At 39.8% G+C, this 60948-nt stretch overlaps 3 protein-coding genes across 4 annotated transcripts in view; all 3 read left to right on the top strand.

Annotated features, from left to right (window-relative positions):
- Window positions 1-11430: 11430 nt before the first annotated feature.
- p2ry1 (purinergic receptor P2Y1) lies at window positions 11431-16041 on the top strand. The gene is made up of 2 exons (XM_033977561.2): window positions 11431-11780; window positions 12022-16041. The coding sequence occupies exon 2, from the start codon at window positions 12051-12053 to the stop codon at window positions 13113-13115; it is 1065 nt and encodes a 354-aa protein (XP_033833452.1). The 5' UTR covers window positions 11431-11780; window positions 12022-12050; the 3' UTR covers window positions 13116-16041.
- A 10099-nt stretch (window positions 16042-26140) lies between these two features.
- LOC117380176 (ras-related protein Rap-2b) lies at window positions 26141-28676 on the top strand. The gene is made up of 2 exons (XM_033976933.2): window positions 26141-27039; window positions 27597-28676. The coding sequence occupies exon 1, from the start codon at window positions 26448-26450 to the stop codon at window positions 26997-26999; it is 552 nt and encodes a 183-aa protein (XP_033832824.1). The 5' UTR covers window positions 26141-26447; the 3' UTR covers window positions 27000-27039; window positions 27597-28676.
- A 17073-nt stretch (window positions 28677-45749) lies between these two features.
- Window positions 45750-60948, top strand: part of LOC117379737 (rho guanine nucleotide exchange factor 26-like) — a 20666-nt gene continuing 5467 nt past the window's right edge. The window contains exons 1-12 of one of the 2 annotated variants that reach the window (XM_033976430.2): window positions 45750-45889; window positions 46219-47591; window positions 47671-47725; window positions 48237-48379; window positions 50163-50219; window positions 50961-51121; window positions 52272-52424; window positions 52936-53065; window positions 53567-53641; window positions 53923-54012; window positions 54473-54627; window positions 57987-58196. In XM_033976430.2, coding sequence (XP_033832321.1) covers window positions 46275-47591; window positions 47671-47725; window positions 48237-48379; window positions 50163-50219; window positions 50961-51121; window positions 52272-52424; window positions 52936-53065; window positions 53567-53641; window positions 53923-54012; window positions 54473-54627; window positions 57987-58196 — 2546 coding nt within the window. In that variant the 5' untranslated portion in view covers window positions 45750-45889; window positions 46219-46274. Of the gene's footprint in view, window positions 45890-46197; window positions 47592-47670; window positions 47726-48236; window positions 48380-50162; window positions 50220-50960; window positions 51122-52271; window positions 52425-52935; window positions 53066-53566; window positions 53642-53922; window positions 54013-54472; window positions 54628-57986; window positions 58197-60948 lie in introns of both variants that reach the window. The other variant, XM_055225964.1, reaches the window with a different exon arrangement.

Here is a 60948-nt window from a genome sequence, read left to right as displayed (position 1 = left end):
CACACTGAAGTGAAAGTGCACGCTAGGACATGTGTATCAGTATGCTCAACATGTGTTTAAGGAGCAGACATGGCACAGGCTGGATGATGTGAAGGAGAGAGACGAGACATGAATCCCATGAGACGGTACAAGCCGTAATGTTTGGTCCATTTAAAGAAATAATATGATTTAGACATAATTTTTTTATTAGTATTGATTATTAGATGAATGACAGGATTATTGGTTAAAATAGGTTCATCTTAGGGTTTACACTGAGGTTAGAGAAGTAGTACCTATGTTTAAGGTTAGGATCTGTCTCTAGGATATTAATGTTTGTCAATGTAATGTCCTCAAGAAGTATGGAAAGCCAACATTAGTGTATGTTTGTGCGTGTGTTTTCTTTTCTTTCCTGGGCAGATGATGGTCAATTGAATGGCCTTGAGCATTAAATCACTATCATTAAATCACTACTGCCATATCTGCCACAATTCATCTTCAGGATCCTACCACACCTCTGAAATAAGAAATGGTGTAAACTAATACTCAGTGCTAGTACACCTTACCAAAGCTAGTTATTTCAGGAGCGAGTTCTTTGCCACACTGCTAATAAACCATTGGCCAGTCCACACCTCTGTGCTGTAATGTCAGTTTGGATTGGCATCTCCAAGTGGCTGCTGGGAAATCAGAGGTGCTAACTCGGCTTCACGCTGCATGGCGATGACATCAGGGCGCGACAGAACAGACAGTACCCTGTCATTGTTACACTCCAAAGTGTTGCTTGTGATTTGTCACATGTCTGGACCTGCTCAGAATGACTCTCTAATCTCAATGCTAGTCATTCTGATCATAGTTTATAATTCACATTTGTCAATATTTTATTGTTTATAGTTGGCTGGATGGGTTATGTCCTTGTCAGTTTTTGGTATAAACAACATTATAGCCTCATTTAAACGTTCTGGGAGCGTCCGATATACAAAGGCTTGCTGTAGAGAAGTTTTGTTATGAATAGACACAGTATAGCTACTTCACCACATTTCCGGTGTATACAGATGTACACTGATCTTGGCAAAACGTTTGAAATACCATGCTAATAGCAGAGGAAGTTATTTCTTTGTTATTTAGTACTTGGTGAATATTTGGGATAGTCCTTAGGGGGTATAAAGTCCCAGAATGTCCCATGGCCAGTAACTCAACAGCACCACCTAGAAGTGGACCCCTATGGCAGGAAGACAAGCACATTTTGGCATAAACGTACAAAATTCGTAACAGTGAGCTCTGTGAGACATGCATAAAAATGAATTGAAGCACTGCCCAAAGGTGAACGGGAAGTCGGCCATATTGGATAAAAAATTTGTCACCGTTCTGACTGCCTATCCAGTCCTTGATTTTTGGTCCAAATTAGCTCAGATTTGAAATGCCACCTCTAGACCTAGACCAGGTTTGATGACTTCTCTCGACCACAGGCATTGGCCAGAATAGCTCAAATTTGAATCACCATTGTCTGGCCTGAATGTAATGGACTAATAATCATTATAGTGCCACACGAAACGTCAACATTGTCTGATTTATATGAAGCTTGAGGATTCTATGGAGGAGATGAAGAAAAATAAAATATAAAAAATACAATCATAGGGTGTCTTTCAGTGTTGGCCAGCGAGGGCACAAAGAGTCCTAAAAAAACATAACTCTTACATGCACATGCTTGGTCCAACTGGGTTGAAATTTGTGTCACTTACACACTGGCTGATACTGACTAAATTCATAAATCACACTTAATGGTCAGCTCTGCACCAATAGGACTGAGGAGAAAAAAAATTATAACTGACAGAAATGGTTGAAATTTTGCAGAAAATTCCTTTATGTGCCCCTGATCATAACATAAATTTAGACCCATGCACTATTTTTTACAGTTTTGGCTCTAGGGTCATCCAAACCGCCCATTCAATTGAATGGTGCTGTGACTCAAATCAGACAATGGAAAGAGAAAGACGCACTAAACCTTGACCAAAACACACAATAATTGGACCTTCTGCTGAAAAAAATAAATCTCATGACAATATTTTACATGGTCCACACAAAATAGTTCCACAACACCAGCTTTTAAGTGACCTCTATGGGATGTGAAACACATGTACTTTGTCGTAGGCCAAAGAAATTTGGAAAAGTCATAGGACATACTCTGTATCAAACAGGACGTCTGCCATATTGAATGGGATTTCTGCCACCATCTAGTCCTAGGGTTTTGATCCAAATGAGCTCACACTCCACATGCCTCATCTAGAGATGATGATAAACAATCACTATCCATTTTTCTTAGATATTCATTAGGATTTTTGTGTAGCGCACCATCAAAAAATGTCTTTATTTCCTGTTTCTCTGATAACTGCTCATGGCACATGCATCAGCCTACAGAGCTAAAATTTTAACCAACAATGCAAAATCAAAGTCTGTATAGAGCAGAGTACATAAGCAATGGTCACTAAAGCGCCCCCTATAATACACGTAAAAGTCCAAAATTATTCACAAAAACTGGGGGATGAATTGTATTCACCATGGCGTACAAAAACATCTTTATTCTTTATCGTTTGGACTGTGGGAACATAAACATCCACAATTCCAATATTGAACTGTCCAAATCTATATACAGAGACAGAAAATACTATATGCACAGACATTATTTAGGTCACTCCAGTCAAAAAAAGTAAATTACACCATAGGCCACACACTAGTTTAAGTCAACTGGCACACGTTACTATGGAGATATGTTGAAGAGCAGATAGTGGCCTGGGCAGTTGTCAGGAAGGGATGATTCAGGGGTGGTTGCGATTCCAGTCGATTAATGTAAGGAGACTTTCATTTAAAATGACAGTGATCAATGTTGTTATTACCTTAATGATAATTACTCAATAAGAAAACTATGCACACTAGAAACCTACCAAAAGCACATGGGCATCGTCTGGGTTCTTTCAGAGCCCCTTAACCATGCATGTTGTCATTATGTTCACCATTGTCAACTCATACTATATTATTGTTTATGTTAGGAAGTGAGTAGCCAAATGACTTGGGCCAAGTGTTTTTGAAGCCTTGTATGGTAAAAAAAAAATCAATTAGACATCAGATTACTCAATGACATTCTGATCATGCTAAAAAGAGTTCATTTGTGCCTAATGTCTGGAGTCAGACAAATGAGCCAATCTGTTTTGGACAAATTTCGCTGTAATTTTGTTGCTATTTCCTGTTACACAGTCCAGCCCCAGCTCCTCTCTTCAAAGTGACCTTCAGTGTATGCGTGTTAAAGCTAGCTGCCAAATCCCATTCCATTTATTTTATACACCAACAGCTGTATTACTTCTATGTAAAATGCCCATTTAAATGCAGAAACTTTTATCTGTATATGTGTGCTAAACTCATTCAATCAAGCAATAATGAGGAAACTATTTGGTCACGGAAATTGCACCGGCTTTCACATAGCCTTATTAGGTTTGGAAAATTGTGCCCAGCAGACCATAACGCTATCTAATGTGAAGCTTTGCAAGTAAAAAGGTGCCATATCTGTTGTGGCTTAATGGGACCTGAGAAGGGAAGGCAAATCTGTGCCGGGAGAAGAGGGCACACTTGAGTTGGAGCATAAATTATAGAAGAATTTGTTGACGTTTTTTTTCAACAAGTCTAGGACATGTCCAGTGAACACAGTAACATTCCTCATCTTCAGACTTTAGAACTGCGTGAGATCTTGGATTTACAACTCCCAGAAGCAAAGGGCTGACAGATGTCAACTTTTCTTAAATGTGTATGTCTTACAGGATGCTACAGCAATTGTCTAAGGAATATATTTTTACATATGAATTTGCCATTGCTTTTACATGGGTTGCTCTGGTTGATTCAACTTTTTCATTGCACTGAATTGTCATAATAATTAACCCTGAAATGCCTTATATATAGTGGCCTTCAAGAACAGAACAGAAGTATTAGTCAGTTATTTGACACAACAACAGCGTGCACTAGTCATAGCTGGGATTAAACAGCTCTTGTGTAATGTCTGTCTAACTATGAAGAAATGAAGAAATACACACTTCCTGTATTGTATCATCTGTAAATGTGGAACAGTTGTTGAGTGTGGTCTGTGTATAATTGTTTTGATTAGTTTTTCCCCTCTTTTTCATGTTTAGCCCACATTAACCAATGGCGTGGAACCTTCTCAAGTCTGGCAGCATAACTGGCTCTCTCTTCTGTGTCCAATTCATCACCACTTTTACACCTGCCATGTGGCTTTGGTTGGCGCAGTTTCATTTATCTTTGCACATAGTTCTCAGCCAATCACAGAGACCCCATTTAGTTATTAAGTTAGTCATAGTCTGCTGTTCTGTTACGTTCAACTCTCACTGTATCTTTCTGTGTTTAAAAAAGACTTCTAGGCTCACATCCAAGCCCTTTTCATGTTCAATTAAATGCTTTAGAACTCCCATGGTGCACTGCTGCCTTCCTGTCCATTTCGAAGCCTCCAATAATAAGAAAGGCTGGATTGTTCGTTCTTGGCGCTCCCCTTTAGCCCAGATGTAACACACTGTTGCTTCCTTTCACTTCTCATATCAGTCAGTGCTTCTCTGTCTTTTGTGCCATTTTCTCCTCTCTGAACTGCTAATCTGAAAAAGGCTTTCTTTTGGTTTTAGCAGCAGGTTTTAATTTAAGCCACACGCTATCTTTGTCCTGAGTGAAAAAATTTTAATGCAAAAATTAAGTCATGTGAATAGTCCTTTGCCGTTTATAGCCTGTATATAGTTTTGCTAAGACTAGATTAAAAACCCACATCTTCTTCCTGGCGTAAGCTAGACAGGATATCTTGGTGTTTTATTGTTCTTTTTCTATGCATTATTTTGTTTTGTTTTTTATATGAAGTGCTTTGTTCAAATGAAGTTTGAATTGTTCCTCTTTCTTGCACCATATTTAATAAAGTGCATTATATTTAGTTACACTAAAGTTCACATTTAAGCAAAGGTTTGTCTCCCAATGAACATTCTTATGAAGAAATGTATTTTTCACAGAGTATTCTAAACCTATGGTGAAACATGCCACATCACTGTGCTCTTCTGATTTGATGATAACTACCTAACTCTCCTGCACTAAATAGTGCTCTGCACATAGCTGATGTGGGTTATTAGCCAGCAGTTTGCTCTCAAGAGCCTGTGCATCTGAGCAGCTGTGTTTAGAGCCATGGGCCAAAGAGTGATGAAGACAGGCTCTGCAGGCTGTCATTACACAGGCAGCTCCTCCTTATGAATGTATTTGCTCTACATGCCTCACTAATGTCACATCCCCACACAAACTGTGTTATTGTGTCAACATATGGTCAATGAGACATTTCTATTCAGATTTCATTGTTTGTATTGCCAGTGTTGGGAAGTAAATAAATGCATGTATGGTGCTATTCAAAATGCAGTCACTTTCCTAAAAAGGAGAAACTAAGGGATACATTGCAGAACTTGATCACAATGTTGGTTTCAAATTGCACTGTAATAGTGAGAAAAATAGAAAACACTTCTCTTGTGCAGAGTGTATGTGTGATTTCTCCTTCTCCATTTAGTGATAGGAGCTGTTTTAATTCTATGTTGTGTTTTTACGCTATAATTTAATTGCAACTCTGCAATACTACTGTAAAAGTATTAGTATTAGTACTCTGATTAGAGTATCGGAATACGTTACAAAATACATTTGAGTATCTGTAACTAAATACATTTTCGAAGTATTCTTCCCATTGCTGTGTATTGCAAATGATATTCACCTGCAAAACGCCCTGGGTTCAATTCTCAGACATTGTAATAAGTAGCCTACACATTCTCAGTCTTGGGTATTACCCTAACAAGCTGTAATATAAACTTGCTCTGGCTACTTGTGTCACTACTCAAAGAGTAGAAGTGATCAGTCTTAACTCCATCTGGAAGTGCAAACAGAGGCCTGAGTTACTGCATCAGGAGCAGAGTCCATCTCTAATCGTTTGTCAAAGTCATGGCCTTCAGTAGTTCTCTGGTTAGCATCACTTTTGAGAACATTTGGCATAAGATGCCAGCTTTAAAGCCAAAACTGGTAAAAGCTTTGGCTGATCAAAGCAACCACGTTTCGACCGCGCACTGCATTTTATCTAAGTCACAGCATTTCCTTGGTAATTTACAAGCCACAACACTGCAAAAACGTACTCGATGTAAAAGTTGCATACTTTCAATTTTATTATTCTGTTATTTGGCCTTTTATTTGAGAAAACATGCGCAACACATGCAGTTTCAACATGGCTTTGGTTTTATTGCTGTTCATATGGAACCCATTAAGACATGGGATATGGGATACATGGTGGAGTGGTTACTGTTAGTAAGTAGGTTGTGGGTTTATTCCTGTATCAGTTCAGCCAGTACACAATCTCTTTGGATGAATTTTGCATATTCTCTTCTCCCACTGTCCAAAGTTAAATGAGTGACTATACGGCTCCAAGCCAATTGCTTACCAATTTCAGACAAAAGTTAACAAATCATTCATAAACTTTCAAATCCCTCCAAATACACCTTAGTGTTTCCATCAGCAGCCCAATTGCATGTGAGGAGGGACTGGTCAGAGGTGAGGAAACTGCATTAGTGTGGCATTTACCTGGACACACACTGACCTTCTCGCTGCTGGACAGAAAGGCTTGGTGACATTCAGTTCCATTGATCCGATGGTTTTAAAAAGTGCCCTGCTCAATAGGGATGAGACACGTAAATGATCTGGTGTCATATACAGAGTTTGCCCTGATAGTGGGAAAAATTACAGGGAAAAAACGCCAAGAAATGTTGATGTTAAATTAGCTGGAAGATGTCTAAAGTTGGGTTTGTAACTTGCTGTGGGTCCAGACCTCTAAGTATGATTTTTGAGGAGAACACCATGACCAAATCTCCAGTTCTCTTTCCTTGCCTCCTCCCGTCCTCGTTTCTTCAGAAATTTGTTCCAACTTGAAAATCGTTGTGTGACAAAAAAGAGAGAGAGGGTAAGAAAAGAGCGAATGTTTGATCTCATCTGATCTCAGTACTGGATGGGGAACCACTGGGAGTTCCAGGTGCCACAGTGGGACAGTAATGGTTGTACTGCATACTGTTGTTGTGTCCTTAGGCAAGACAGTTCTCGCATCTTGCTTTCAGTGTCCATGTACACTTCTGTGTGAATGAGAATGTGTTTAGGAGAGCCAATGCGGAACAACAGATTATTCCATAGCTACAATCCAGCGTGTTTATATGTATATTATGTATGTTCACCATGTATGTTTCTGCGATCTCCCAATCAAATGAACCATTAATAACGATGTTGATGGGCTGTCATTTGGAGACAATACATGTATAAGCCAATGGAGAAACCAATTTCACACTATGGCTGCAATTGGCTTGACTATAGCAAGAGAATAGGTCATAATGTGCACCTGAAACACAGCGATAAATGGTCGAGTACAGAAGAGGAACAGCAAATGTTGCAGTAACACAGTGCTATGGAAAAAGAGAGAGAATAATTATTTCCCCTGCCTGTTGGACTGCTGATAAGAGAGATCAGAACTAGCAAGATGCTCATCTCTGCATTGTGTGTGTGTGGACAGTCGAGCCATGTGACTAAAAAGACAGAAACGAATAGATGAACCAGACAAAAACAAAGGAGTATAGTACAAAAACCTGGAAAGACTTAAAAGCACAAAAGCACAAAAGGCACACGTTTTAAAAAGAACAGGAATGAAGACTATATTATTCCAGTTCATTCTTCAAATCAGTGCTTACTAATGAGCCAAATAGACACTCCGCTGTTAGCCTGCACATACGCTACAGTTAATGAGAATGAAACAGGAAATGTATTTGGCTCTCAGGGCTCCAGCGGTGATTGGGTTGTCGGAGGAGCCAGCCAAGTGACATGTAAAGAAATGGTGCAGGCTCAGACAAATGGAATATCCTGCTGCATGCTTTCACCTTGTCATTGTGATTAAACGCAAGACGTGAGGAGAAATGTAAAGGCGTTTTTGGCAGAATAAACTAATAATGGAAAAGTTTTAAATGACATTGAAAACCACTGAAAAGTGTTATTAGTAAATTGTATTTAAGATAAGATAAGATAAGATAAGATATACCTTTATTAGTCCCACAGTGGGGAAATTCCAGTATTGCACCGCACAGTTAAAGAACAGAAGGAAAATGGTACATGCAATAGAACAAGATAATAGATAAATAGTTTAAAATAATTTAAAAAACATACTTAAAAATAAACTAAAAATAGACTCTAATATAACATCTTCGTAAAGTGACTTGAATATTGCACAAAAGTATTTCTAGTGTCAGTTTGGGTAATGACTTATATTTTCACAAAACTAGAGCAATTTTCCAGCCTCATTCTCCCAGCACAACTACCACACCTGGTTAGCACTCTCACCTCACATGAAGAAAGTGTGTGTGGGACTGTGTGCCGTTTGCATTTTCTCCTGGTATCTCCGGTGGATAAACAATATGCAAAATAGGCCCATTTTCCTGTGACCAAATCTTGGTTTAAGATCTGGAGATGCTCTGCTCTCTGCAGTGTGGCCGACCACTGCTTCTAACCTCGGAAGAATTGAAGGATGAGCGTGGAGAACAAGGACTGGCAACTATTACTACCATTACAGCAGTAACTTAAACTCAACTATAATGCAAGGAAGTTAAGTATATTTTGAAAATGTATCCCAAATGTACTGTTTCTTTCAAATGTTATATAGTGCACAAACAAGGCTTAGCAAGTCTCTTTATTTCAAGCTTTGAAGCCAGTATCACTCTGATGCCACCTGGAGCTTAAAGCGGAGGCTAATCAGTAGAAATTAGCACATGTAATCTGCAAAAACACAGCTCCTCATCACAGTCTGGAGCTCTGCAGAGAAGTTGTGAGTCACAAGTTATGTACTTGGAGCTGTTGGACTGTCGAGACTCGGAGTTTGCACTGGGGGCAGGCCATTTCAACTCTGTCCTTATCTGAAGTCACACCTGCCGCTGCAAGACTTGTACACAGCAACTCATCTCTTAGAGGCAGCAGCTCTGACTAATACTTCAGTCATAAGTCCAGGGGTCAGCAAGTAAAAAAATAAATAAATACAAAATCTGGCGAAGTTGGTCATATGTAGCTTTTTCTTAGCATACCTTGCTATGCTATAGATATGTGTAAAGCAACAATACGAATTTGAGTCAGTGTAAGGTTTATGATCTCCTATGGGATTTAAAGAGAAGTAGATATCTTTCGAAAACGTACAGCTGTTACGTTACATATGCTTTTCCATTTCCAGCACAATGTCCCTTACCTTTGCAATTTATAATTTACCATGGTTAAACTTCTCCATGCATGGCCAATAAGTCACTGTATGTCCCTGTATGGCTCTGAAGCAGAAAATGGAGGTCAGTGCCATACGATCAAGGCCTTGGCAAAAGGAAAATAGCAAGGTTTGCTTTGGCCATGAAGGCTTACAGTTCACTACATCTTTACTGGGTCCACTGATTTAGAGAAGCAAAAGCTGTGGATTTAAACTGCACAATCAGGAAAGGCATTATTAGCACAGCTCAAATGTCAGAAAGTTTACAAAGCTGAAGTGCTGAAATTGGGCATCTATAACATTATTAAACCTATAGTAATAACTTGCTTCACTCAGACTTGTAGTGTTATTAATATTTACAATGCTCAAAGCCAGTGATTCACATTTGTTCTTTTATTAGTTACATTTTATCTTATCTTATCAAAGGAATACAAGAGCACAGACTAAAACATATAACGTTTATGGCTGCTAACAAACTGGCTAAAAGCTTCATTTAACACTTTGTTTTTCTATTCCACATTTCCCACTAAAAATCCTTTATGTCTATCAGATTTATGGAGATGCATTTCCAAATACAATCCTTTTTTACCCAGGCTTTGAGACCTTGGCATGTAACCCAGTGGTTGTATTCATTTTCACTGCCAGCTATAAATGGTTCAACACAAGCAAAATAGTTTGAAGGGACTTGCTTAACCAAATTCAAAGATAAAACAGACTATACCACCAATATCCTCCTCCATTACATCATATACACACAACAGTTTTATGGTAGTCATCCGTCCCCTGTCATGTTAATACTGACCATTAGATTATTGCTTCAGCCTTGGTCCAAACTGTGGTGGCTCTCTCAAAGAGGCTTGGCTTCACAGTGTAATTAACTTAACCTTTTGCTCACTCTATGTGAGCCCAGTCTTCGCAATATTCTCCCTTCTTCTGTCTCTACGTCTGTCTGTGTCCTTGTTTGTGTGCCACACTGTTCCTCTTTTAAAATTGGCCACTTTAGAGAAGATGGTCATTTATTGACCAGCACAAAGTGTTCTATTTTTTATGTAATATTGGATTTTTCCTTGTGATTGGCAGTCATAATGAATAAGTGTGAATGAAGATGACACGGCCATTACTGTGACATATCACTGGTGAGAGACGTTGCTGCCCACTTCCAATTTAAATGAGAATAAATGAATTTCTTGTCAGCATTCTGTTGATACCTCCAGCCATAAAATATTGAATCTCGCTCTCCTCATTGCCCAGCTAGCATTTCAACAATTGGCAACTCACGCTTTGTCCATACAAGATGAGATGAGAATGTCAACATGATAATTTACATGGAAAGTTTCTGCGGGTAAAACACCTGACTCAAGTCGGTCTGAAGCTATAGGGCCAGTGGAACAAAGATGCACTTTGGACCTTTTCACCATCAAATCACACTGAATCAGACTCTTTGATCTGTGCTTTGGCACAAATCTAAGAGACCACTTAAAGGCAGAATACTTAAATGTGATATTATTGAGACACATTCATCTGTTTTATCAGTAAAATTGATTCAAATTTTCTAAATTGGTATTCAATATGTATTGTATAGCTCATAAATATTAATATTTACTTAGGAAATGATTTATTTAACTATAGGCTACCTTATATTCATTGAGGTTTTGCACTGTTGTGTTTTTAAAGTTTTTCATGAGTTTTGGAGACATGTATTTATTTTCTCATTTCATTGTTGGATTGTTTATCTGACCAATGATCATCACCTTGTGAGATCCCTGTGTACACTGTTGTGATATTGCACTGATAGGGCTATCCATATAAAATATAATTCAAAGTAACATTTTGGGCGTTACCTTTTATTTATTTTCATTTCCTCGTTCTTTTACTTAGACCAATTATGCTTTTTGACATGTCACAACTTCAGAGTTTTACATTCCGGTTACATAAGAAATTCCTGTTCCTGCATCATTCAATTTCATTGATTAAGAAACATAATATTACTCAAATAAACGGTCAAATGACATAACCCACGTTTGCGTAATAATACTGTACAGTAATTACGCACGGATGCCACGGAAAAGCTACAAGCCTAAACTCCGTCTGACTGAACCTGTCAGTCTGCTTGTGTGGGACTTCAGTGCATCGACAGGTGCCTGTATGCTCCGTGTCCCGTGTCCGATGAGCAGAGATAAGGGACCAGAGGAGGAGATAGTGACTGGAAAGACAGCAGCAGTGTGGCGCGCCTCCCTCTCCACTGCTCTGTGCGCGCTCTCCCTATTCGCGCCAGAGTCTGCAGCTGTCCACACCGCGTCTCCCACTGCTGAGAGAGAGCCAAGCAGCGACCAAACATTTACACACGGAGTGCAACAGGGAAACGACGGAACTTTGAGACTATTACCCACACTTTCACTTCAAACTGTGAGAAAAACAAAAGCTCGTGTCGCCCCTGCATGGAGTGCATTTTAGGAATGTGGAATACACTTCAACGGTGAGTAACCATTGCTGTCACCACGTAACTACTTCTCACCCCTTGTGTATACATGGACTACTGTAGCTATGTTTTTTAGGATCTACTAAATAAAGTTTAAAAGTCGTGTCTGTGCATGTGTAGACTTGACTGTGCATGTCATAACTATGAAACTCATTGCCAATCCAGGGCTAATGTTGGTTAAAGCGAAACCAGTGTGGAGAGCTAAGTAATCATTAGTTTATTGTTATGTGCCACACAGTAAGAGGACGTGCCCGTGCCCCTGACGCCATGAGCGCGGACCTGAACTTGACCTCGCTCTTAAACGTGACGGAGCTGCACAACCACAGCAGGGGAGGATGTTCGCTCACCAAGACGGGCTTCCAGTTCTACTACCTGCCCACTGTTTACATCATGGTCTTCATCACAGGGCTGGTGGGCAACAGCTTAGCCATATGGATGTTTGTGTGCCACATGAGACCTTGGAGCAGCATCTCAGTCTACATGTTCAACCTAGCACTGGCAGACTTCTGTTACGTCCTCTCTTTACCTTTCCTCATATTCTACTACTTCAATAAAACTGACTGGATATTTGGGGATGTGCTATGTAGACTCCAGCGCTTTATATTCCATGTAAATCTATACGGAAGCATTCTTTTCCTCACCTGCATCAGCATGCATAGGTACACTGGTGTGGTGCATCCTCTCAAGTCTTTAGGTCGACTAAAGAAGAAAAATGCCGTCATAACCAGCGCATTAGTTTGGGTAGTAGTGATTTTAGCTATATCTCCGATTCTGTATTACTCCAGAACAGGCTTAAAACGCAATGCCACCACTTGTTACGACACCACGACTGAAGATGAGCTCCCTGGTTACTTTATCTACAGCATGACTTTGACTGTGTTTGGCTTTGTCATCCCCTTTATAATAATCTTCTGCTGCTATGGCATGATCGTAAAGGCCTTAATCTGCAATGATATGAACAACGCGCCGCTCCGACAGAAATCCATTCACCTCGTCATCATCGTCCTGGCTGTGTTCGCCGTATCCTATCTGCCGTTTCACGTGATGAAGAATCTCAACATGAGGGCCAGGCTCTACTTCCAAAGCCCTGATATGTGCGAGTTTAATAACCGCGTCTACGCCACTTACCAGGTGACGCGCGGTCTGGCTAGTCTCAACAGCTGCGTGGATCCTATCTTGTACTTCCTGGCTGGAGATACATTCAGGAGGAAGCTGTCGCGTGCCACTAAAAAGCCCTCCAGGAAGGGGGACCATGTACTTCAGTCCAGGAGTGATGATACAGCGCTGCACAGCTTGGCAGAGTACGTGGAGAATGGAGAACGCAAACTTTAGACTCATCGATGGACAGATTTTCTTACAGCTAGCGTTCCTGTGACATCTTTCAAGTTGTTATTCCAGGACCATCTCCAAATATAACCAGATGTTATTATTGTGTTAATATTTATGTATTTATTCATATAATTCAGTGTAAATTTGATAAGGTAGTGTAAATGTATGAGTTACAAGAATTCGAAGGGGTCCCAAACCTGGTTAAATTGAAAAGTTATTGCTTATTGATCGATATGGCTTGGACGCAGGACTATTGCGTACTCACAAATGCAGTAAATCAATACGCAACCTTTTACAATGCACCAATCCACTCTAATGAATTGAATCTGTATCAATGAAACACTAAAAATGCACAGATATTTTGAATTACCGGTGTACATCTGACTGACACTCTACATAAGAAGTGGTGTTTTGATTGGATGATCCTGGAAGACCACCTTAAGATGTTTCCAGAACGTCAAGAACACAAGGAGGTCCGATAAATAGTGATCGTCTTTGGATTAACTGCTGTCGTACACCCACATGTGAAGGCTTCTGGACTTTGTTGTGTTGCTGTTATTGTAAGCTACTGTATAAAATGTATAAATGTACAAAAGAATCACCCTCTTCCATCTGTTCCAACAAGTGTTAATAGACCTACATGACGAGCCACAATGGAGGAATTCAGTTTTTGCCAGAGACAGATTTTTGAACTTAGAGCACCTTTTCTTGGACACAGCACTGACACTTGATCAATAGTTATTACACAGTTCAGATGAGGCGTTGTGGCGGCGGCGGTGACACCGGGATGGCCTGTGGGACAAAGTGAATGCACTGAAGCTGCGTATGGAGTGCAGCGCCTGTAATGCACTAACACTAAAAAACTGAGTGGACACCACCTGTCTTGTATTTACTGACTTCTTTGGGATTAGAAAATGTACTGTTACCATCAGGGCTTGACATAAACAACTTTGCTCATTTGTTGCTGCAGGATTTTGTTTGCTTGGTTACTGTTGATGTTTTAAGCTTTATAGCAAATATTTAGAGTACACTTTCAATGTAAAATGGGAATATTTTTGGTGGTAGATTAGTGCATAGTATAATCACAAAATGCCACCATAAATTTGATTATAAACACTATCATTTCTATACACGTTGATTTATATGAGAAAACTCTACGTAAGGGCCTTTCTCTATAGCTATAGTTATCAATTTTATGTTTTTGTGTCAAATTTTCTGTACGAAAACTACCTTGATTCCTGTTTATCATCAGCATAGCAGTCTAATTACATAACTATTACATAATGTCCTGAAAATGAGACTTGAGGTGGCTCGTCCTAGTGCTGTTGATGTCAAGCCCTGTTTCTATATTCTATTTATCTTAACCTTTTCCTTACAGATTTAAGAAGACATTACTTGCAGTATTTGTGTGTTTGATCATGTGATGGATGTTTTGAAGATGTTGTACAGAAAACCTTGTTCTGAAGTCGCTAACCAGTACCTTTAATTGCATGATCAGATGTTGTCACGTAAGTCACTAACCACAGTGTGAAATGTGTCAATCACCTGCATCCACATACTGATGAAGACACACTGTATTTTTAAAGAAATACCTCAAATAACTACTGCACTGTTGGTGTTCACGTGGACAGAAGTCTAAATAATGTCGTTTTGATATATAGAATTGTGCAGCTCTTTGTATATTGTTGTTAAAACCGTGTAGGCTTTTGATGTGTTTTTGCGCTGATCAGGCAAAACATTATAACCCAAGATAAGTGATGAGAAGCAGAGGAGAGATATTTCAATTTTACGAACAGCGAAATGATCTTTTTTAGCTTAAAAAGAGCCCTATTGTGATGACTATAGATAACTGCGTCATCTTCAAAACTGCAGCCCATTCGCCGTGTTCAGTCATCCGTATCTATCAAGAGTAGTTCTCAGGAGGACCAGAAGGTATTGCTGTTACTGATAGAAAAATGGCAAATAATCCACAAAGCATCACAGTTTGTAGGTGGCAATTTTTGTACATTCAATCATCAGTTATAACACAACCAGTGTTAAAGGCAGGTGCATTTCATGTTATGCCTGATCAGTGTTTAACTATGTATAGAAATGTTAATATGGAAGAAAATGAACATGTGTACATAGTAGTATCTTAGACCACTAGTATTCTTTGTCAATAAATTTTGATATGTAAACAACAAAACGCTTAACCTTAGCTGCCCTGCCTTCTTTTCACATTGATTCCATTTCATAGTAGCCGGGAGGAAGTTGTAGCGTACAAAGCAGGCGAAAAAGAGTGGCACCTTTCCTTTGGCTTCTCCTATGACACCCTTTGTGCCCGTTACAATGACAGGGCCTTATTGAAGCAGACCGCGGTGCCAGTAACCCGGGGCTGTGCATTAGAGTGGGCACAGGAAATACAACCAAACCTCTTCATCCTCACTGGACCTGCTGAATACTAACGCCTTTGATTTCTTGGCTCCAAGCTGCAAACTGCAAAAGTGATCGGGGGCCAACAGCTCAGAGCCAAGGCCTTCTCTGAGTGGGTGGAAGTTGTAGCTGCGTGCACTATTTGTTTTGTGCCACTATCTCTTCTGCTTTCATTTAGGATGGTGGATTCAATGTAGTGCAAAAGAATTAGCCACCTAGCATAAGTGGATTTGACTCAGTGTCAGATCTTGACTTGCTCAAAATCTGGATGTGTGCCAGGATCTCCTCCCTCCCTCAGTCCCTCCCTCTCTCTCCTCAGTTCAGTCTTTTGTTTCCCAGAAGCCTTTCACCTATTTCTTTCTTCCTTAGAGCTTCTGTCTGAAAGCTGAATGTTTTTTGAAAAATATTTGTACATAGAAAATTAACCAGACACTTTGAGCACATTTAGAGATGTTATTTATCAACTTATTTGGAACCTAAATGCATTCTTCTTCAAAATAAAAAGAACAGTGTTTTATATTTCTTTGATGCATGAATAATCATTTTAGTATTTGAAATAGTAGTATTGAAAGTAGTTGTTATTTATTTTTTATGGTATTCTGGAGATGGTTGTAATTGTAATTTCAGCACTAATAACAGCAAACATTTTTATTTACAAATGTGGGTAGTAATTAAGGCATCTGGATTAAATATATTTTATTAAGTAGCATTATGGTCCCAATGGTGGTACATACAGAGAACTTCTTCCATCTCTCTGTGATCACCAGCCCAGGAGCTCTTGTGTTGATCCTGGTGAGAACTGCTTCAAAGGCGTGGGCAGTTCAAGTGAACAAACGTTTGTGTGTTAGAGTCGGTTGGTTTTTGGTCTCTCTGAATGCTTCCCATCAATGTAAAAAACTGTGGTGCTTTGTGCTTTTAAATTTACAGTGGGAGCCGACCACCACATCTATCACAATGGGGCTCCCCCACTCACCGCACTAAAACACCAAGTATCCAAGAGAGAGTTCTGGCATGAGCTCGTGACACGTAGAAAAAAATCACAAGATGAAGCAATGTGGTTGTATCTGCTCCATATATGCACACAGATTGCACTGTGTGTTGTTTTTAATGTACTTTACTCTTGTGCGGCTTGCCGGCTAAACAGCTGTCAAGTGTATTTGTGCATGCAAGTATTTGTACAGCATCAGGTCACAGTATCCAGCTGTTAGGCGCAAACATCTCATGAAAACATTTTGTTCAGTAATAGCATTGGTTTGGCCTTCTCAAGGGTGGGCCTGAATCAAATATTAGAAGCAATACAGTAAAGACAGACTATGATCAGATAGAAAAGATACTAGTGATACAGAATTGTATCTTATGGTACAATCTCCCTCTTCATATAGAAATCTGCTTCTTTCAGTGAGTTTTGTTTTGAACAAGGATGCATGCATTGCACTATTGCAGTCATTGTAAATCTTTGCGAATAATAAAATGTGAATTTTTTTATGACAGGGGTGGATGGCAGGTGGATGCATGTTTACATATGATTTTGTATATATAATGAATATATTATTTTTCATTTCTAGAGAAGCTTTACCCTTATGGAGAGACTTAACTTGAGTGACATTATTTAACACCTGAGTATTCCATTCTGATAATGTACAGTAAAGTAATAGAAGATTCCAATCTGGAAGATACAGATGAGCCCTTAACAAGATCCAGGCTGTTGATGCATGCCCATTTCAAACAAGTTCATCCATGTCCTACACTTCAGAGTGGAGCAACGGACAACACAAACAAGGCAGAAGTAATCAGCACGTCGACTTTACCTTTATATAATCATATCTCACGAGTTAGATATGTGAGATTGTGCTTGGTATGTAAATTTGCATTACATCTTTTAGAAACTGTGAATCCATTATGAAACATGTCAATCAACTCTGGCTTGAATTTGCATGTACGTCAGCTGAATTTTATTTGTGTTTGACAGCTATCTTTTCTCTGCAATGTGAAGAAGGTTTCCAAAGAACTGGCTGCTTTCACTCCAATTAGCATTCCTAAACAAAGTGCGCAGAAGTATGTTGCTGTTTTGACACATAATAATTGCATACAGATCCATGGTGGGTTCTGACAGTTGTGGCTATTTGAATCATAGCTCTAAAGGTCTGGAGGGAAATATGTTTACTTTCGCCTGGCTGCCTGTGGTGCTCGCTGGCCTCTGAGAATGAGCCGGCTTTCATGGGGCTGCCAGGCGCTCTGCTACTCTGTTATTACCAAACACTGGGCTCGCTTGATAACAAATGAGCAGGAAATGGGAGATGATATCGCTACTGTATAGATGAATTGAACATCTGTGCCAATCCCCTATTGACTTCTCCCTTCAGGGTTAGCTACAGAAATCACCTGTCTCTTGGTTTCATAGCACTTGTGAATATTTTTATCATTAATCTGCTGTGCTTTTGTAAAGGAGGAAGAAGGCAGGAATCGCACAACTCTCCTCTATCGAGCTTTTTGAGAACCTGTGCACTAATCTACGCCTATGTCAAATGTCGAAAAACGGTTATGTCATCACCATATTGCGTAACACAATAAAACGTTTAAAAACAAATGCAGTATTCCACACAATTGCAACAAATTCTTAATGTTAGTTAGCTTGGTAAGTTCGCTACAACAGCTACTGTCAGTGTGAAAGGATGCGTTCACACGCCACTGTCAAATTTTAACAAAACTTGGACTAAGCGTGTAAGTCTGGGGTGTCCAAACTTTTCTCATTAAGGGCCACATATATAAACACAGACAAAGCTGAGGGCCGAATGAGGGCTATAGACTGGTCGCCAATACAGTAAATATTTAAAATCTGTGTTATTATTACAAGTTAGACTAAACTACTAGACCTTTATTCATGCTTAAATCCTCAATGGGACACATTAAATATTTGATATGGACTTGTTAAAGTAGATTTTCAGATATGTACAGTAAAAACGTACTGTTTAAAGTAATACGGACCAATTCATCTGGAAGCTTGAGGGCCAAGAAAAATTGTGCCGCATTTGGTCCCTGGGCCACAGTTTGGGCGTGCCGTCTGTAAGTAAACCTGGACTGGATTAGGACTGAAACAGGACTAGAACAGGGCAACCAATAGACTACTACCATTAATGTACTTTTATGCTTTATTATTACAGTTACACGCTTTTAAAACTAGGCTAAATAATGTAGAGCACAACCCCAACTGCTAATACAACTTATCCTATTCACTACAACTACTACTATTAAAATCTATTCAAATTCACATGAAGGTTAACACAGTAGCTTCCACCTCTCTCATACTGGGCTTTAACTTTTGATTTATTAGTTAGTTATTACTATACCACTTTATCACATCTGCCCAACTCAATTTATACAATGTCTAGCCCAAACATACATAAAGACATTTAATATATTTTCTTTTCCTCTAGATAAGGCGACAGACAAACCAGGGTGTGATAAGTGTTATGAGCAGTAGCCCGGCGTAAACTGGGTGCGAGATAAGGCGGGGTAAAAAGGCTGTTGGTTGTGCTGTGCTGCTGGAAAATTTAGCGATATAAAAAAGCTGTATAAAAAGAAAAGGATTGATAGATGAAAATAGGCACATTAGGCAGTGAATGGAAGGATATGCAGGCATGAATGGGACCGCACCTGCAGTGAACAAACATGCAGTAAAAACATAACAGAATGCATAAGTAGTACAAGGACTACAGTATTACAGCACAACTGACTTGATCATTCTTAATGCATTTAACCTATAGCTTGTCCACACGTCGATATGGGAAGTTAAGAGGCAGCACATGAGCAATGCAGTTTCACAGTGTCTGAGGGTTTTATTATCTGGCAACCGGTCACTCTGCTGTCCTGTTGTACACTGGGAATGATGAATCAGAAGTTTTAAGAATGTTCTAATCTGTGTAATCGAGTCCTCACTGTTTTGCCGTGCAGGTTTGTTATATAATTTAAGGTTATGTAATAATGAGCTGGAAAGGAGGTTAATGTGTAAACGTGAATGAAATCAAAAGCAAAAGTAGTTGAGTTTAAAGAGTTTTGATTGCAATTATAATCACATACTGCTTTAAATACCACATAAAGTGCTGACCGTCCGTGTGTTATCTGTACAGTAAAATGAATTCGATGTTTTTTTCCACCTACTTTATGAATAAACTAAAAAGTGCATGGTTTATGTCCAGATAGTACTCCTTAAACGATAAGCTGGGTAATGTAAATGAGTGGCACAGGTAAATGTTTAGATTGAGAGCAGTTTGTGCATGAGAACGCCGTACCTGCCGACACACAGGTCTATGCACATTCCTGTTTTTATGGCCTGTGGTGGGAACCTGACCCATAGCTTTAGCTTTAGCCTTTTATGTCAGTATGATCTATAGGAGCACAGTGAGCCCAGGGGGGTCCAAAGTTCACTACTGCTATAGCCTATACATGAATGCTATAAAACTGTGCAAAAGTGAAATCATTTAAACGCTCCGTCTCCTCAGACTTTAAAAATGTAATTAACCAGGGCTGCTGCTGTTAGAATGTGCCTGTGCCAGCTGCAGCAGATCTTGTCTGTTAATTGCCATACTATTTTGCCTTTGAAAATGTGATTTAGCTTCTTCAAATGTAATTACTATAATAAAGGTATACATATTATAAACTTTGGAACTATGACTCGACAAAAGTGCTATAGAACAAAGAAGCCTCACACTGTTGTAAATGGTAAATGAGTACCAGTTTCTTATCTTGGAGAGTTTATTACACGTGTTTTTCTCGTTAGTTCCTTAGACACACTTTGCACAGATGACTCTCCTGCTTTACTGCTATTGGTTTAGTTAAGTAATTTGTCAGTGTGTCAAACGTAGAGAACTGGCTTTTGGGAAAAGCAAATTAAATCGAAACTGAAAAAGAAACTAAATTGTAATGGATGCCTTCAATTTTAGACATTTAATTTGAAGATTGAATTTAAATGTATTATTTTATTAAAGGCATATTTACTTAAACTGTAAAGCTATATTTGGGCTTGCTTCCTGTATTGACACTATTGCATAAACAGCTGTATTGGAGTTATAATAAACACCAGATGACAATAAAAAAACTACACGTCAAGCAGCTCTGATTTTAGGCTGCTCTAGTCGTCCCTTATGCTCTGTACCATGATGTCCAAGTGGCACAATTACATTACAGTGAAAATGTAAGGCAGTAGAGGGCCTGCTCTTAAATTTGTGGTCTACATAAGACATAATCTTAAATGCACATTATGCTACAGTACCTCTGAACACCTGACCTTTTCTTCCTGACCATACATTATGGGCTTTCACTTCTTTTATGATTACACCCCCCCTTCTCTCTCCTCTGTTCTTGCAGCCTTGTTTAGATTCTATTATCGTGTTCTGCTTGGCTGGAGACCCTATTTATCCTGAATAGGTGTGTGTGTTTGTGTGCATGTGTTTGTGAGTGTGTGTACGTACATGTGTATGTGTGTGTGTGAGGGCTACACCTGTGCCAGCACCAGTGTGGGGCAGTCACCAAATGTCTGCACATGATGAATGGTGTGGGTTAGAGGGGGTGAAAAATGGCCACGCACACAGACAAATCCACCAAGGACTAGACACAGCAGTGCATTCTGGGTGTGCAGGTGCGTGTCCCGCCATGTGGCCTTTTGCCTATATGTGAACAACACACATACTTTTACAACATACAAGTGCTGTGATACTTCAAGATTATGTTCTCAAGTCTACAAAACTTAAATAAAGGCATTGGGTGTGCTTATGACTTATCCTTACAGTAATGCGCGTTAGTGTCTAAAACCTACTGCAACTAATACTTCAATTAACATTATTTACTCTGTTGTCATGGTTACTGTTGCAGAATAATGCTACTTTTTGTCTCTTATACGGAGACACTCAAACGGCTCTTGAAGTACCTCTGGAGGTAACTCAAAAAGGTCAAATATTGTACCAATACAAACATCACGAAACCATCTGGATTATTTGGATTTGGTCAATTACTGCGGTCAATGACACAAGTGCAGCGTCTTTCTGCCAATGTGCGTCCGAAAGCTGATCCTGCGCCCTGGATTCTCTTCTATAATTAGATATGTGACTGGGGTCAGGACAGGCAGGTCTTCAGTGCAGTGAACAGTCTCAAGTCTGTCTGATCCGTACCTGTCCTTAAACTGCAGCTCCAAATCTTCAAAGTATTTCTCAAATTAACCTCTGCTGGGAAGAGTCAGACTGACAATTGTTGTGGCGCTCCAAAACAGTGGCATACTTGTTTTCCATTTAGTGCATTTGTTATTTGTGAATTCATCCACAGGTGGTTACAAACTATCCAAAACAAGGAGGACTGCCTTTTGAAGAGACATGACAATATCCAAATCTTTAGCTGTTTTAATGGATGAGAACTTGACTCAGAAGGGAAAAATACAGTGGACGTTTTAACTGCAACAAGATTGACATTGATTATGAAAAATATACAATTAATAAATGCATAGTGGCTTAGTAAATAATAAAAAAATAGAAGAATCAACATGTAGGTGGGTTAAATTGAGTGAGAAACCAGTCCTTTCACCTTTATGTACAGTATTCATCAATCATTCAACCAATAACTATTTACATAAAGTCACTATTTACACACCAGGTACTCACGCTCTTATTTACCGTAATCTGACTTTATATTTTAAGCTGCACATCTGCTGGTGAAGGATGCTGTTCTCCTCAGCTGCACACAGAGGAAGTGAGAATGTCAGGCGTCTCTGTGTGACACCCGCCTCGACCTTTCACCCCTGCAGTCGGTTGTACAGTGCTGTATGTATTATTAATATGGGCCAGATTCCACACATGAAAGGCTGCTTTGTGGGCTCCATGAAAGACCGAGTGTCCTCCCTGTGGCTCCCGTTCTCTCCGGATTTAGATTTTAGCATTTGGAGTGATCTAACAAGTGTAGTGAGCATTTCTCATTCATTTGGGACTATTGTCGAGTTATGTCACTATGTCAGCGGTGGAGAGTCTGTCGTTTCTATTCAAACATTGTTCATTATTTAACATGAAACAACAGCTTATTGTTATTGTCTAATTAACAATAGACTGCTGTTAGATAGAACTGGCCAAATAAATAATTCCTATTGTCCTATTGCCTTATGCCGTGTTAATTTGCACAAATAAACCAAAAAAAGTGTGGTATAATTTTAACTATCTGCTCTCATTTCTACTACTGCTGTGTAAAATACCACAGAAACTAGATTCTCTCACCTCCATGAAAGTCTCATCCTTGCAGTGTCCTCATCGACCAAAGACCATAGACCACTGTCTGACAACTAGGATGCAAGTTGACTGCCCTCTGGTGGACAAAAACATCAATTGCAACAGAACTATAAAAAGTATATATATCAGAATCAGAAGACTTTTATTGTCATTGTCATTGAAAACAGCTCACAAACTATTAATTTTCTTTGGTGATAAAGTGCAAGATAAGTAGTACAAATAAGGGCATGCATAAAGTTAAAAAGAGATATGTTTAAAAATAAAATACTTAGAGGTAGATATATACAACAACAACAACAACAACAACAGCATAACAAGTGCAAACATGGCTTATTAACTGGTATTATAAAGTGTCCAGTTTAGTGCAGATAATACATAATACACCTATTGTTGAAACTTAGTAGAATTTTTTTTTTCTTTGCTAAATATTCATAAATAATCATAAAAGAAAAGAAGATGTGAGTAGTTTTTTTTTTTGTTTGTTTGTTTGTTTTTTTTGTTTTTTCCTGGTGCATTTCCAGCACAAAGGACCTTCTCGAGTGGTGATTTTGCAAGAAATGTGAAAGGTTGGGGAGGTTTTTAAAAGTGCAAAATTGTGTGTTAAGTGCTAAAAAGTTTCAACTAAATTGTGATACTCAAGTAAAATAAATAAATAAGTATGTATGTATACACTTACACCACTTTTAGCTTAGTACATAATGTTGATAGAGCTGTTTTTTGTACCCTAGCCTCAAAGTTCAGTATTGAGAACTATCATAAGATATGCTAATAAGGCCACACATCAGCTAAATCTTTCGGAGAAGTGAACTCCAGCCCTGCTAAATGTTGTTTGAGAGAGGCGTGTCTGCTGTATAATCACAGGGCTACAGATATCAGCGGCATTAATTAGTCAGTGTTTGCAGACTTATTCAGAAGTCTGATGTTGCTCTTATGGCTGCCCCAGAGTAAATTACACACTCAGCTGTTCTTATTGTTCTAAAGTGATTGCTCTGGGACAGGCCTTAAGCTATTTAAGGTGACTTAATTGGAGCATGCTGTGTTTGATATGAGGCACAAGTGGCATTAAGAGCTATACTAGGCTGCACTAAACCCTCTGGAGATGTATAAGAAAAAGGAATGTTAAGCTTTTAATTTAAAGTATTTCATAGATCAAGTAAAAGTGTTTTGTCATTTTACTGGAATAAATACCGCAACTGCATATTCCAGTGTTGCAATATTGTCCCATCATTGTGGTAATTATTAATATGGGCCTAGATTTACATTTTATCATTAATTCCAAACATGCCACCCTAGGAATGAGACCAATACACACTGTTGTTGTATCTTTGGGCAATAAACTTTCCCTCGCCTGTATGAACGTGATATGTGCCGTTATAGACAGGTGCATAAGCAAACAGTATTCTGAAAGGAGCTATACGTCCAAGGAAAAGTTATTATTTTATTATCATTAGTTCTATTTTGCCAGAAAAAGAATAAAGTCATACGTAAACATAAAATCACATTCAGATCATACATAAATTAATTGCATGTCTGCATAATATCAGTGTAATGTAAAGTTTCCAATTAGTTTCCAGTTTGTTAATCAACAGACAACTTTATTTCGTCAACATAGCAACAGTATCCTGTGAGTAAATCCAGCGCTTTTTTTATGTGAGCCCTGACATAAATTGACCTGTGAGGACAAGTAACTAATTATCACTAATGTGGGAGCCGTGGCCTCTGTGTTTCCTGACAGGGCTGACTGGTTGCTGCTTTAGAGTGATCCTTCTCACACATTTGACAATCCACATCATTACAACACCCTGCATCACATTACCATGAGCCCCTATGGAGACAGCAGTGGTGAAGCAGCCTGTTGTTGCTCTAATGGGATTTGGGGAGGGGCTGGCTCTGGGGCACTTGTAAAAAGGCCCACATGACAATCCACATACCTCAGCTACTCTCACCTCAAACCAACTTTACACACAAGTTCAAAGCATTTAACATCAAGCTGAATGTGCAGATGCCTTTTCTTGGGAGGTGTTAAGGGTCTCATTTCAAAGTGGACATGTCATACGTTGGAAAACATTGTAATAGCCCTCTGACCACGTAGGTCTGACTTGCTAGCCGGTGATGTGTGGATGAATTAAAAATGTATTGATCAAGCAGAAATACTAAGTCATCCCTGGAGGTGGTGAGGTCACAACTGCATGGTTTCAATCATCACGGACCACTGCTGAAAGTTATTGATTCCAAGCAGTGGCAATTTCACAATATACACACAAGGAAGAGGGACTGAAACCATAATGTATGCTATCTTGAATGCCAGTGTGTACACTTCATCAATGACAGAAAAGACAGAAAGGAAATTTTATAAACAATGGGCTATGTGTATGAATCTTTTGCCAAAAAACAAACAAACAAACAAACAACCCCCCCCCCCCAAAAAAAACAAACAAAAAACCCCCCCAAAAAACAAAACATTTTGGTTCAGCTACATAAACGGGAATAATTAACTAAAGGATTGGACGGCATTGTATTATTTGTAGCAAAAGGGGAATTACACGGACATTGTATTGTTTGGTAACCAAAAACAAGCCAAATCAACAATGAACATTATTAAATGGCTGATTGATGTGATATGCACAACAACAGCAACTTTCATAATAGGGCTATACTGTTTTCTAGTTCACACTGGGGCATATTACACAGCTATTTAAGACACTGTACTTTAGCCTATAACAGTATACTAAAATAATAAAAGACTGTGTTGTTTAATCTAAATGATTTTGTAGGCCTAGTTTAGTGTCATAGCCTGTTATAAAGTGCAAAAATCTCGGTACTGCATTCAGATAGCCTAAGTAAGCATTATCACCAAACTATCTGTGTTAAGCAATAGATTTCCAAATGACTTCCTAGTGTGTCAGAGTGACTCAAGCTATAGTAAGCCAAGGATCAGAGATGTCGAAACTTAAGGTGTGGCAGCTGTGAGTGGCTCTCTGGCTGACTGTACGAAAGAAGCTGCACTGCGCCTTTAACAAGCCAACGCACGGCACTATTTATTGCGTGACGTCAGACGTAGACTGCGTGGAGCGTGTGGGCAGGAAACGCTCAGTGTATTTTTGAGCGGCTGAAAGTTACCGGAAGTTAATGCGAGTAAAAGGGAAGCGTAGAAATTTGGTATTGAAAAGAGGCTGTCACGACACGCTAACTCTACTTGTTAAAGCAAGACAGAGGATCCGAGTAATGTAGTGGGTTACGCAGGGTATGAATACAAATAGTCTATGCTCATTTGTCATTTAGTGTACTTTTTATGACAACCTAAATAAAGTTGCTTTTATTTTGAAACCGGAAGTGCGCCTTGTTTCGTGTGACAGCTTGACGTCGGCACAGAAAACAGGGAGCGCACGGTGGCTACTTGAACGAAAACGGGGGAAGCTGCTCCAAGAACCAGCTGAGCTATCGAAGCGGACTCAACATGACACAAAACAGAGGCTAAATGCGGCTCCAAACACGGTGATCATCCCGTAAACTTCGACGACCACGCCCCAGGTTCGCCGCCCGGAGCTTGTTAAAAGTGCGGGCTGAAGCGCAACAGTGAACGGGGAGAGCCAGCTGGGCGGCTAGCGGGCTTGCAGCAGAGAGGAAGCAGGACTGTGGGCTTGGGTAACTGTTTTGAACCATGAGGGAGTACAAAGTCGTGGTTCTCGGCTCGGGGGGAGTCGGCAAATCCGCCCTCACCGTCCAGTTTGTGACCGGTTCTTTCATCGAGAAGTACGACCCCACGATAGAGGATTTCTACAGGAAAGAGATCGAAGTGGACTCATCTCCCTCCGTCCTGGAGATCCTGGACACGGCGGGGACCGAGCAGTTCGCTTCTATGCGGGACTTGTACATTAAAAACGGCCAGGGATTCATTTTGGTTTACAGCTTGGTCAATCAGCAGAGCTTTCAGGACATCAAACCCATGCGGGATCAGATAATACGCGTGAAAAGGTACGAGAGGGTGCCCATGATCCTGGTTGGAAACAAAGTGGACCTAGAGGGGGAGAGGGAGGTGTCGTCCGGTGAGGGGAAGGCACTGGCGGACGACTGGAATTGCCCGTTCATGGAAACTTCAGCCAAAAACAAGACCTCCGTAGATGAACTGTTTGCAGAAATAGTGCGACAGATGAACTATGCTTCAACACCAAATGGCGACGATCAGTGTTGTTCGTCTTGTGTCATTCTTTAAGAGGAAAGGCAAACATAAAGTCTTGGTTAAAATTGCAATGGTAAGTTCAAGCCTCATACAATGGTTTATTACGCATGCCATGGGGAGGTTGCTTTCCAAAGTACTTGGCGCACCCCATTTTGCATTCTGTTTGAGTTCAGCACTTCTTAGCCCCTTTTTGTTCCTGTAAGCTCAGTGTTAAGTTAACAGCAGCAGGCTTTGTAGCTATTGTTTGGCTAACACTTTGGGGAAGTCGCTCACTGACTCATTTGGGGAACTGGAAAAGCTAGCAAAGGGTTTGAGTTTTTGATTATGGCATGTTTAATTGCAGGCTGACAAGTTGCTGGACAAGTTATTAGAGGAATTCGTGTTAGGCTATTTGACCTACATAACCTCAGCTCAGAATAAGCTTTATTGCCATTGTCAGTTCACAAAATTTACAAACTAGGAATGTGCCTTGGGTACATGAAGCAAGAATAAACAACGAATAATAATAACAGTAAAAAAAATGAAAAAAAATATGGCAAAATACAAGGCATGAATAAGCTGTTTTTAAGCACCAATTCCTGTATTTCTGATCATTCATAACTTTCTGTTTTTGTTTTGTGTTTGTGACAGTGTCTTGCACCAAGTGTGTACTGTTGAGCTCTTCTATACGTCTCACCCTGGCCTTTGAGGAAAAATGAACACAGGAATGCCACAGGGGGACGGGAGAGGAGGAGGAGGGGCAGCTGAAGAGGGAGGAATCCTGCTGGCTTGTAATATCTGCACGATCAGTGTCCACAAGTGATGTCAGCGAAGCCAGTGTTTCAGCTGCAGTTTCTTCAAGCCAACTGTACTGTACTGTGCAAATGGATCTAAGCCGTTTTTATGGGAATAATTAAGGAGAGCCACATTTATAGACACTCATGGATATTTGTGTATAAGAGTCAAAGAGTTTATTTTGTTAATGAACTGCACAATAGGGTGAAGGAATGAACAAACTAGTCAGCCTTACCCAGAAAAAGCAATGCTTTGCAAACAAAATTAGCCCTTCTCTTTCCCAAAGTCAAAAAGACACTTAACTGCTGGTTGAGTACTGACGAGTGCCACTTTTTCCTTCATCACTTCTACAGTGTGTGAGAGGACCTTAACTGACATGACACGAGGATGGATAACCTAACGGCCCTTGTGTCCAGTGCCTTTCCAAAACAAATCAGCTGTTTCGAATCTAGTGCCAACCTGTCACCAAAAGAACCCTTGACTTGGCAATCCACTAACTCAAATGTCATCAAGCCACCATAGGCTTTATTGTTCTGGAATCTGTGGTTTTCTGTATGTTTTACAATGGTCAGGTGCTCATTTGCGTTGTCTGTTTATTGTAGGAACAAATATCTATATTTTAGATGCAGAGGTACTGGAGACCTATTACAGCACCAAACCGCTTCACTTCCAGACCAGCCTAAAATCAAAGGAATTCTTTTTTTTTGTTTGATTTTGTTTTTTTCAACCAGAAATGTGATGATAATGATGATGTAATGTTGACACAATTAACCAGATTGTAAAGTTTTATTTCAGAGCTGCCACTGAACCATGGGGCTGTCTGTTTTAAAGACTAGACTTTTAATACAAATTGCATTTTTAACAAAAGAAACCAGATTCTGTGTTTTGTTTACCTTTTACTTATTAGTAAATAAAATATTTATCAAATCAGGTAAACATTCAGGGTAAATGTGTGTTCAACCACTTACTTGCTGAAGATCAAGGTCATCTACTTTTTTGGGTGCAGTTTTTTTTTTGTTTTAAATTTAGCATCTCACTATGACGCCAATGTAGGAAACACTACGCAGATATTTTCTGCATTAAAGCTTCCCTCTATAACCTGACTGACTACATTTTAAAATGGTGTGCTTTCTCAAATCTGTTAGGATTGGTGATTGTATTTACATTTCATAACGGTTTGAAAATGATGCTAGTCTTTGCAGTTTCATGTCTCTGTTGGCTGTGTGGGTGTCTCGGAGTTCCAGTCCTGAGTGCACACTGAGTGGGTGTAAAGGTGTAATGTGGAGCAGCCACTTTGAAAGAGCAGGGCTAACTCTGTCTACTGTTTACCTTTAGGCATTACTATGGTCTGTTGGGTCATTCCACTGCGGTTTGACTTCAGGGGACTCAAGTAAACAAATACAAGATCGGCATACAGACTATAGAGCAACTGTGTTTATAAGCCGTCTTTGTGTCGCACATGCCGTTAGCCTTGATTATTTGTTTCTGTTAAACTGTTACTTGAGTTGGCTGTCCATAGTTGCTCAGTAGCTGGTGTTGTGGGACTATGCTTATTTCTTGACTATTTTCTCCTGTAAAGAGATGTAAACTATTTTTACTGTTTTTAGTCACATCTGCCATCCGTGTATAAACAGATTGGGTCCTTCCTTGTGTGTATTTTGACTGAGGAAGCGTCTGTAGAGATAGGGCTGAGCTGGAGGTGACTGATAGAGAGGGCTCTTTTACAGCTATGCCCCATACTGTAAATGTACCCCAGTGTGGAGGTATTGCACTGCCTCCATCTCTTGCCCTGGTATAAACATCTGATAGCTGAAGAATTTGCCCTTTGGAAAGGAAGGGGCTCTGCTGAGTTCCTGTTTCTTTAATCTATCTTTCCTCAGAGCAAGAAGGTGAAAGTTTCATTTCCTCACACTTTTTTGCCACACTCAGCACAACTTTGAATACCGTAATTCCTTTTCAACACAACCATTTGTTTTTAGGGAAAAAGGTCACTGAAAGTTCCCAAAGAGGTATGTTACATTTACAGATGGTGCAGCCCTACAATGATGGTGGGTCATGGGAGATGGTCATGTGATGCGGTTGCTATGGTCGAGGGAGGTGGGGTGGTGGTATGGTGGCTGTTGGTGGCCTTGTGACCTGTGGCTGTTCTGTCATTGTTGCACTGATGACAGTAATAGAGAGCGGTGTCAGTTTGTTCGATCAGGTTTCCTATCCATAGGTATACTGTATACACTCATGATTGTATTTGGACTCACTAAGTCAAGGCACTGATTTAGACATAGAATTCTCATTGTGTAAAACATTAGGTATGACTTTACAAGATGGTACAGATGTGACTTGTAGTTAGAAGCAGTTGCTGCCACAGGAAGTGGTGCAGGGACCCAGAGGGAATGGGTGGTGTGTTTGTATTTTTTTTTTTTACATGAACTTAATCACTATATAGGCTCCTCGGTGAATTATAGGCTTCTTTTGCTCTTTAGCGTCATCATGCTATTTTAGTGGCTCGGGTATGTTCAAAAGAGTGGTTTCTGATTCTTCAAGGCCAGTGCAGAACGTTGTTTGTAAGCAGTCTTTTCTAATGCATCCACCATCTTTCATTTTCTTTACCTTATTTGACACCTCTCTACCACTGGCGTGTGTGTGTGAAATTCCCATTCCCATTATTTACGTTTTGTTGTCGTTCTCTTTTGAGGTGGATGTTGCCATGACAACCAGTGGCTCCATGTTTGTTTGGCCCTTTGCAAGCTGAATAAGCTTTGTTTTTTTGTCCCAATTGTATACATGCTCCTCAGTTAAGCCTCTTTACACCATGTAGTTTAGATTCCACGTGCATTCCAATACCAAAGCAAATACATGATATTATAACATGGCCAGGTTATTTATATCTGATCTGTCTGTGCACAGCAAGATAGGAAACACCTGTGTTTGTGTAAAAAAACAACCAAAAAAAAAAACAAAAACTGCAGAGATGCATTGTAATCAATACTATCAAAAGTAAGTGATGACATGTTGACCAGTCCTTTACATTGTGTCTGCTGAAACGCAAGAACAAATACTAGTCAAGTAGATATCTGTCCTGAAAAAATATTTATGAATCTAATTGTGATTTTTACAAAATAGTTTTACAAAATGTTCACATGCAGTGACATGTTGCAATTTTAGTATCAGTCTTTAACACTAAGTATCCTGTCATATCCTAAACAATTGCTTGACATTTGCTTTCGTTGGTGCTGCTTTAGCTGGTAACTATACTGAGGAGTGGCTTTCTCAGAACTGCTGCTAAGCTGGGAATGCCCCAAGATTCCTTCCATTCCGACCATTCCCTGCACTGTAATGTCTGGACATGTCTAAATGCTGCAATAGAGCCATACAGGAGAGCAAAGCCAGGTGAGAGAGATGCCCTGTGAAACCCCTTGGACTAAGGACACCAACATTTGTGTCTTATTTCTTACAAATAGTAGATTGTATTTCCACAGTGGGTTCATTTACCTATCCAGTAAAAATCATCCAATAATTGGACGTGATTTGTGATGTGTGTTGTGTGCATAAGAGAAGTCTGGTCATCAAAAACACCTCATGACATGGGTCAGTTAATCAGTTGGTTTCCAGAGTAACTGTTGTATTTGGAAGATAAACAAAGTACAATTTGTCTATCTAGAATTTTGTCTTTTTGGTTTTTGTCTTTGTCAAATAGTTTCCCATTTTCTGCTTAATCTTCCTTGTCAAAATCAGCACAGGTGAGAACAGTCAAAAAGAATTTTCAGATGTTTACATGCCATTTTAATAATCTGCTTACTCCAGAAATCAGATGATCGGCTCTTTTGGTGTGCACAAGCATAACCAATGACTGAAGACAAGTGATTCTTTAGATAGTCCTCCCACAGTTGTCTATCTTTGCACCGATCTTTAACAAGATACAGAAAGTAGGCCATATAAGCCTGCCAGACAAGACCTGCCTCTAAGGGCCAAAAGCTTTAGTTTCCTGGTTTTACTATGGATCAGAACTGCTCAAGGACACGATTTGTAATTGAGCCTTATTACAATCAGTGATTAAATTATAAGGAGAGAAATCAGGTCATAGGCTGTGCGGAGCAATGCAATATTATGAAGTCAAAGATTAATGCCTTAAGCAGCCTGGATAAGTGGGCTAAATCAACAGGTATTCAGACCTTTATTAACATGGGTGCTGGGAGAGTCAGAGCTTGTGTTGCTCTGTGGCATGCTTTATTATGAAGCTGTCAGACCTGGGTGTGGTCTAAAAGGACAAGCTCACCTCAGTAATTACTTTATGCTACTTCTACTGAGTACCAACATATATTAGGGCTGCAGCGATTAATCTGAATAAATTTGACTACAAAAAATAATAAAATAAAATAAATAAATAATAAATAAACTATTTTAATAATTGTTGATCATTATCTGGACTATACAGACTCAAAAACACATAAACCAAAGGTGTTTTATAAAGACAGTAGTATTAAAACATCAAAATGGGGGAAATTAATGATTTGTGATTTTCCTCAATAATAAACTTACATTTAATTCATAAAAATGTTCTATTTCAAAGCCTTCAGATATCATATTTTTACCTTTACCTGGGCAAAAACGTATTTAAAAATTTAAGCTAACCAATATAAAAAAAATTCTCCCTGATTAGTCGACTGTAACATGTATTAGTTGCAGCCCTAATATACCATTACCTATTGTGAATGTGTTATCATTGCAATTTCCATAAGAAATCTAAATGTACTCGACAAATGTATCATGATAACCGTCAGAGTTCTTGGTTCAGATATTTTTGTGTTTCAGCAGAGAATCCCACACACCATGTTAAATTGAAACTAGAATATATCCATATTGTCTGTCCAAGCTGTGTGTTATGATTTTATGTTATAGCATATATTAAAAATACTTCTAAGCATTTTATTTCTAATACTGTTCTCTGGTTTAGTGAGAACACATTGACACTTTCTTATATAACCTTCTGACACATTGTCCAATCACATTCTTTTTCAGATGTGGTCTGGATACAGCAGTGATTGGTTGTGCCCTCCTTTGGGGCCTTGATCTGCAGGTCATGTGACTGGATCCCTTCACCCCTTGGCGTTGTCCTCTTGTCACCGCATTCACTTTAACATTCGACTATAACAAGCCATGACATCCACGGCCTTCCTCCCCCATTTGCAATCCCCATCTATACTTCTATTGGATCATATTTTCCCTTCTTCATCTCCTGAGGTTCCCTGACCTCGCACCGTCACTATTGACTGCATGTTCTTATCTCCTGTCACACCTTTCTCCCAGTGGATTCACTTCTATTTTCTGCTGTTTCCATGGAAAGAAAGATACATGTGTCAGTTTTTATCCTGGCACATACTTTACAGTATTGCTATTTTCTGGAGTAGAAAGCCCTACGTTTTATGCAGCATGTAGTATTACAATTATAGAACCACTACTACTACTACTATTACTACTACTACTACTACTTCTTAATAGTGATTACAGCTGTTCAACTGTTACTGACCAATTGACTCCCATCACCACTACTTGTGTTATTGTTTCATTTGAGTCACTCAAATGTGCATTGTTCATAGTTATCTCAAATCTCAGTTGTGTTTTTAGTGATGCTGATGTCCCACTCTGAATGCCAAGGTATTATTCTCACACACCAGTGACACTGCAACCGGAAATGAGCCGATTCACAAAGGAAACAATATTTATAACATGAGTCATAAGAAACTGGACTTTATGACTAGGCTCATATTGAAACATTCTGAACTGTATTCATAATTACTTATGTTGTATTGGGCACAATGAACGGATGTTTTGGTCGTGTTAAGCTTATGCCCTATAGATATGACCTGTATGTCGACCAGTGCTTTGGGAGATTTAGCATATGACTGAGGATATTGCTCATATCCTGCAGAGCTATGGAAGAGGAAGTCTTGTATGACAGTGGGAATCTCCTGTGTCTCTTCTGACCCATATTCTCTCATGAAATACTGAAACACACATGCAAATCTGGTCCATTCATGTATTTACTCATCAAATAAACATCCACTCCCACCCAGGTTAAGGTCAACCGGTAGTGTCTGTATGCAGTATGCAGCCTGAGATATATGGACTGTCCCAAGGGTAAAAAGGTTGTGGAATCCAGATATTCTGGTGCATCAGTGCTTACAGGACAGGATAAATGAATATATTTGAGAAAACAGTTCATTTAACCTCTTCACCCTGGAGTCATGATATCTTCTTTCACTCTAGTGTCCCCTGCTCACACTGCACCTGCATGTGCAACATTGTTAAAGTCCTGTGATTCCACACATTGTGCTCTAACCCCTTCTGTTCTGCTGAATGCAAACAGCAGACACATTTGTATAGTAGGCATAGTGGTGTTAAATATAATGTGTGTCACAGGGTCACATGCTCATGTGATGAGACTGAATGGTGTGTAGTGATGACAGGAAGGATGGGTGTGTCCATCTTAAGGCTTCCTGTTGCAGTATGAATCAGTAGGGATCTGTGTCATTTCTCTCTCTGGGCCACTTTAAATGAAAATAAGTGTATTTTTTGAGAAATCTGTATAGACCAGAAATGAGCTATGGCTGCAGGATAGTTGTAGGATTTATTATCATTCCTGTTTGCTTTCCAATAAACTGCAAGTTTACTATCTGCTAACACTGTCATATTGTCTATTTTATTATGGTTAAATCTATCCATTTCACAATAATTCAATTGACCTACAAGATTAATGAACCAAATGTGTTACAAATCCTACTAAAGAAACAACAAATCACTGTTAACAATTATGAGAGCCATAATAATCCTTGTAAAGGCCAGACCTGAGATGATGGAAAAGTGGAATAAACTGAGATGACACCAGAAGGAAGGCGACGCTGCGGGTCTCCAATTTAGGCTAATGCCATTAGTGACACAGCACCTCAGATCATATGACACGGGCTCATTACGGCTGCTCAGTTACACACGCACACATGCACACAGACATACACACACATCCACACGCATGCACACACACATCCACACACACACGCGCGCACACGCGCGCACACACACATTCCACCATAACTTCTCCTTATTCAACATAAACATTTACATTGATTCCATCATTCATAAAATATTTGCATGATAAATCTACATATTTGAATGTTTCTATCAATCTGCTTGTATCCACTCTCTGCTTGTGTCTACCCTCAGGGTCTTCTTTCCTCTCATGTCCTCTCAGGGTGTAAGCCTCCACACCATATGGGCACAGGGGCTTAGCAGACCTGCAGCCAGCCCCCCTCTGAGGCCTGCTGTTTGAGGGAAACTCCAGGGGCAACCTGCCATTTTTTTCAGCTGCTCTTACTTCCTGTTTCAAAGAGACAAAAATCACAATGTGTTATTATTTTACGTGCATTTTGTTTCATCTATGGTAAATCAATTTCATTCACTGACAAGCTCAGAAGACGTCTCCTTTAAGTCTGGCAAACAGTGTTAGTAGGGTCAGATTTGAACTTCAGCTGGTTTGCTTCACTTTTTTCTCAGAAAACATATTACTCTGATTATCCATGGGTTTCAGCATGATCACAAAATTTGGCCGTTCCTAGCAAAACTTGTGAATAAAGCCTGTTGAATTTTAATCATTAAGTTTAGAATTACGTAGCAATAAATGAGATTACAGATATGTACAGCAAAATTCCCACGCAAGTGCTGTGCCCACACCGTGGCTAAAGGTTGAGAACATTAGCAACTGTGACAATGTTACACTTGCAAATGTGCATTTGGCAAATAGTATGGAATCATTATAGCAAATCATTGCAATAATGCCATATGGCTTATATTAATATGTTATACTGGACAATAAACAAGTTGTAGAAACTCAAAGAACACATACATTTATCTTTTTATTGTAGAAAACTCTGCCCCACATGACAGTCAGGCAGGTACACTCTCCAGTGTGTCTCAATGCCTGTGATTTTACATCTCCTGTCTGCGTCCTCCTGTGAGCCAAGATCTTTTTGTTTGTGTTGTTTGAGAAATATTTCTTTTGTGGACCATATGGTGCACTGCTGCCTGCTGGGCAAAGATAAATCCCACAAGCAAAGACAGCGGAGACAGCAGACACTCGCTCCGCACAATTAGCCGTGCCTCATGCATCACCAATGGGCAGAGTGCTTGTAATTAGTCTGTACCTAGGCGTATGTTGTTGTGGAACAGCGGAACCCACCAGGCCCGTCTCCAGTTCATCTGTCATTCTCAGAGTTTGCCCCTCAATCCCTGTGCTCATTGCTCTCCACCTGCCTGCCTCCACTTGTCTGAATCATATGGTCAGGATTGCCCCACAGCCCACCGGAGGTCCTGAGCTTTACCAGATATAACCATGCTGCACAAGTCACAAGTCAGTGTGCGTGTGTATGTGTGATTATTATTTATTTATTTAGTTTGCAACATGTAACGCTGCATTTTGTAGAGAAAGCTTCTTCACTCTTACGCCCTGTGCTTTTATGATATGGATCTAGGCCTTACCTTGATGGACTGCACATCACTTACACCATGTCAATAATACAAAGTAACTGATGCAAGCACTCAGACAGGGTATGATTGTAGCCCCAGGTCTTGTATTTTGTTGATACGAGATCTGAGAGAAGATCTGAAATGATTACTCCAATCTTATGGTCTATCACTCATGTTTTATAAACCAATTCCCCAGCTCATATACAGTATTATTACCAGTACACACAAATCAATGGCTGCACCTTCACAGCACAGGGTGTACGACTAAAACTAACCTGTGTGTTGTTGTTGTTGTTGTTGTTTTTTTTCTTTCTTTTTAATAATGTGCTGCCAGGGATCATGAATCTTTGTTCCTGGCTGACTTCTTGACTGAATGCATTCCACAAAATCAATATTGCCATTGTTTAAAGAGTAACTCAAGATTTTTTCCAGCAGCAACTCAAACTGGCAGTGATACAAACACAATGTAAGATATATTAGTCCACATTTCTCATTGTGTTAGTCCCATGCCCGAATAAAAACAGCATTAGGGCTGTGTTTGTGAAGGAACAAGCTGAAAGGAATAAATAGCAAAAGTATAGTCTCTTACTTACTCAGGATGAGACAGATCAAACACTTCACCTACACTGAGGTAAACATGGTGCCCGTCTTCACAAATACAAGATATGAACTCCCCCATGGCAAAAACCCTTCCTCCATCCTCCCCCACTACATCTAGTGCCACTGCGTCTGCTATTCGCCCAGCGCTAACATGCATCAGGGCACAGCTGGGGGACAAATGAACACAGACAAACCACAACCAGAGCTATTGCAATCTGCTCCCTCGGTGCCGTCGCGTTCAAGTAGAAGGTTAAGGATAAAACCTGCAGACGACAGAACGAAAGACAAAAGCATTTTATATCAAACCGAATTTCAGAGGTTTGCAACTACGTAGACCCGTCGCCATGACAACCACACACTTTAACCAGCGTTTAATTGGCACTGTCTGCACTTGTCTGTTGTTTCTCTATCCCTGTACAGTATATAATTATGTTCTGATTTGTAGCTATTAAGCACCAGCGCAAACCTGTCTATAATTTATCAGTATCATTTGCTCTGTAATGTAATACTACAACTACAAAGCTATAGGCCTATATTCACACACTCGTCTTGTGTTATTTACCTGCTGCGTGGAGATAAAGTTGATGTAGCCTTTGTGTTTAGGCTATGTGTCAACTCAGAATGATATGGGCCAGCTAACAACGATATATTAATTAATTCTTAGCTTATTTAGTTATTGAGCAACTATTTGTGTCTGAGAAGGAAAAACCTGGTCAGCAATGCTCTCCTGCTAGTAAGTAACAGAAAATATGGCAATTACCTAATCCAATATACTCCATATAATGCCACCTAGTACAAATTGTATGTCTGTAGCCTGCTGGATTTGAACTAACTTCTTCTATTTGCTCCTCTTAGTTGTGAAGATTTTTTGTCCTTATTGTGTTTTCTCAGCTATTGTGTCCAAGAAAATGTCCTCAAGATTCTTAGCAGCAATTTGTCTTCACTTTTAAAACAGCAAAAGCGAAGACAAATAGCTGATAAGTAAGATCGTGTTTGGCAACGAGTAGAGCTGTTTCCCAAGGTGGACCACTGTGGATGTGGCTCAGACTCCCCACTGCTCCCCACTGCTTATTTGTCTATTTCCAGACAAACTGTAGGCGGTAAAGAGCAAGTATTTGAGTCGGGACAGAAGGGAGAGAGGGATGCTCTAAACCGCTGCACCGACAAAACAGCAGAAAGAAGAGGACAACGTGATAAGGAGGTAAATGCTCTGATACATGGAAAGGTGATCTATGGCATTTCCTTGTCTCCAGTTATTGTTATTGTTATGTTATTACTTTTCCTGAAAAGTTCTACAGTATGGCGTTAAACGTAGTTAACGCCATGGAGACAAGCAAGTGACGCCACCATGCAGGCCAAGTTACAGGTCAGATCTGTGGAAAAACAGCCCTGCTCACAGTAAAAGTTCATGTTCATCAAGGTATTTGAGTGCAATAAAAACAGCAATACTATAATAACATCTCTATGGTGGCAAATTACATAGTACATAATAGTAAATAATACACTTTTTAGAGTACTACTTTAGATCTGGAGTAGAACTATCTCTCTTGATTACTTCACACATTGTAGTATTTGAAAGTCTGACCAAACAAGTAGAAATTCTTTTATCAGAAACATAAAGTGTGTTTTGATGTAAAAGAGGCCGACTCAGCTGTGCATTCTTGCGAAGTGAATTCATTGGCGTGTCTCCCTGGGCTCGCACACCACACCACACTACACTGCTGCAGTATGTGTCTGTGCCTGCACTTGATAAGATAGGGTTGGGTTGCACAGCTTGCAGGCAGATTGCATTGTAGACGTTGTCAAGGAACTAAAAAAAGTGGTTTAGTTGTTTTTTTAGGTGTGATTTTTGACAGTTCGGGTTCAAATCTGGTTTAATCTGGGTTGCGGCACAGCTTGTTGAATATTTTAACCTGATTTAGTCCTTGGCTTGTTCCAGGATTTTGGATGGTCCATACCGATTTCTCTCGGACGCAAGCAAAAATCTTAAAAACCACTGTTGATCTGGGCTCATTTGAATGTGTGTGCTCTCCCCCTATCAAAATGCTGACCAAATGTTTCCCAAATTCTCCCCGAGTGAACGCCTCTTCTATAACACACTGACTTAGACACTTGTGCTGTGTGGACTAAGGGTCGCCTCCTCCAGTGGGAGCACACAGAGAAGCCTCACTGTAAGGTCAAGCTGCAGGTCAGTATCTGCATTCTGCCATTTGGCCACCGGGGACAGTAGCGCCTCTGTACTGCCAAGCACCATTGTGTTGTGGTGAATGGAGGTCTGTCAGAAGGAGGAAGGCACATAAATCACATCTGTGTGTCTGTGTTCATTCATACTCTACATTTAATTAAGCTCATTATGTGGAGGCTGCAAACTGTGACTGGAAGTACACAATATTACTGCCATGTGCTTGTAAAAGAAAAAAAAAAGAAAGAAAATAAGTCTAACTCATACGTTTTGTACAACTTTTTGTATAGCTCCATTGGTTTGCCCATTTTACAGGCACTAAGTTTCTCGTGGAGTGTATGCCACCTGCTTGTGTCTAAGGAGATGTTATTGCTTTGCTGGTAATGTTCTACAGTATGGCATTAAACCTGTCTATCTCCATGGAAACTCAATGAGAGAACCTACACAGAGAGAGAACCCAGATACACCACCAGGCAAAGTCACAGGTCTGATCTGTGAAGGGGCGACCCCACGCACAGTGTAAGAATACATGTTTTTTGAGGCATTTTTGAGCAATAAAAACAACTTTAATTGAATAAACACAAGACTCATAATATTGTGGAACATTCCAGGCAAGGCAATAACATCTCCATGGTGACAAGAGGACTGTGAAGCCTCAAGTTACATAATAGACCTTTAAATCTGATGGATCACTTTGCCTTACATTACCTGACATCACCTTGCCTGGACTTGCCTGTATTTCCACAGAGCCTCAGATACACAAGGCTTATGGCTGATCACGACTTGCACTTGGCCGGTAACGGCGCGCCCCGTGAGTCCAGTGACTGCTTTTATGTAAGTGTATAACTCAGCTGGTGGTGGCATCATAAGAATGCATTAATAGGCAGGGGTCATTGTCCTACAGCCAGTCTGGCAGCACAGCCTTCTCTCACCGTGCATCTCTTTACAGGCACCAACAGGAGGGGTTAGCACAGTATCCAGGCTGACTCACTGTGTGTGGGAGCTCAGAAAATAGACTGCTCCGAACCCTCTGGCGTTTTATTGCGTCTTGTATGAAAGAGAAAAAGCTAGTTTCAAAAATAATGACATTGAGATTCTATTTGAGTACATGCTTATCTCACTCTTATTGTTGTGTAGGTGTCTGATGTGTGAGGCTTTTACATGAATCCTGCATCAGAGATTATGCAGCACATTCAGTGGGGCTGATGCCATGCACAATCAACTGAAAGTGTTCCAGGGCTAAAATGTGAAAAGTGAAGCCATACTTGCAAAACTGTAAATACAACTGTAAAGAAGACATATCATGTTTTTTCAGGTATTTAATATTAAACTATAAAACATAGTACAGATGCCACATAGTGGCATTTCACTGTAGCAACCAGTATATGTTTACATGATTATTCTTGATTTATTCTTGAAAAATGACTGCGAGACATTTTTAATCCTGCATATGAATGCAGGACAATACAGGATTACTTAAACATGCATGAATCAATTGAGATACAACTTTTAGTAAGCGTCAGTTATATCGGCCAAGAGGAAAATCTGTTATGGTTAAAAGCTTATAAAAGTCAACTTACATAATGTTTCCCCTTAAAACATCATTTAAAATGACCAAAATAATCCATAATACCAAGATGAATATTTCTGTATATTTTTACATCTTGACTGTACAGAGCTGCATTTATCATTGTAGAGGGCTACACTGACTCACTCTGCAAGAGCAGTTTTCCTTTGATGAAGTGGCCGTCTTGCACACCATGTGGATGATGTCATGCTGCAGAGGATTGGGTCACTGTCTCGACTACCTGCTTTACATGTTCTACGTCTGTACTCCTTCAGTGTCATGGTGAGGTCATGTTGTAGCTTAAATCACTGTATGGTGAATGGCTTTTCCAATATGGTGCCTCTTCATAACACTCTCATTGATTTTGCTCCCACAGGGTTCCCCCCCACAATCCCAGGTGTAGAGCCCAGAGCTGAATCTTCCTATACACAGACTACACAAGGGCCCGGGAGATGCGAAGAGCCCCACCTCCCGAGTCCCGATAGTCGTATCACTCTTGTCTGTCAATCTACATGTAGTTATGACTGCTCCACAGCATAAATATCACTTTCTGATTGATTAAATGTGCCATATGCCAGGTTATTGCGTGCAAATGTACAAATTAACTTGTACACTTGCACGCACGTATGCACATTAATATGTTTAATCACCTGGTAATTATTTCTGCTTTTATTTGAAGTTTTCCTGCATTTATAGAACACAAATAACATGATCATGAAGTGAAACTAAAGTGAAGGTTTTCATGGCAGTGTAAAGGTCCTAATCACATAATGATAAAGAGATGCTGAACATATAATATTTAGGAGTATATTTGAAATCTTTTTGTAAACCAGCCTAGAGTTTAGTGCCTAGTGTGGTACTACCACATACTTTATAAGACAAATTCCATAAATATTATCACAGATATCATCATGCCTTAGTACTTCACAGTCTGATGTGGGTATTACAGATACATGCAGTGCAGATGATGACAGCTGTGTGCATCATCTTTTGGTATGTTAATAATCAATAGCTGAGTGATACTGAAGTGCCGGGGGCTTCCAGGCCATATTTTGCTTAGGCCCCCTGAGAGGTAGATCTGGCCCTGATAGAGCCAGAAATATTTCCACTTTGTTGCATTCTGTGCTGAACTGAGTTTGATAATGTCACTGCTCCAGATGTTGTTTGTGCTAATTCACGTACAGAGGACACAGATGTGGGAAAACACCATGAAATAAGTTAACAAAACATACAAATTGTTGATAAATATATAGAAATGTAGCAGTAAGAGAGAATACAGGTTTGGCAGTACTGAGCACAGGCTGTCACTCACTGAGATGTGTTTTACACAGAGAAAAGGTGGATGTATGGCAGACTGTGAAGTGTGGGTGGAGAGACAGACAGTGATCTGTCTCAGAGCATGTTTGAGTGACAACCAATGTCAGTGTATGTCTGACTGATATAGAGATTTAGCACAGGGCTTCACTAACAGGAGAGGTCTAAAACACTATACAATATACATACATCATACAAAACATATTCTAAGTGACAACAGACAATAGATCACACTAACTAACTAAATAAATAAACAACCAAACAAACAAACAAACAAATAGGGGAGATAATTTGAAACAAAAAAGGGTGCCTTCAAGAAGCCCATGCAATGTGTTTAAATGTCATTTAGGGTTGCCAGTGTAAATAGATGCTGTCTTCCTAATGTGTCATGAGAGAGTGGTTAAGTGACTCAGTTCTGCACCATAGGGTAAACAGTGTGTGTATTGTGTGTGAATGAAGAGCTCTGGGACCAGTGTTGTAGTTAGGAATCCCCAGGGGTTACCATTTGTTCCTAATTACTGATAACATGTTGCAAAGACTAGAATAGACCTAGACAAATAGGGCAACTCTTTAGGTCTTTGTGATGATAAAAAATGTAATTTAACAACTCTCATGCATCTAAATAGTTCATGTACATGCATACATACATAAAAATACAAACAAAAGAAAGTACATAAGTCAATTTAAAACATTAAAGGTGCAGATGTGAGTGTAAATCTTTATCACCAGACACCAAAGTATCCAGTTTCACATGAAGTCACATATCAATTACAGTCCACCCAGTCCGTTTGAATGCAAAGTTGTAAACATCTTATAGTTTGACTAATGGCGTGGCACTTTCCTGACATGTATGGGCATGTTCTATGTTCATAATCACACTGTTTAACTGACTAAGATAAGGCAGAAGTGATCTGACTGGAAAAACATCACAGTTATACGTTTAACCGCAGGATTTACAAAGGCCATACTGTTAGGATCTCAGCTTTGAGGTTACACTCACTACTTACTATATCTGCTCTCACTCCTTTATGCCATTTCTGAGTGAAAAGGCAAAGTCAGTGTTAATATGCAAATCACTGCACAATGGGAGGCACACTGTGTAGCAACCACTCAAGGAAAAGGCCAAGTTTGAACAGTCCAATTTGGTTAAAAGTAATTGGTTTTATCTGAAATGGTGTAGTTCTTTTGAGAGCTTATTTTGTCATTGTTTTAGAAACACAAAGAGCTGGCAATGAATAAACAACAAAATACAAGGGGAAATTCCTACAGCCGCCCAACAGAAAAGCCTGGTTTTGGAGAGGCATAATCTGTGTGCATGTTCACTCACACTTTCACTGAATGGAGGGCCCGGCTCAGCACTCATTTGTGGTGTTTGTAGGTGCAGTTGATTGGAGAGGGGGCACTGACAACAAGCTGGATCAGAATGAGTCAGGAGCCCTGGAGGAAATGGTGGGGGCGTTTGACAAACACAAAAACACAAGACGATTGCCCTTTTCAGCTCATTTCAAAATGCTATTACATAAGTATCCCCATTTCCCCTATAACCACAGGAATTTTGGCTACACTGTAGATTTATCTCCCCACGTGCTGCACTTGTTGCGAATATCATAATTAAAACGGCAATGTTGCAATTATTGGCAGAAGAAACATCACAATTTTATGTTGATTAGTGGTATTATGACCAAAAAATGTGAAATCCTTGTCTTTACACTGTCTAATATGTGACATTAAACAACCACCTTTCATTAATTCAGTTACAGCTGGCTAAAACCTTGAAAAAAAATGCATTCTGAGCACGTTCTCTCCTCCACAGATCTGACGTGTAACCTTACATGCTTGAATGCCATACTGTGGAACATTCGAAGCAAAGCAATAACATCTCCATGGAGACTATGCACTAGAAAAGTTGTGCAGAACACCTTTAACTAATACAAAACATCTACATCCAATGCTAATATTACTGAATAGTATGCACCAATTCTATACAAATCTGTCACACAATAAACACCATCGTCCTGCGGCAATGATCCAATGAGGCCCGCAGGGGGAGTCACTCACGGGTCACTGCAGTTTTGGCAGCCAATCAGCACAGACGACTCGTAACCATGGTGATTAGCACAGGTTCAACTATATGTGACAGATGCCGCCTTTGTTGCTCCATATGTATTTGACGACGTACATTTAAAAGACCGGGGGATTATATCATCAATCGAAAGTCATGCCTTCACGGTTCACAGGGCTAGTTTGAGGAGCCCACATTGATGGTCTGATGTGTTTTATGTAGACTGCAATTTGTGATTCCATCTAGTGGAGATTTTCTGTTTTATTCTCTGTAGATGGTGAGATGTGTGGGTGGTGGTGAGACCGAGAGCGAGAGAGGAGGGGGGGACCAGGATTCTGTACAGTTAACATTACTGCTGACTACAATAAGCTCTGAGTCATTGGGGAGATAGACATTTTGCTAAGAAAAGGCCAGTGTTGAGGGCACTTGTACAAATGGCACCTGAGAGCAAATGATTTCAGCATGCCTTATTTTGATGTATTAATTAAAACAGATTTTATATTTGGGGCAACATGCTCAGTGTGGAAATGAAAAGAGGAATACACAAAACTGCATGGATTTAACCAGGCCTTCTGCAACTACTTTAATTTTGATTTAGTACGATTACTTCAACTGTGATTATGGGATGTGCTTTGTCGTTTGTTTTTCTTACTTTTAATTTTATGTGTTATGTAAATGCACTTGAATTGAATTAACACTTACAATATCTTTTATGATATGGTTAATTTCCGCTCCTGTCGCTCTTGACTATATGATGTATATGTGTTATTCTAAAAAGGGGAAAACACAGAAAGACATAGGTCTACATCATGTATATTGCAAGAATTTGACAGTAAATGAACTTCCATGAACTTCTCTCCAATAACTCCAAAACCTGTCACTAGAGGGAGACAGAGATGTTTAGTTTTGCGTTTGCTGAGCGACAGCGACACTCAGCACTATAATTTATGCAATAATTCCAATTTTAATTTAAGTTTCTTTTTGTTTTTAAATCTATATTTCATTTACGTTTATGAAACACATGGGGCACAATATACAGAACTGCTCTACAGCTTGTGTAAGGGGCCAAACATGTTTTGTTTAAATGTGTGTGACTAATTTAATCATAGCCACAATCAATGAGCCTGTTGATTATGTCATTGGAAATCAACTGGCTTTCACAACAACTCAACACATTTTCTGACTCATGAATAAACCACAGTCATTTCACAACTGTTTATTTGCTTTGTGTAACTTTATTAATGTGGGCATCTAATTAGATTTTAAACAACTCAACAGACAGTTATGAGAGAAGAGACCTAAGCTGGTGCTCGATAATTTATAGCCCAATTTATATTTGAAACGTTTTATATATTTTATATGTGCCTCTTGAACACAAGGTGGCGCCATAGAGAAGCTGGTTCAATCAAATGTGAAGCAAAATGTTTTGCGCAGTGGATCTTTCTCATAAACTAAAGAAATATTTAAAGTTTTTCTACTTTTATTGATGGTACATATTAAAGTAGTCACAAATAGTCACAGTTTTACAAACATTTCGAAAATAAGTAACGTAATTGAATTGAATGTTACAGATTGACCATGTGAGCTGCAGGTTACCCCTTACCCTTTTTTCCTCCTGTGATTTGTGCTTCCTCTGTGGACTCCTCTGCAGACACAGGTCGTCTGACAGGTGAATTCCTCGTGTGAATAAGCGCGCTCTGCTGTGTGGCCCGGCTGTCCCTCCTCTTGTCTCCTCCTCCTGTTTAAGTCAAAGAGGTTTCTCCGCTCTTCAGCCAAAGCGCACCAGAGCAGCTCCACTCCGCGCGCACTGGATTTCTGTCCGTCTGGATTTAATAAACTCCAGTCACCTTTATGTCGCCTTTATGGCACCAAACAGTGGCAGCGTCATGTGGAAAACCCACTGAATAGAGGTAGGCTTCAAGTTTACTTATTTTTCTTTCTTCTTGGTGACTTCTAAGTTATAGACTTTAACAAACAAAATATGAAAACTTATGTAAACTCTTTCTATGATTTGTCCTACGTGTTGGATAGACAGTGGTGACAGTTTACTTGTAATTGGGTCATTTTACATCAATGAGCAGTTACAATAGAGTGAATAATAACACAGAGTCTTCCATTGTTTTGAGCACTTGTTTGAGCTCTTGTTGTAGCTGCTGTCATCATGTTCCATCGGGTTAATCAGTAAACATTAACTGATAAGATTTTGTGACTTGAATAGCTTTTTTGTGCTTGGGTGCAGGACTTCCTCTGTACAAGACCATACAGTGAAAAGGACATCTGAACATCTCAACGAACATGGATTATGGCAATGATGTGGACTTGTCTAACAACAACATTACCCCTTTGTGGAGGAGGCGGTCAGATAACTGCAGAAGTCCCCAAATCTCACGAAACGCTAAACCACGACCGGTCAGCTATCACATCAATGGGGTCATGACGACGGATTTCCCTGTGGAGGACAAGTGCTCTTTTACCCTGAGCCAACCTGATGAAAGGATACTGGTGACGCCCACTCCCAACACAGCAGTGCTCAAGCATGTGCTCAACAAACCTACCAAAAAGAACCGTGTTGTTCGTAGCATCAGCATTGGGCACTTTTCCAACGGACGCTTCTCACTTCCGAAATTTAGGTCTGAGGACAATAGATCTGCATCCCTGGACAATAGGATTTGTAATGGGGGATCTGACAAAGGGAAATATAATAATGGTATGACAGTGTGGCCTGAAAAGAAGTGGCTATCCGGACAACTCAGTCTGAACTCACAGAAAGAGGCATTAAGGACATCTGACATTCACTCTTCTCTCTCTCCCCCACAAACTCCAAATGGTAACAGCTATGAAGAACTGTCATCTTCATCATCAAACTGCTCTCCACTTTGTCGGACCCCCACCCCGTCCCACAGCTCCACATCCAGCATCCCATCTCTGTCCTCCCTCAACTCCTCGGACCCCCCAACCCCACGCTCGTCCTCGCCGGATAGGACACAAAGCAAATGCTCTGTCTCTGAATCACGTCATTCCTCATCTTCCTCTACTTCTCCGTCCATCTCTCCTTCGCCACACATTGTCCTCAGCACTAACAGTCCGGCCGCTCGGAAAATGGGCACCCAGCAGATTATTCCCAAAGGTTTGGCGTGTGAAGTGCGGCAGAGCAAAGTGACATCTCCAACCGGGACCCAAGGCCAAGGGTTAGCCGCTTTGTTGGGGTTGGACAACGCCAAGCGGTCGACAAAAGCTCTGAGCATGGTAGAGACAGGAGCGTATTTTTCAACAGGGGTGCAGAAACAGGAAGAGGGGGATGGAGATAGCCCGGGAACTTTGAGGAGAGGCCTGAGGAGTACGTCCTACAGGAAGGCGGTGGTCAGTGGAGTGGATGAAGTGGATAATGTCTTTCTGGAAGCTAAAAGTTTACAACTGTCTCCAGCTGTCGTCAAAGGGCTAAACAGGGAGAAAACATCTTCAAATAGTCCAGCAAGCAGTCCAGCGAGCAATGCCAGCGCAACCCCAACTAGTCCAAAATCTCCTGGTACTCCAAAACTTTTCGCACTTGCAAGTCCCAAAACAACTAAACCATCCAGCCCTAGGACAGCAAAGCCATCAGGAAAGATTAAGGTTTGTTACAGCGCTACAGTGATGCTCATAAAATGTCAGTTGTTGTTATTATAAATGAAGGTCCTTTATGATTTTTTAGTTAAGCCCGGAAAAGAAGAATGTACTGACCAGCCAGCGAACATTTGATAGTGAAGGTGAGAAGTGTATATTTATATTGCATAGAGTTTATGCCGATTGAGGGCCATAGATTCATCGCCAGTACAGTGAATACTTCAAATCTGCATTATTATTACAAGTTAAACTGAACCACTAGACCTTTATTCATGTTTACATCCTCAATGGGACACATTCAATATTTGATATGGGCTTGTTAAATAGATTTTCTGAAATGTACAGTAAAAAGTACTGTTTAAGGTAACATGGGCCAATTCACCTGGAAGCTTGAGGGCCAAGAAAAATTCATCTGAGTGCTGCAATTTGCCCCCGGGCCACAATTTGGGCACGCCTGGCATAGACGGTAGGGATGGAACATGACAAAAATCTGACAAGACCAGATATTTTTTCCACAAATTGTGCGTTTCGTTCCACAATTTTGACCACGCAGTTCTATTATTTAAGGACCAAAATAATATATATTAGCTATGACCATTACCTTGACGATAAATATTTCAATTGTGTACTGTATGTCAAAAATGCACATTTCAGAGGAGGAGTTATACCAGAACTACCAGGAAAAGGCCTTGCATAACGACTCCGATGAGGACGCTGATTCCAGAGAGCCCAAACCTGACAACAACATCGTGGTGCAGTACAAGCCCCTGCGCACGTCCTGGAGCCAGCTCAGTGTGGTCAGACATACCCCCCCCCCCACACACACACACACACATATGTCAATCTTAACCAGTGTCACTATTTGGCTAACCTTAACCTAAGCCTGAGTCCAACCTGAACTTTAAACCATGACATTCATCTAAAAATAAAGGTTTTACGTCATACAGACCCAATTGTCCCAGTAATAAGAGCAGGTCCTAATGATATTAATCCCCACAGTGTGATAAATAACCACCCACACACTTATGGATAGATAGCTGGTCTCACACACTACAGTATACCCACTTGTTCCTTTACACTGGAATGCTACTGACCCATGGAATGCCGCTGTATCCAGTTTAGCTATAGTACACTGCATACTCATCCTCCCTGGAGTTATGCCATTCTCTTGCCCCTCTCGCTATCCATCAGGGAGTTATACGGAGGGAGTCTGAAGTCTTGGAGTGTGTCGGGCACAGAGGCAGGCAGCCTTACAGGAAGTCTTGGAGAGCTCCTGGGAATAGCGCCAACACACAAACTATGATCAGAATGTCGCCTCCAGAAAGACTTTAAGTATTCAGTATGACATCATTTTGTAAGAGGAATTGCAGGCGAAAAGATAGTACATACGTTTAGTCTTGTTTTAGTCTTTGTTCTGTTTTGGATTAGTCTGTTTAGATCCGAAAAGTGCACTAGTCCTGCGTTACATCACAAACCAAACCAGAGGAGCAGGTTCCCATGTGTGTCTTTACTTTACTAACAAATCCTTTGACAGTTTGCCCATCCCCTTCCTTTTCACCTGTCACGCGGTATGGTCGATGACATGCTGCTGTCAGTTTAGCATCCAGCGTGTTTTGTTTGTTCTTCTAAACCACCTTATGATAGTAAAGTCGATAGCATCAGGGAAACACTCAGTAATTACAAGGAAGAATAAAGTTCAAAGGAAATGGCATAGATATAAAGCTGACCTGATTCTGGTCTGGTAAATAAAAGAGATGTTTACAGACTGCAAGAGGTGTTTGGTTTGCTGCATATTTGTAGTGAGTGTTTGCTGAATGCTATACTCCTGATAGATCGGATGTCCAGGGGATTGTTCTCCTTGTTCCAAAAGTATGTGAAGTTAAAATTTACTTTGCTTTGAGTATGTAACATTTAAGAATGCCACAAGAATTGCAAACTGATCAATACTAAAACCAGTATTATTGCTACAAGATACTAATTTAAACAAGTATTGATTTAAAAAAAAAAGAAAAAGGAAAAGAAAACAACAAGTATAAGATCACATAATAATTCTAAAGAAACTATTACGTTGTGTTGAAAATGTCAGTCTATTGTCTAAAAACAGTGCTTATATTATTATTATGAAGCCTAATAATTAGTATCAAGTTGAGTGGGAAGTTTTACTATCGGGATTTTAGTAAGATTTGAGTGCCCCTTGCCAAACACTCCAGCTGCAAACATTAACCCACTGCAAAACAGCAAAAATAACAACAGAGCATTCAAAGTATATTTAATTTCTGTTAGTTGAAAAGTGTACTTTGGCTGCTTAGTGACTTAGTAGAGTGATATTGGCAGAGCTTGGTCCCAAATCCAGAGCCCTAATTATTCAGCAAATTATTTAGTGCTTGTTTTATAGAAGCGTTATAATGGGCCTTGAGTCGTGAGGAATGCAGAGTGCTTTCTTTCATTGTGCGTGGAGACAACTGGCAGTCAGACATGCGCACACCCCTTCACTATAAATGCAAGAACTCCTGACCTCAACAAATCTGCCAAGGTTTTCAAATTTAAACGTGAATTGACTTTGTTTCTGTTTCGATTCAGGTGAAGAAAAGTGGCCTGTCGGAGCGTTTAAGTCAAGAGGAACGCAAAAGACAAGAGGTATATAATATCTTACATTTTGTGGGGTCACATTCAGTCCAAAACGTTTAAAGAAAGCATTAACGTTTTTTTTTTGGTGGCTATTATGTTCACTAGCCCAGTAAAATAACCATTTAAGTAGGTCTGAACAGATTTTAAAGCAAAACATTGTAAAGTCTCAGAGGAGGGTAGACATATAAACCTGCTGTGAGTTCTGTAATTGGCGGTCTAATAGAGTTATTGAGAGATTCATGAGTGCGCTGACGTGTGCAATGTTAAGTAACGGCTGTACAAATCTGTTATTGACATTGTGTTGTTATGGTAACTAAGTCAGCCACAGGTCGGTGTGCTCTTTGTTTAAACGTTAGGAAATCCTTTCTTCCAGAAGGATAGAACACGGCCGTGGTATTGTCATTTAAATGTAACTATGCTGGGAAAAAAAGACTTCTTAAAGATCTTATATAGACAATATGCAGCATTTATACTCCCCACAAATTGGATTATATTAAAATTATTCAAATTAAAATGATCTTTACTTACTTTACTTTCTGGAATCTATGGGAAATACTGATATTGTACAGTACTATTCATAGACAGACAATTTCATATATCGAACCTGAAAGGAAAGACTAAAGAGAGCAATTTTAGGCTGTGTTAAATGGTAACTTCTGTCTTTGCTACTAGCAGTTCAAGGAAATTGAAAACCTGCCAAAATAAAATGTGTTGAACTGTGTCTAACTCCCGCTTTTTGTTTTGTGTCAGGCGATTTTTGAGGTGATCTCCTCGGAGCACTCGTACCTCCACAGTCTGGAGATCTTGATCCGAATGTTCAAGAACTCCACAGAGCTGAGTGAGGCCATGACCAAGACTGAGCACCACCATCTTTTCTCAAATATCACTGACGTCTGCGAGGCCAGTAAAAAGTAAGCACTTGTCATGGGAAACACCACAGTTTGGCTATGGGACAAGGTGTGCAGACAAGAGTCGTTGTAGTTTGTCCCAGGTCTGGACAAATGGATATCATCAAGCATCAAGATTAAGAATATGATCTATGCCAATAATTAACTTCAGATGAATGAAGTTTTGTGTTGTCTCATGAGAGTGATCAAGAGTGAATTTATAATCTAGAGGAAATGGCCATACCACAAAAGTAAATCTGAAATTTGATGTGTTTTTGTGCATGCCGCATTTACAGAACACAAGAAACTTACTTAATTAAGAGATTAATATTTAATAGTCTGTAGCACTGGTTTTACTGCCTGTGGTAATTACCCTGGTGCAGTATTGTATTGTGGACAGTATCAGAAGGGCGTATGAATTACTATGTGTTTGGTTGTTAATTGTTTTGTTTGCATCTGTACTTTTGGCATGTAAAAATAGTATCAGTGTAACTAGGTTAGAAAGTACACACACTTAGTCGTTCGTGTCACTATGTTTTTCATGTAGGTTTAAATCTATTTTTACATTTGCATTTTTAACCGAGCAGCTTTAATGTAGTTGTCTATGAGTAGTTACTGTTTCTTCCTCAACAGCTGAACCTGAACATCCTTGACCTTTTTAATACCATGACCGCCCTTTGGAAAACACAGGTCAAGGGTCAAAAAATGGTATTTTCTCTTATCCTGTACATTGATGTTTTACCCTGGGGAGGTCAGATGGGGTGACTTTAGCTTCTGTCATAATGCATTTTTCTTTTTTCTTGTGGGTCATGATAAGTAGCTTCCATAAAAGATCTCAAAGCAGTCAAAGTTCATTGTTCAGGGTGTGTTTGACAATTTTCTGTTTGTCATTTGGAGCACAGACTACATTTATTGAAGCAAGCCATTTGGTGTGCTGTTAAAGCTTCCATCATGGGGCGTACAGGAAGAGGAAAAGACAGTGTGTTGTGGCTGTCTATTTTTAAACTACGTGGACTTCTTCCTTTGGGATGTTGAAATGTGTTAGCGAAGCTTCCTGACTTTGTGTCTGTCCCTATATTGTATGTGTCCCTGGTGACAGTGACACAACCTTCAGTTGTTTTGACTCATTTTATTGCTGTAATATTCACACTCATGATCATTTATGATTTGTTAGATTTTTCAGTGAGCTGGAGGAGAGACATCAGCAGAGTATAGTCATCCATGACATCAGTGATATTGTCTGTAAACACGCTCAATCCAACTTCGACCCTTACATCACCTACTGCTCCAATGAGGTGTATCAGCAGAGGACTCTACAAAGGCTCGTGTGAGTAACTTTAAGCCAGGCTAACGTTCAATCCATTCAAAGGATCATCTTCTATATCTATGTTGTACAAAAGAGGACATTTTGTTTATTGGCAAGTCTCAGTGCAGTGAAAACAAAGGATTAGCAACTGGAAAGTCTCATTCACTTCCAAATGATCACAGCTTGGACAATTATTCTCATTATATAGTGTGATGGAAAAAAATAACAAGATTCTATTCTAAGTGTTCTAGTTGTACTGACATGCTCAAAAATGTATGTTGTGTGAATTCAGCCTTGCTGATATGTTCTTACTCAGCCAAACTAAAGTACATTAAATCATTTGGCATACTGGCTATAAAAGATTTTTAGCAATTTTAATTGTTGTAAAAAAAATGCTTTATGCTTTTTATTACTATGTGCACTTGTTTACAAAGTACCAAAGTACAAAACAAAATGATGAAAAGTAAATCAATGATAATGTGTGGCCTACGTAAAGATTTGTAAGTAATCAGATCCACTTCTACTACTACAGGTCAAAGAATCCAGCTTTTAAGGAGGTGCTGACCAGGATCGAGAGCCACCCGGACTGCAGGAACCTCCCTATGATCTCTTTCCTGATTCTTCCCATGCAGAGGATCACACGACTGCCCCTCCTCATGGATGTCAGTGCATTCACCTCATACCACTGGCTCTTATGCAACTGTGTGTTTGAACAACCTCAGCTCTGCTGGACCACACTGTTCTGCCTTTTAACTCCCTAACCTTTTGGACACATGTGTGACCCAACACCATTGCATACTACTGTTCCAAACATATTTCACAAATCTCTTTGGCTCTGTGCTTCCTTTGGCACGACTAGACTCCGTTCATACTGTGTTCCCTCGCCTCCTCCTCCCATGTCCCCTCTTCACTGTCCCAGCCTTCCCCCTCCGTCACTATCTCTCTCTGGAGACTATGAGGCTTATGTGTGGACACTCACAAACTCTAGGACCATGAGAATGTTTAGTTTCACTTCGATTGTTCCCACAGCACAAATGTTTATGTCACCCTTTATAGTGGGGTGAGGAAGGGCTAAAATATATTGTAGCAAATGTGCAAATAATTAAATATAATACTTTTATTTTGTACTGACCATGTTTTCCTTGTTTTATTTTGTTTTGCAGACTATTTGCCACAAAACACTTAAAGATTCTGCAGAGTACGAGAAATGTAAAAAAGCTTTGCAAGCTGTTAGCAAGGTCAGTAACTATGCTCCCAAAGGTTAAGGTTTTACAAGGAATAGTTGCAGTATTTTATTATTGTTTGAAAATTAAAAAAGGTGCATTTTAAAAAAGAAAGTTTCAAGATGCAAAATATAAAAAGAAAAAAAAAAGTGTCATATTTTAAATGTAAACTGAGCACCAATTTTTAATACAGTGTTAGAGTGGTAAAATAGTCAAAAAATATAATATAGTTTTGTTAGTCATCATAAGAGTCATCATTTTGATCATCAACATCCTGGTCTTTGGGTATGTTTCAGGTGGTGAGGAAGTGTAACGAAGGAGCTCGCACCATGGAGAGGACCGAGATGATGTACACCATTAACTCTCAACTGGAGTTCAAAATAAAGGTATGCCTCTGGATAATTACAGACTGAATGGCCCTATTAACCTTATTGAACACAGTTGTGCTATGTGCTGACAAGTGGAAGTGGCACACATGCAGCGCCGTCACTGGGCTGATGTCTGAACCATAACTCTTGGCTCCTCCAGTGTGGGAACAAGATACTGGAACGATTGCAATCCACAGATGTCTCGTAATACTTGTTGCATCCCCAGCTGTTGCAAAATGGATTGTTGTTGCATTTTGGCAGTTTGATTATGCTGGAAACTGTATGGTTATCAAAAATAAATCAGAGAATGCATAGAACATCCATAGGGAGATCATCATCATCATAAAATCATAAAATACGCCTGCCTGTTTTTCAAATTTTGATTTATCTGATCACAAAATCATTCTCTATTTTGATTTCAGTGTTGTTCTAAAATTCTTTTCTTCAGTCTTAATAACAATGGTCTGTTTTTCTCCAGCCCTTTCCCCTGGTCTCGTCCTCAAGATGGATGGTGAAAAGAGGAGAACTGACTGCATTTGTGGAGGACAGCGGTATCTTTCTGAAACGGACTTCACGACAGCAGGTCTACTTCTTCCTGTTTAATGATGTCCTAATCGTCACCAAGAAGAAGAGGTGAGGCCTGGATTATGATGCTCCTGTTGTTCTGTTGTACATATCTTACCTGTTGGGACGTGCAGGTAGCCTGAAACCTGGTCTAGATGAGATGGGAGCCTGTGAAACGTTTATAAGGCCCCCGAGACCCTAAGATCAGTGTGAGTTCTTTCCATGCAAGCTTCATGTCTTAACCTGTTGAGGAAAATAGTTATCATGGGCTGAAAAAAGGGCTTAACTAAAAAGAAAAAAAGAAAACAGAAAGAAAACAGTGGTTATATGAATTTGTATTATAATGAAATCATTTTGTAATTGTCAAAAAGGTCTTTAGAACTATAAAAAGACATTGCGGTAATGGGTGACAGGTGCGTAGTTTTCTATACCAACCAGGCATAGTCTCGCGCCACTGAAACATAAGGTGATTTTTACAGTTTTTGAACAGTGGTACATGTTTGGTGGGATATATTGCAAGCACTAACAGCTAATATCATGCAGAAAAAAAGGCAACATTTGTGCGGTTTTGAAATAAATTAGTGTGTGCATCTGGATCGGTAAACCTTTGGTACATTAACATTAACTGGCATGATCCAATCCAGTGTTAAAATGATGCTAAACTGAAAAAACAACTTAAAACAAAAACAAAAAACAACCATGTGTGTATCTGTAATATTTCCTATAAGTCACGTGGTTCCCATCTAACCATGTCCAGAGTCTCACTCACCCTGACCTCTGCCTGGGATTGATTTTTGTCCTTTTTGCCTTTACACTCAAAATTCCACAGAAACATTAAAAACATTCCATGCTTTTTTCTCGGAATTTGATCTGGACCAGCCTGGATTTTAGTCGTATGTGTGTGTGCCGTTTGAAACAAAACAAAAATCTGGCAAAAAAAAGGGAGTTCTCTGGAGTTATTTGTTATGTGCTGTTCAATTGGAAAAGCTGTTATAATATTAGTTTGTACAGCTCATGTCATGACAGTGGCACGCTACTCCAAAATGCTCCAGTTCCGCGGGGGCGAAGGTCGGTCACAAGCTCATTGTAGACATCACTCTGCAATATCTCTCTCCTCTGCGCGGTGGTTTGGATGGTTTATGTGCCTGCTGGCCCATGAAACTATTGTATGCAGCAAGGGCGTTGAAATATTTGTGCTTTCTGGTTGATTTACTGAATGATGAATAAAAATGATAAACTTCTGTGTTACATAAATAAGTGGACCTTGAGATTAAATCTTGTGCCCAGTTTCAGGCCCAGTATCAGTCTGTGGATGTAGTTAATGATTAGTTTATTGTTAAATGAGTTACATATTACATTATCTTGATAAGGACGGGAGGAGTTCATTAAAATGTTTCGCGTGTCAATGAGAAGATTTGAGTTTCTGTTTATTTGCGTTTATAGTTTTGGTTTGTGCGTTTTGTCACGGTGCAGACAGAAGTGCTGAGCTGCTGGTTCGCCGTTACAGGAACACTTACATAACACAGAGTCCACTGCAGCTGGCTCCTCTCTCACACTCACACATCCCTCCACATCCCGCCTTCTCCTCTGGGATCCTGGTCACCATCGAAATATCAAATTCTTTCTGGATAACCAAGTTTTGTTTTGTTTTATGGTATGGAAGAAGAAGTAAAACTCGTACAAGCTGAGGAATATGTGAAAAAATATCCCTCGTATTAATCCATCATGATTTGTAATTTGATTTAATACTCTCTTACTAATAGTTAATACGAATAATAATAATAATAATAATAGTTTTCAATTTTCATCTCAACTTCTCTCAACTTGTATGGAATGTTGTGGAACAGGTTGAACCAATCGACAGTAACTGCGGCAACAATGACGACATATCTTAAACTCGTGCTTTTCATTCCTGGAAGATGGTTAGACACTTAGAGACAAGTTTCTGCTTAAGTGTTCTTGAAGTTTTTACCAAGAATAGCATTTTTGTTATTATTACAATTATAAAACATTTAAGGTGTGGGTGTTGCTCTAATAGTATTCTATGTACTTTCTTGTTAACATAATATATATTTTTGTTATTTTTGCTGGGTAAGGGCAATGTGCAGTCAGTGTTTCAGAGTATTTCTTCCTTTCCTGCGTGACATAGTACCCAGGTTACCATAAATCGCCCCGCAAGCACCCATCCCTGCCGCTTCCTCTCATAGTGTCATGTAAATGGTATTGGAGGCATTTTACCTGCAGGGCTGACAGAGCAAAGCTTATATATTTCATGCTGCCTGTGTTCTACGTTCATTCACCTAAACTCTTATTTCCATCTTTAAATTGGGCAACTCCCTTTAAATTGTTTTTGAATGCCTTTGTCGTTTCAGTTTCCTAATTTGCTATGGTTAAATCCTAATGTGACTGCAGCTACCCCAGTAAAAACAAGTAACTAAGACATTTACAACAGCTTTTTTTTGTCTATACTTTGAAAACTTGCCCCTTTCAACAATGCCTTTATTGAATGTCTTGTACCTCTTTTCTTTAACGTTTCACTCGACGGATTTGAGGACAATCAGGGCTCATCGCTAACATTTGAACCTTGTTGAAAAGCTGCCAACCGTAACCGGGGGATGTCTGTTCAGTCATGACCCCTCAGACAAATCTACCACTCACAACTGTTTGTTTAACTCCTTCCCTTGTGGGCCTGTATTTGTGTGTGGAGCTCGGACTTCTAATGCACTGAACGCAGTCTGTCCAGTAGCCCTGCGCTGTCTGCCGATATATCTCTAACTTGATAAAACCCATGTGGGCTGAGGCTGAGCTCCTGTTCTTTTGAATGCTATAAAAACACACACGTTTTTCCCTGCTTCAGTGGTCCCACGTTTCACAATCAGCTCCAGATGTTTTTCATGAACTGTGTGTAAGTCAGGCAACTCAGAGAGAATGCAGTATTTTTATATTGAAAGCTCGCTGATATCAGTTTGTATTATAGCAACATAAAAAAATAAAAAAAACACAGCAGGAAGTGACCAATGAGCAGAGGCCATATTTTGCATTTTGGTCAAAGGTACAGAGAATATTTCATAGTGTGCATGTTTGCCAGCAGTTGGATTAAATTGATATGTTAATCTGACAGCTGATACTAATACTAGCATCAAAACTAGATACTCATTCAAACAAGTATTAATATTTAAAAAAAACAAAAAAAACAAAAAGAAATGACATAAGACATAACTGGACCTCCCTGTATAGCTTTCAGATCTGGTTTAAGAACATATAATTATAACCCGCCTTACATTTTTGAAGTCTTCCAATTGTAGACACATTACATAATACTCTGTTTTTCATATTTTGTAAACCATCAGCGCCAACAATGCTCATAAACATCTTTTCTGTGGTTTATTGCATCTGCCCACAGCCTAATCTATCTGTTTGTCTTCCAGCGAGGAGAGTTACACTGTGATTGACTACGCTTTGAGAGACGAGATCTGGGTGGGTTCCTGTCAGCCGGAGGACGTGAGCTTGTCTCCAGTCCGAAGCGCACCCAGCATGCTCAGCTCCAAACAGGGCAGCACCAACCACCTGTTCAGACTCACCTTCAGAAGCAACCACTCAGGGGAGAAGGTCCTCATGATCCTTGGGACAGATTCACTGTAAGTTTGCAATGATATACATAATATACACTGCATTCCTATTTAGGTTAGGGTTTACTTGGGGTGTTTTCTTTGCCTTGACCTGATTTTCATTCACTCACTGCCCATTCTCCTTGTTTGCAGTGTTCTTAAAGAAAAACAATACGTCTAACGCTCTTTTGTGGTACAGTGCAGTTCACAGGAATATTTAGTTACTCCATGGCTCTCGCAAGTTGTTATTTACACCAACTCCTCACATGTCATTGAAAGTGTTAATTATCCAAACAGTTTAGTTGTTCATTTGATTTTAAAATCTTCTCCTGTCAGCTGTGGTAATTGTTTTTCTATTGTGCATCTTCTTTTGCTGTTAGAAAGACTGGTTCCTTTGCGTCAACTCACTGAACCTTTGAATATTGACCATTGCAAAGTACTTACTCATTCAGCTGTTCCCTTTCTTTTTCATCTGTCTGAAAAGATACATTGTAGATAGAGCATTGCTTTTCCGAGTTCAAATCTCACAAAGTAGCTCTCTGAAGTGCTCAGAATTGGCCCATGCTGCTTAGAGAGTGTGGATTTTGTAACCCCCACTTAGACATTTGTTTTCTCAATATATTTGTCAAGAGCAAACATTTCAGACCATATGCACAGACTGTTTGTCATTCTGGGGTTTTGGAGAGCTAGCTTTTCTTCATTTTTGTACATAGATATTCATGTAAAATGACACAGAAAACACATTGTAAAAACCTGTGAAGGAATGTATCTAGACCTACATTCACTTCAAAACAAGATATAGTTTTTTGTGTTTTTTTTCTTCAGCATTGCAGTGGCATCACAGTAACTCTCTTGAAGTGAGCACTGAGCATATCCTGCCTAAGGCCCATAGTTTTGGCACTAAGCTACTGCCAAAAGAAAAATGCAAAATGTCACGGCCCTCTACTCAAATGTCTACTCACCTGCTGAGGCCCTGAGGTCAACTGCAACTTACCATTAATGCTCTACAGGAATACTTTTATCATTTAAAGCTTGTTTTAAATGCAACAAAGACAAAAATGAAGTTATTCTCTAATACCAAAAACCTTAGAAATTTGCCAGATTTCACTACTTTACAAGGTTTCACAACTGAGCGGGTTACAAATGACTAATTCCTGGGTTTTTGAATAGATGAATGCCTTCACCCCACATATTCAGCAACTGGTGAAAAAAATGAAAATGAAATTGGGTTTGTATTTTAGTTTCAAAACCTAAAAGCCTTCACACATCACTGTGTGTTTTGTAAGAGGCTTGGTTGGGCCTCTTTATATCTTTATTTATAAGGCCATGTTAGGACTGTTCCCTCAGTATCTGACGGACTACTGTGAACCCAAGAGAATTGGTGACCATAACCTGAGGTCTCAGAGCTTCCTCATGCTGTCTGTGCCTAGCGTCAGAGTGGATTTGGGTAAAAAGGTCTTCAGTTTTGCTGCGCCATAATCATGGAATGAACGTCAGACTGAACGTCAAACTGAAAGTCAAACTGAAAGATCTGGACTCGCTAAGGGACTTTTCAATGTCTCGGAGGAACAGTTGTCTGGTTGTAGTTGTTTTATATGACGTGCTCATTTTTTATAATGTCTTTTACTGGATGATGTGTAATCATGTACAGTTGATTGTCCTAAGGGAAGAGATTTTTAATGTCAGTGAGTTTCTCCTGGTTAAATAAAGGTTAAATAAAAAGAAAAAAAACATAAACTTCCATTTGCACAATCCTTCACACTTGCTCTTGACTTGATCCTTTAGTTGTAGCTACGAGTTTCCCCCTGTCCACTGTGCTGTGACTCTTTTATTCTGTAGGGCTATTCCCATATTGGCCCAACACGCTTTTGACTGCGTCTGTATTGAAAGCCCCATGTCTCCTCCTTTGATAGCGTGGCTGTGGGCCCCATTGGCATCCATGTAATAGAGAGGGTACTGTAGCATTAAGTGAGCCGCGGAGAGGGGTTTTGGCTACTGTCCATTGTTATAGTGGTTGCTAAGCATTGTTCTAGTGGTATCCTAGCAGCAGTGGCCCATTGAAAAGTAGGCAGTTTCCCACGACACTCCCTCCCCCATGTTAGCAGCGCCTGTTAACTCTATGCCCCTCCTGATTCACTGTCCTCTGTCTCAGTTTTTGACAGTGGCTTGTGTCTTTGGCAGCACTTTGTTTTTGATCATCCCAGAACGACTTCCTCTTTTTCCAGTTCAGCTCATCCTACTCAGAGACTTAATCAAACATGGCACACAGGGGAGGAGTGTGCTCTACCCAGGCCATTCAAACTATGTATAAAATGCTTTGAGGCTACCCAAAATGTCAAACGCACTAAAGCAGGGAGGTACTACTGTTCCACCCATGATATGTATTGTAACCTGAAACATGTGTCATGAGAAAGGCATGGACTAATTATTTCTGTTCAGCTTTCTCTAGTGGGGTCACCATGAATGATTATCTGCCAGATGCCCTTCCTAATGCAGCCCTAATCATACAGGACTGACAGAATTCACTTTTTATGACTCTTGTTGCTGAAAAAAACATAAAAAAACATTTAGATTCCATTTAAAATCTATGTAAAAACAATTATTTACTTTTTGATTCACCATCCTTACTCCTCCAAAAGACAAACAACACAACTTCTGTTCATATTCACTTTTTTCAATAGGCTAAACTCCTCAATGCAGCCACGCATAATGTTGGCCTCTTACAGGGATAGAGGACCACACTGGAACAGTTCACAGAAATAATCCAGTCATGAAAAAGTCC

Source organism: Periophthalmus magnuspinnatus, chromosome 13 (assembly GCF_009829125.3).
Source record: "Periophthalmus magnuspinnatus isolate fPerMag1 chromosome 13, fPerMag1.2.pri, whole genome shotgun sequence".
Lineage (NCBI taxonomy): Eukaryota > Metazoa > Chordata > Actinopteri > Gobiiformes > Gobiidae > Periophthalmus > Periophthalmus magnuspinnatus.
This window is presented reverse-complemented; position numbering and strand designations above follow the sequence as displayed.

What these genes read in the sequence shown, in the direction of transcription:
- p2ry1 (XM_033977561.2), top strand. Translation starts at nt 12,051, where the DNA reads ATGAGCGCGGACCTGAACTTGACCTCGCTCTTAAACGTGACGGAGCTG.
- LOC117380176 (XM_033976933.2), top strand. Translation starts at nt 26,448, where the DNA reads ATGAGGGAGTACAAAGTCGTGGTTCTCGGCTCGGGGGGAGTCGGCAAA.